Below are 72089 nucleotides of genomic sequence, written 5' to 3'. Positions count from 1 at the left end.
TAATATTAAATTCGTTAGATAAACCCTTTTAGAAACAAAATTGTGTGTATTAGCAATTTATCACCTATATTCCGGTCATGATTAACACACCCCTCCTGGATAGAATTGCCAAAAACGAGTTGTAGAGAAAATTCGGCATGTTACATGTATGCGCATGCGCACTGGTGCCCACACATGGCCTCATGGTAATTGTAGTCTTTCTCAGGGTAAACTCAACGTATTTGACTGCTACTCTTGTCCGTCGGCAACCCTACCCGCCGCTCCCCCTCCCCCGGGTCAGCCAGTTCATCAGTCCGCAATATTGTCAATATTGAACCAGTCCGCAGTGCAAAAAAGGTTGGGGACCCCTGGAATACAGGATCGACCTTATTGAATCTTCATTCAGAAATAGTGACCTGCATCTGAGATAACCCTTGTAAGATCAAAAAGGTTTTTTGCAGTGTTCGTTCTCCAGGAAAAGGTCAGTTCCTTTAAGCTGTTTTATTTCCTTCGTTGTGAATCCTTTGGACAGAATCAGCAGTAACATCACGTCTTTGAAGAAATCTGTAACCAGAGAAGTCTCTCCTTATTGACTATGTAAATCACTTGGACTTTCGAATTTACCTTTTTCAGACTGTGTTCGAATTTACCACTTTAAGAACTGTTCCAGAGTTGCCGTATAGCAGTTAATTTCCGGTTAAGTTAGTCGTTTGAATACTTTTCGCTATTGTTGAGCAGAGTTTAATAAATATTTATGTTTGTTTATAAAACCTGACTCAATTCTATATTCATTGATGCTGGTCATGTGACAAAATTGGGGGCTCATTGTGAATTGATCCAATTTTGAGCTTAAGTGCTTGTTTAATTATCAATCTGATTTGGAAAAGAGAAATACCCGATTCTTTTGTTTGATTGGGCTGTGGGTGGTATTTGGCAGCAATGAACATTGACAAGTTGACATTGACATTGGCATCACCAGACCCGGAGTTATTAGGGAAGGCGAAAAAGGATGATGTATCCAATATTGCTAGAAGTTTGGACCTTAAAGGAATTTTGAAGGTTACAACAAAGCCAGTAGTTCAGAGGAAAATCGTGGAACACTATATAAATTCAGGAGTTTTTGATGAAGTGGAGTTAGATGGGTTCCCTGTAAGCAGCCATCCAGTTACACCTGGAACAGGTAGCGTTAGAAAAGCTTAGAGTAGAAGCTGACTTAAAACAGAAACAATTAGAAACTGACTTGGAATGAAGTTGGTTAGAAGCTGAAAATAAGCAGAAGGAGTTTGAGCTAGCAATAGAGAAGTTAAGGTCCGACACTCAGGCTTCTGGCCCTAGGAAACAGTTTGCTGCTAGTCGGGAAGTTATATTGCTCCTCCATTCAAGGAAGCAGAAGTGGACAAATATCTCTAACATTTCAAAATTGTTGCTCTGATTTCAGGGTGGCTGAAAGATAAATGGCCAGTGATGTTACCAAGTGTAATTAGAGGTAAGGCACAACAAGTTTATACAGCTTTAACTACTGAGCAAGCACTTGATTATAATATTGTGAAGCAGCATATACTGAAAGTGTATGAACTGGTTCCGAAAGCTTATAGAGAAAGTTTCAGAAATTTGAAGAAATTCGTGGAAAAAACTTGTGTGGAGTTTGCCTATGATAAATCTGTGTGTTTTGAGAGATGGGTTTCCCCTAAAAATGTGAATAGGGAATATAATAAATTAAAAGAGTTGATTTTAATGTAGGAATTTAAAAGGAGCATCCCTGTTAAAGTAAGGACATACTTAAATGAGAGGGACACTGCTACATTGCAGGAGTCTGCTAAATTAGCTGATGAGTATGCTTTAATCCGTAAGAATAAATTTCCTCCGGGTAGAAATTTTACAAGGAAAAATAGCACAGAGAGTCAAGGTAAACCAGAAATTAAATCAGAAGTTAGTGAGAAAAGTAAGGATGAAGGGATACATGTGAAGGAAAGACATTTTGGTCCTATTTGTAATTATTACAAGAAACCTAGTCTCGTAATAGCTAACTGTTTCCGACTGAAGAAGAAGGAGAAGGAGGCAGTCCCAGATGCTTGTGTGCAACATATCGCAACACCTGTAAATCCACAGGCTTTGATAAATACAAATGAAGCTTTGTCAGAGTTAAGAGGGGATATAATCATTTTATAGCTGAAGGATTTGTATCCTTGAAAGGGGGATCCACTCTGGTGCCAATAAAAATCCTTAGGGATACTGGAGCTTCCAGTCACTTATGTTAGACAGTGTTCTAAAGTTTAGTCATGAGTCTGATAAACTATATACGAGGTGTTGGGAGTGTCCTTATGCCTGTACATTTGCGTAGAGTAAATTTAAGGTCAGGGTTAGTTACAGGGCCTGTTAAAGTAGGATTACAACCCAGTTTACCTGTAAATGATGTTGCTCTGTTGTTAGGGAATGACTTAGCTAATGGACAAGTTTTTCCTGATGTACATTTGACAATAAAGCCTATTTCTGAGGAACCACAGAGAAATTCTACTTCCTGTGTTGTAACCCGAGATATGGCTAAGAAGACTGAGGTACAGGATAAGGTTGTTATCCATGACAGTTCAACTTGGGATGCAAATTTTCAGGATGTGTCAGAAACTTTCTTACCTTCAGAGAAACTTCAGAGCAGGGTAGAGATCCTGAGATAGTTAAATTAAAAGAACAAGCTTTTCCAGTTAGTGAAATTGAGAAGGTGCCAGTAAGATATTATTTTGAAAAGGGAGTACTAATGAGGAAGTGGAGATCACCTACAATTCCTGCAAGTGAAGAATGGGAAGTTAATCACCAGGAGTAGTTCCTAAAGTTTATCAAAATGAGATTTTAACTACGGCTCGTAGTATTCTTTTGGGTGGCCATTTACGGGTAAAGAAAACTATGAACAAGGTTTCTAAACATTTTTACTGACCTAGTTTAAGAAAAGATGTAGCAACATTTTTGCAGAACGTGTCATACGTGTCAAATTGTGGGTAAAGCTAATCAAGTTACTCCAGTGGCACCACTGCCACCTATTCCCGCATTTGGTGAACAGTTTTCCAAAATTATTATAGATTGTGTGGGCCCATTGCCAAAAACTAAAGCGGGCTATCAATATTTGCTGACCATCAAGTGCACAGTGTTTAGGTTTCCAGAGGCAACACCCCTTAGGAATATAATGGCTAAAACTGTAATAAAAGCTCTTATAAAACTCTTTACTTATTTTGGGTTGCCTAAGAAAATACAATCTGATCAAGGTATTCATTTAATGTCTGGATTGTTCCAGCAGATAGTTTATAAACTGGGAGCAAAACAGATTACCGCATCTGCATACCATCCAGAATTGCAAGGAGTCTTGGAGAGGTTCCATTCTACCCTCAAAACCATGATTAGGACATATTTTGTGGAAAATGAAAATGACTGGGATGAAGGCGTACATTTACTTCTATTTGCAGTACAGGAGTCAGTGCAGGAATCCCTAGGTTTTAGCCCTTTTGAACTTGTGTTTGGGCATTGAGTTAGAGGACCTTTGGCCTTGTTAAAAGAACAGTGGATTAATAAAGAGGGACATACTAATTTGCTGGATTACGTTTTAAAATTTAAGGAAAGATTGCATAAAACTTGTTGCTTAGCTGAGGAAAATTTAAAATTGGCTCAGGAGAAAATGAAAATGTGGTATGATAAGGAAGCTAGAATTAGGTCATTTAAGCCTGGAGATAAGGTGCAAACAAATCCTTTACAAGCTAAATTTCATGGACCTTATGAGGTTATATCTAAAATTAATGATGTGGATTATGTGATAAAAACACCAGATCAAAGAAGGTGTATCATACAAATATAATAAAACCATATTATGAGAAACAGTCTGCTACTATGACTGTTCTGGTCAATAATAATGAGTCTGATCCCACTTGGAATTTAATGGATGATTCATCTGAAACTCATTTTAAACCCAACATTATTTCTGCCAGTTTAACAAACTCAACAATTCTGGAAGATATTGATGAGAAATTAGCTCACTTACAACAAGAGCAGAGGCAGCAGATGAATCAGTTAATTTTAAAATATAAGGATTTATTTCCAGATGCTCCTAAAAGAACCACAGTAGCTTCATATGATGCAGATGTTGGAGATGCCAAACCCATAAAACAACATCCATATCGGATGAACATGGAAAAATGTGAACTTGCTGAACAAGAAATTAAGTATATATTAGAGAATAATATTATTAGACCTTCTAATTCGAATTGGAGTTCACCGTATGTTATGGTGCCTAAGCCAGACAGTAGTATTTGGTTTTGTACTGATTTCAGGAGGTGAATGCTGTGACAAATCTGATGCATATCCAATCCCAAGAGTGGATGATTGTGTGGATAAAGTGGGAAAAGTAAAGTTCCTTACAAAGATAGATTTGTTAAAAGGTTATTGGTGTGTTCCATTGACGGATAGAGATAGAGAGATTTAATAGAACATAGAACATAGAATAGTGCAACACAGTACAGGTTCTTCGGCCCACATTGTTGTGCCAACCCTCAAACCCTGTCTCCCGTATAACCCCCACTTTAAATTCCTCCATATACCTGTCTAGTAGTCTCTTAAATTTCACTAGTGTATTTGCCTCCACCACTGACTCAGGCAGTGTATTCCACGCACCAACCGCTCTCTGAGTAAAAAACCTTCCTCTAATATCCTCGTTGAACTTCCCACCCCTTACCTTAAACACATCCCTTTGTATTGAGCAGTGGAGCCCTGGGGAAGAGGCGCTGGCTGTCCACGCTACCTGTTCCTCTTAATATCTTGTATACCTCTATCATGTCTCCTCTCATCCTCCTTCTCTCCAAAGAGTAAAGCCCTAGCTCCCTTAATCTCTGATCATAATCCATATTCTCTAAACCAGGCAGCATCCTGGTAAATCTCCTCTGTACCCTTTCCAATGCTTCCATATCCTTCCTATACTGAGGCGACCAGAACTGGACACAGTACTCCAAGCGTGGCCTAACCAGAGTTTTATAGAGCTGCATCATTACCTTGCAACTCTTAAACTGTATCCCTCGACTTATGAAAGCTAACATCCCATAAGCTTTCTTGAATACCCTATCCACCTGTGAGGCAACTTTCAGAGATCTGTGGACATGTACCCCGAGATCCCTCTGCTCCTCCACACTACCAAGTATGCTGCAATTTACTTTGTACTCTGTCTTGGAGTTTGTCCTTCCAAAGCATACCACCTCACGCTTCTCCGGGTTGAACTCCATCTGTCACTTCTCAGCCCACTTCTGCAACCTATGAATGTCTCTCTGCAATCTTTGACAATCCTCTACACTATCTACAACACCACCAACCTTTGTGTTGTCTGCAACTTGCTAACCCAGCCTTCTACCACCACATCCAGGTCGTTAATAAAAATCATGAAAAGTAGAGGTCCCAGAACAGATCCTTGTGGGAAACCACTAGACACAATCCTCCAATCCGAATGTACTCCATCCACCACGACCCTCTGCCTTCTGCAAGCAAGCCAATTCTAAATCCACCTGGCCATACTTCCCTGGATCCCATGCCTTCTGACTTTCTGAATAAGCCTACCATGTGGAACCTTGTCAAATGCCTTACTAAAATCCATAGAGATCACATCCACTGCACTACCCTCATCTATATGCCTGGTCACCTCCTCAAAGAACTCTATCAGGCTTGTTAGACACGATCTGCCCTTCACAAAGCCATGCTGACTGTCCCTTGATCAGACCATGATTCTCTAAATGCCCATAAGAATCCACCTCTAAGAATCTTTTCAAACAGCTTTCCCACCACAGACATAAGGCTCACTGGTCTATAATTACCCGGACTATCCCTACTACCTTTTTTGAACAAGGGGACAATATTCGCCTCCCTCCAATCCTCCGGTACCATTCCCATAGACAACGAGGACATAAAGATCCTAGCCAGAGGCTCAGCAATCTCATCCCTCGCCTCATGGAGCAGCCTGGGGAATATTCCGTCAGGCCCCAGGGACTTATCCATCCTAATGTATTTTAATAACTCCAACACCTCCTCTCCCTTAATATCAACATGCTCCAGAACATCAACCTCACTCATATTGTCCTCACCATCATCAAGTTCCCTCTCATTGGTGAATACCAAAGAGAGGTATTCATTGAGGACCTCGCTCACTTCCACAGCCTCCAGGCACATCTTCCCACCTTTATTTCTAATCTGTCCTACCTTCACTCCTGTTATCCTTTTCTTCTTCACATAATTGAAGAATGCCTTGGGGTTTTCCTTTACCCTATTTGCCACGGCCTTCTCATGCCCCCTTCTTAAACTTCTCAGCCCCTTCTTAAGCTCCTTTCTTGCTTTCCTATATTCCTCAATAGACCCATCTGTTCCTTGCTTCCGATGCCTCATGTATGCTGCCTCCGTTCACCTGCCTAGATTTTTCACTTCACTTGTCACCCATGGTTCCTTCACCCTACCATTCTTCATCTTCCTCACCGGGACAAATTTATCCCTAACATCCTGCAGGAGATCCCTGAACATCGACCACATGCCCATAGTACATTTCCCTGCAAAAACATCATCCCAATTCACACCTGCAATTTCTAGCCTTATAGCCTCATAATTTGTCCTTCCTTAGTTAAACATTTTCCTGTTCTCTCTGATTCTATCCTTTTCCATGATAATGCTAATGGCCAGGGAGTGGTGGTCACTGTCCCCCAGATGCTCACCCACTGAGAGATCTGTGACCTGGCCCGTTTCATTACCTAATACTAGATCTAGTATGGCATTCCCCTGAGTCGGCCTGTCAACATACTGTGACAGGAATCCGTCCTGAACACACTTAAACTCTGCCCCGTCTGAACCATTGGAACTAATCAAGTGCCAATCACTATTAGGGAAGATAAAGTCACCCATGACAACAACCCTGCTATTTTTGCACCTTTCCAAAATCTGCTCCTCGGTATCTCTGCTGATACCAGGGGGCCTATAGAATACCCCCAATAGAGCAACTGCTCCCTTCCTGTTCCTGACTTCCACCCATACTGACTCAAAAGAGGATCCTGCTACATTACCCACCCTTTCTGTAGCTGTAATAGTATCCCTGACCAGTAATGTCACCCCTCCTCCTCTTTCCCCCCCTCTCTATCCCTTTTAAAGCACTGAAATCCAGGAATATTGAGAATCCATTCCTGCCCTGGTGCCAGCCAAGTCTCTGTAATGGCCACTATATCATAATTCCATGTATGTATCCAAGCTCTCAGTTCATCACCTTTGTTCCTGATGCTTCTTGCAATGAAGTACACGGACTTTAGCCCTTCTACCTTCCTACCTTTACACCCTTTATTCTGCTTCTCTTTCCTCAAAGCCTCTCTATATGTTAGATCTGGCTTTGCTCCATGCACTTCTTTCACTGCTCTATCACTCCAAGTCCCATCCCCCTTGCAAATTAGTTTAAACCCTCTGGAACCATGCTAGCAAACCTACCTGCAAGGATATTGCTCCCCCTCGAGTTCAGGTGCAACCCATCCAATCTGTACAGGTTCCACCTTCCCCAGAAGAGATCCCAATGATCCAAAAATCTAAAACCCTGCTCCCTGCATCAACTCTTCAGTCACGCATTCAACTGCCATTTCCTCCAATTCTTACCATCACTGTCACATAGCACTGGCAGCAATCCTGAGAACGCCACCCTTGAGGTCCTGTTCTTCAGTCTTCTGCCTAGTTCCCGAAGCTCACACTTCAGGACCTCATCCCTCTTCCTGCCTATGTCATTGGTGCCAATATGTATCACGACTTCTGGTTGCTTTCCCTCTTGTACCAGGATGTCGTACACCCGGTTAGAGACATCCCGGACCCTAGCACCCGGGTCATTTCTGCATTTGTAACCCCATCTGGGTTATATGAATATAATGTTCTTTCCTTTGGGACGAAGAATGCACCAGGTCCTTTCCAGGGGATGATTAATTCTGTGATTCATGGGTTAAATGATACAGATGCCTGTATTGATGATTTAGTTGCAAGAAATGATACTTCGGAAGCACATATTACTGCGGTGGAGAAACTATTTGAAAGGCTTTCAAAAGCTAACTTAACTATTAATTTTACTAAAAGTGAAATTGGTTATGCCACTGTGACCTACCTTGGTTATGTTGTAGGTCCGGGCTTGGTTAAGGAAAATGGTTAAGGAAATAATTCGAACTCCAGTTCAGCAACAAAGTTTGATGTTACAGGAGTATAATATTTTGATAACTCGTATTAAAGGTAAAGATAATGTGATTGTTGACTGTCTATCTTGATGTTAAGTGTACGATGTAAATGTTTTTTTTGATGGAGTGGTATTTTAACATTTGTAACACTACTGTATATTACTTTGTAAGGTTTTGTATGATAATACTTCGTATATTGTGTATGTTGTAGATTTTATACATTCGTATTTTTTTTGTAAATTGTTAGTTGTTAAAATTTTGCTCATAACAGGCCAAATTTTCCCTTTTTTGAGAGAGGTGTTACATGCCTCGTGGGTATCATGTGACTGTCTTATGACCATCATATAACTGAGTATCTTGTGAGCGTGATGTGATGCTCTTGTGATGGTGGGGTGATGTAATTTTCCTGCCAGTGTGAGGTCACGTGATGACATGTTCTCAACAGGTATATAACGGGAAATCCTTGTTGTTACGCAGTTTAGTTTGTTGTTTAATTCATCAGTTACTCCGTTATGTTGCATATTCGTCTCATGACGCAGTTTCATTTTAAAGGGGAGTTTTACTTTCTATTGCAAGGTAAGATCATTGTGCTGGCAGTTTCGCCGATTGCTGTCAGTTTTGTTTGGTGTATTTTTGATTTACCTTTACAGTCTAGTATTGGAGAGTGAAGACCTTACTAAAGTACAGGAACCCAAAGGATTGAGTAAATTTGGTGTTGTTCAGCAGTTTAATACAGGATCGACCTTATTGAATCTTCATTCAAAAATAGTGACCTGCATCTGAGATAACCCCTGTAAGATCAGGAAGGTTTCTTGCAGTGTTCATTCGCCAGGAAAAGGTCAGTTCCTTTAAGCCGTTTTATTTTCTTTGTCATGAACCCTTTGGACAGAATCAGCAGTAACAAAGAAATCTGCTTCCAGAGAAGTCTCTCCTTATTGACTGTGTAAATCACTTGGACTTTTGAATTTACCATTTTAAAACTGTGCTCGAATTTACCACTTTAAGAACTGTTCCACAGTTGCCATATAGCAGTTAACTTCTGGTTAAGTTAGTTGTTTGAATACTTTTCGCTATTGTTGAGCAGAGTTTAATAGATGTTTATGTTTGTGTATAAAACCTGACTCAATTCTATATTCATTGTTGCTGGTCACGTGATGCACATAAGAGCCATTTGTTGGGATAAATTGATTCCTCAGGATAACTACCTTTGGTTCAATTAATTAACCTGGGATGACTGTTATTTAACACTTAGAGCCATAGTACATGGAAGCAGTACTTCTATTTTTGGAGTGTGAAAGGAAACCAGAGAAATCCTCAGCAATCACAGAAATAACACATGCAAACTCCACACATAAAGCAATGGAGGTCAGTATTGAGCTTGCAATACTGGAACTGTGGTGGTAGCACCTTGTTCTGGGACAACACAGTTTCATCAACACAAAGCTGAACTAGGATACTTGAAAGGTACATTCGTCCTTAGGTGTGCTGAATTCCAGTTGGATCCTCGATTTCCTACATCAGTATACAAACGACAGAATAAATTTTATCTCAGCATATTTAAAATATACAAATAATCTGGCTGCTAGTTAACTGCAACACCTTAACAATGTATATAGTGCATAAACAGAAGACATTCTGAAGATGCTGGTTATCCAGAATAATACATGCAAAATGCTGGAGGAACTCTGCAGATCAGGTAGTATCTATGGAAAGGAATCTATCTGGATACGTATCACGATGAAGGGTCTTGGCCTGAAATGCCAACTGTTATATTCCTTTCTATAGACGCTGCCAGACTTGCTGAGTTCCGCCTGCATTTTGTATGCGTTACTCTATATAATTGCAGTTCTAAATGCAAGCCCTGGTTTCTGTTACAATTCATTCTAAGCAGTGCACTGTTGTGGCTGCCAATTCAAACACTGGACCAAAATTCAAGTGCTTTCTGTCTTTTTTAAAGTGGAGGAGTGCATGACAGAAACATGAAAATTATACACTACGAAGGCACAGCAACTTGTTTGGGAACAGGAATGTCTCAAAGGAAAAAGAGGACCATCTGAATCTTTTTTCATTGTCTTGCAGTAATAGCCCTTGACCTCTGGAAAAGGAGAAAGATTTAAATGACTATTGACCGATCACTTCCCATCTGTGTGAAATCATTACGGTATTAACTTCTTAAGTGTGCTTTTCTTTATTGACAGACGACTGCAAGGTTCAGTTTGAGAAATTGATGCTTGACCATAAAGTCTGCCTAATTCAATGCACAAAGGTGATGACATTTGCTTCCTTTGCATTACTGGAGATGTAGGAGAACACTCTGCTTTTGATAATCCGCAATAACATTGACCAGGTATTGCTTATGATCAGTAGTGAGATTAGAAGCTACTTAGAAAGAAAAACAGCAATAGTAACAAAATTCAATTGATAATCTTGTGTGGAGTTAAAGACATCATTTGTTTGTGATAGCAGATTTCACTATAATGCCAAGAGAGAAGTTAAAAATACAAAATCAGGCCTTTTACCATCATAAGCTTAAACATCTGCATCCATCAAGGGTACAATTATATTTAAACTCAATTTATATTTAAACTATATTTAAGCTGTTCTTGTTACCCCTAAATGTTTCCTCTGGATTTCCTCCCTGTTATGTTTTTCAACTCCGGGAACTAATCGAAAGCAAAACAAGGGATAACATGTCTACTTAGTTATTCTTTTTAGTAATGAATTATCTAAACAACAATAACTACTTAATCAAACAACATATTTACAAGACTACTCAAATATTATTGAAATATTAAATGCACTACATTTGTCCTATGTAGTATACACTACATAGTATACAAAATTATACAATTACTATATAGACATCCATACACCTTCCTTCTGGATGTGTTGGCAATCCAAACACTGCATGGCAAGCTTTACTAAATGATGTGGAAAGCCACCTCACAGTTCTTTGTTATTTGCCATTTCTTCCTGATCTGTAGTAGTGAGTTCAAGGGGCGGAGCACAGTAGCCAGGTTTGACAGGAGCCTGTTACAGTAATTGACAAATCCCAACAAAAGGACCGCAACTATGAGAAATCCTTTGGTCTAGGCGCATTCAACACTTGTTGTATTTTCTCAACACAATTGTGTAATGCTTATGCATCAATGGTGTGACACAGTAAGTGATGCTTGGTTTAAAGAATTCACACTTGTTGCATTGTGCTCTGAGCTCATAATCTTCCAATCTTTTTAACAATGTCTTGAGATTTTGAAGATGTTCCTTGCTTCATATGCTTCAAAATACTGCTCAAGTCATTCGGTATACATCATCCAGTTATCTGAATGCAATTGAATATGTCCATCTTTCCAATCATCATGCTCAGAATAAGAAACAAAATTAAACCAGAGATCAGTGAAGAACAGTGCGGCTTTGTCGAAGGCAAGGGAACATCAAACGCCACTTATATTCTCAGGAATATTATCAAAAGGTCAATAGGAGTACAACAAGACCTATATTTCTGTATCATTAACAACCTGAAAGCCTTTGACACAGTGAAACACCAAGTCATCATGAAAATGCTTAAGGATATTAATATCAACGGAAAAGATCTAAGAATAATCAGGAATCTCTACTGGCAACAAAGTGCAGCCATACGGATAGACAACGAGATTGGTGAATATCAGCCAATAAAGCGAGGAGTCAGACAAGGTTGTGTTCTATCACCAGACCTGTTCTCCCTGTACAGTGAAAACATCATGAGAACCATACAAGACCCACCTGGAATAAGTATAGGAGAATACAACATCAACAACCTCCACTATGCGGATGATGCAGTACTGATAGAAAACAGTGAAGTAAGTTTACAGAAACTAGTATCTACCATCAACACAGAGAGCGAAAGACTTGGCCTAACCTTAAACAGAAAGAAAACTGAAGTAATGGTAATATCAAAGAAACCTGATATCCCAAATTGTAAGATTGGGAAATGAAATCCTGAAACAAGTTCACAACTTCAAGTACCTTGGATCATGGGTAACATCTGATGGCAAATGCAAAACGGACATAAAAGCAAGAATAGCAATGGCAAGAACAGCATTTACGGAAATGAGAAACATCCTAACGAACAAGAAAATAGCAATTGACATCCGCCTTAGAACTCTCAGCTGCTACACGCTTCCTATATTGATGTATGGCTGCGAGTCATGGTCCATCACAAATGCAATGGAATAAAGAATCAATGCAGCAGAGATGTGGTTCCTCAGAAGAATGCTATGCATATCATGTACAGACAGGATAACCAACGGAGAAGTTCTACAGAGAATGAAAACAAAACGTACATTACTTTAAAAAATCAGAAAACAGCAATCAAAATTCTTTGGACACATCATGCGAAGAGAGACATAAGAACATTTAGTTACATCTGGAAAGCTGGAAGGAAAAAGAAGATATATATATATCTTTCCAATGTAGCCAGGCGATTTACTTTATAAAATTTTATTATTATTATTATCTCCCAGTACTCACTGTTTATGAGTCCATGACTTTTGTCCATTTTCTGCCCTTTTTTTTAACTCAACCGTCCCCCTCCCCTTCTGAAGAAACAAAGTGCTGCGCTTCAACAGCACGTAGTCGGATTCATTTTTAAACTTACTTGTTGCCACAGTTACGCTTTGCAACTCCAGAAATGAATTGAAGAGAAACACGGTAGCTAGGATACATGTCTACTTAGTTTTTCATCTCAGTGAGGCACTCACATATGAATTGGTGGCATAATGACGCATGCCATTCACACACTTAATATAACCCATACTAGGTTATGTAAATGAGAAAGAATGCTTAATGAACCATATATTTATAAGATTCTCAAATAATACTGAAATATTAAATACACTACACTGCCATGTCCCAAAAGATACCGAGACTGTTATGTTATTTGGCTATTGTATATTGCCCCTAGAATCTGGTATGATATGATGAGAATATTGGAAGAATAAAAGATGGGTGATTGTAGGATTACGTAAATGAGTGGGTAATGACTGTTGTAGACTTGTTGGTCTCTATTTGACAATTAAAATACATTTTCAATATAGCATTATTTTAGTTCTACTAAGTCTGAGAGGTACTCATGAGGTTAAATTAGAACTTCCGTCATATCATAGATTATCACTGAATATTCATATATCTACATATCATAGTACACCTTGATTATGAATACAGGTTCTAAAGTCTGTTGCTTGGTAACTACAGGCCCCAATATACCTGGAGTGCAAGTTATACACCCCAATAATTTTGGTGTCTTTTATGCAGTCTATCAAATTGAATAGCATCCAGTTGATCAGTGACCATGCCTTAAAATATTATCGAAGAAAACCTTCTAGATGAGGACAAGCCACATCTCAATAGCTCATTAAATCTGACCTACTACATCAGGCTAAAGGTTTGCTGCTTGAGGACAATGTTTCTCTATTGAATTCATGGCTCCTAACAATAGTCTGAAGTCCTCACACATGAGAATGTCCATTTAACAAGAGTCTGGCTGCCTCCTCACAACATTAACTGCCAGAAAATGAGATCTTAAAGTAATGTTTTCATTTCCCAGGCCACTCTGGAGGGGAGTTCCCATTTATCATAGAAAAAGCAGTTTGTGACTACCTGTTACGTCCCTAACACACTGGTGGCTTTGACGTACTGTCTTTGCCTGCACTGAGGAACAGCAAGTGGTTGCAAAAACTAGAAGAGGTGGAGGAGATGAAGAAGAGGCATAGTAAGAGGAAGGAAGAAGTGAAGGAGACAGGAGCAGAGGAGGAGGAGACAGAGGCAGAAGGGGATAAGACAGAGTAGGCAAAGAAGGAACAAGAGACAGGGAATGTAGAGACAGTGGATGAGAAAGGAGAGAGTGTGAGAGTCACTGTAAACATGTTGATACAATTGCTAAATAATTTTTGTATGTAGTCAAATGATCACTAATGATGTGTACCTCAGATCCCTGGAATATTTTTCAGAATGTTCCAATCTTTTTAAATGTTAGCACAACTGTTGAAAGTAAAAGAATCCTCTCTCTACTAATGGCAACCTCACACACTTCTGACTCCCGACATCCTCGAACTTCCGGTATACTACTAGTGTTATCCACAGTGAAGACTGACACAAAATACTTATTCAGTTCATCTGGAATTTCCTTATCCCCCATAACTACCTCTCCAGCATCATTTCCCAGCGGTCCAATATCCGCTATCATCTCTCTTTTACACTTTAAGTACTTGAAGAAACCTTTGGTATCCTCTTTAATATTATTAGCTAGCTTACCTTCATATCCTATCTTTACCTTTTTAATGATGTTTCTAGTTGCCTTCTGTTGGTTTGTAAAAGCTTCCCAACCCTCTAACTTCCCACTAGTTTTTCATCTGTTATATACCCTCTCTTTGGCTTTTATGTTGGCATTGACTTCTCTTGTTAGCCATGATTGTGTCATAATGCCTTTAGAATACTTCTTCCTCTTTGGAATGTGTATATGTATATTTCCCATGCCTTCAGAACTGCTTCCAGAAACTCCAGCCATTGCTGTTCTACCAGCATTCCTAACAGTGTTCTTTTCCAATCAGTTTTGGCCAACTCCTCTCTCATGTCTCCCTTTACTCCACTATAACACTGATACATCTGACTTTAGCTTCTTCTTCTCAAACTTCAGGGTGAATTTTATCATGTGTGATTACTTGCCCCTAAGAATTTGAAACACCTTTTTACTGGGCATATCTAGAGAGCCGGCTCATTAACCCCTCGCTAACAGCCACCAGACTCAACGGCGAGAAAAGTACCTTTCTAAGACTCCTATATCTAGGGTCAATATGACTTGGGTCCCACCAAACCTGGGAGGTTGGGATGTCCCATCCAGCTGAACCCTGATCTGTGTGAACACTACGTAATTTACTGCTCCCGTGCAATCACCCATTGGCAAGAAATAACAGACCATACACTGCATACAGTTACAAAGGAAGTATATTTATGAATGTTAACTTAACCAAACAGTTACTAAAGAAAACAACAAACAAAAAACAAAAGTGCCCACCATAATTAAACAGTCAAATCTGCACATAAGTTGGAGGTCACCTAGAAGTTGTTTCTAACTCATGTGTTGGACCCATGGTCTAAGTGAAAGTACACACCACCTTCCCAATGTTGCTCAAAATCCATCTCAAACAAGCAGACTCTCCCACTGGATTATTGGTCCTTCATGCTCGAAGCCATTCATCTGCAAAAGCACCTTGTGCAACAGGAACAACATCGTCAACTATCTTCCCTCCTGTCTTCTCCCAGAAGATCTTGACCCATTTTCTAGAACCTTCTCCCAATTCCACCATCCTGATTGGTTGACACAACATTCCCAAGCTGAACAACAAAGCCCCTTATTATCCCTCAAACCTAACCATGAAGAAACCAAAACAGACTGCTCTTACAGAATTGCTAAAAATATTAACCAGGGCATCACAGTTTATCTTACCTTAAGCTTTCTAATCAAATCCAGTTCATTGCACAACACTCAGTTTAGAACAGCTGGTCCCCTAGCGGGCTCAACCATGAGCTGCTCTGAAAGCCACCTCGTAGGCATTCTAGAAATAACCCCTCTTGAGATCCAGCACCAACCTGACTTTTCCAATTTACCTGTATATTGAAAACCCCCATGACCATTGTAACATTGCCTTTTGCTATACATTTTCTATCTCCCATTGTAATTTGTAGTCCGCATCCATACTATTGTTTGTGGGTCTGTGTATAATGCCCATCAGGGTCCTTTTGCCCCTTCAGTTCCTTAGCTCTACCTACAATGATTCACAACTTCCAACTCTATGTCACCTCTTTCCAAAGATTTGATTTCACTTTTTACCAATAGAGCCACTACACTCCTCTGCCTACCTGCCTTGGATGTTAAGCTTCCAGCTATAATCACCTTTCAGCTATGATTCAGTGATGCCCACAACATCATACATGCCTATCTGTCACTGTGATAAGCTCATCTACCTTATTCATTATACTGTGTGCTTTCAGATAGAACACCTTCAGTCTTGTGTTTTGTTCGCCTTTTACATAGCAACTCATCCTGTTGGTTGCAATTTTGCCCTATCATCATCCTGTCCTTGCTAGCAGTCTCACTACACACTTCCTATGTTTGTAAACCATGCAGACAATAGGTGAACCAAAGCTGGGGATGTGCTCAGTAAAGAGGTCTTCATGTGGGAAGTTTAAATGGCCAATTAAAAATACTGAAATGGCAGTAGTTGCGACTTTGTACTTGCATCTTATGAACCTCTGGACAGGAAACTGAGTTTGGATCATGATTTAGCTTTCCTACTTGCACTCATACCTGTCAATTCTATTGCATTATGATTTTGCTCATTTTGTCTTAAATTATCATCCCCATTTATCATTTAAAATTTATCACTATATTTAAATATGAAAATAATTCCCTATGAGTGAAATAGTTATCAAAGTACCCACATGTTTATTGAAGATGGTAGGTTATTTCAATGCAAACTGGATTTCTAGTTTACCTCTGGTTAACCATAAATGTATCTATACTTTAACATAATCTAAAAACACTTGTTCTGGCAAATTCAAATTCCAGCAAGTGTTTTTTTAAAATGATATATGACCCACCTAAAGTCTACACACCCAGACTTTCTTCTAGGTAGGTTTGCTGTCCAGTAGCTTGAAATTGGTGTTGGTTGATGAACTATAATTTGCATCTTCAAAGATATTCATTGACCACTTATCGCATTTTCAATCATTCAGGTATGTGGTCTGTGGCTTGGTGGTTGGATTCTCACCTCTGAGTAACATGGTAATAGGTTGAAGTCTCATTTCAATTAGGTGTATGATGGAAGAGAATGGGTAGTGATCCCATGCATCTGCTGCTCTTTCCCTCTTCCTGATGTAGTCTGCGTCATTGCAGCTCATTTCGTAGATAGCTCACTGTGTATGGGTGATAGACGGATAGAATGTTGAGATGGTAGGTAAGGAGCTAGTCATGCTCTTTCTTTGTTCTCAGCGGTGCTCAATTTCTTCAGAGTTATGGGTACTGTGTGTATCCTAGCAAGTAGAGAGTTTTCAGTTCCTAGCACTGGGATAGTTGGCCTCTGGCAATTGCATTCACTTACCTATGTGCAAAGTTCGGCAGAATAATAAATAGATTTCATTATTCAAAACTATTTTAAAAAATTCAACCAATTTATTTTTATCAGGAATTTATTAATTTCAGCTTAATACAATATATTTCTAAGTAATCAGTAACTGAAATGTATCTGTTTCTCTTTTGAATGATATTTCAATACTGAAGAAAACAAATAGGGAATACACTCCTCAGGTTATTTGAGACTGAATGTATTCCATATTCTAGGTTTCAACAGGGTAAAACTTGGTATTATATTTAAAAATATTTCCCTCATTTTATTGATGTCGTAACTGTAAATTATTTCAGATTGCAGAACAGTGAGGAAAACCAAGTAGTTAAACAGGAGATGGTGTGTAAGTATGACAGATGACTCTCAAAAACATTGGTATATTTGCTTCTGGTTATACAAGCACTGGTCACAAAACACTTGACGAGCCATGGGTAGCAATTCATATCCCACAGTGAGCTCCAGCTGTGAGTTATTGCTGGCTTAAGCCTTTGAGAACTACCAGATCAGATCACTCATGGGCAAAACTTCCACCCATTGAAGGGATGATAATAAGTATTTTGTTGCAAAGAGGAAATAAAGGAAGCCTTCCAAGTCTAATGCCCATCTTTTGAATCATGCTAGGAATCATACACGTGATCTCTCAATCAAATGAATGCAGCTAATACGATGGGATTACAAAACATACATTGGCAGGGAAGCACGAGTTACTGGAAAAATATCTTCCCTGAACAAGTAGACATAAACACGTAGGCTGAAATTTTGGTTATTTCATTATGTGCCATTGCTAGTCCAACATTTTCTTTATACAGTTCTTACTGTGACAAAATAACCTTCTGAAAATGGTTCAATTAATGTGGTAGAAAATGTCAAATCATTTGCCTGCCTTCTGATCATTCTAATTACTTTTTATATTAGTCCATCCCTAATGATAACGCAAAAGTTAATGAGGAACAAAGATGGCATTTTGTGTCTTGATGCTACACTTGGTGAGTTAATTATTATATTCATGTTCATTGTTAAACATTACTGACAACTCACTTGCAAATGTGAGTACATTGTACATGGCATGCCACACTTTCATTTGGTTGTGTTTGTCCTATGGTCTATTGCTTATTCAATATTCATAGTGTAATTTAAATGAAAATCCAATATGCTTCATGTCAATTTTAGAATAACATCTTTTGTAAGGAGGAAATAGCCTCGCATGGCACAAAAGATTTGATCTCATTTAGAATGCTGTCTTCAGTGCTGAGATGTACTAATGTGCCATATTGCCATTTTTTAAAGGATTAGAGATAAATAAAAATTTTATCAATGAGTTTATGCACAGGACACAATAGGGACATCAACTATAGCATTTAATTTTGCTTATCCACGGGAAGCAAAATTGCTGAATACTTCTGTTTCCTATTGTCTTCTGCAAGTTCAAGGTTATTGTCATCTGACTGTACATACAACCAAATGAAATGATGTTTCTCTGGACCATGGAGTGCCCACAATACATATATCACACACAGCATGTAGAACGAAATATTACTACAAATAATAAAATATAATTCCAAATGCATGTGAAGTATGCAACACAGGTAAACAGTAAACAGCTTGCTGTGCTCGTGACAAGACCTTGGTGGTGGCAGAGGGTATTCATTGGTCTTACAACCTGAGGAAGGAAGCTGTTACCTAGTGTGGCAGTGCTCCTCCTAGTGCTCCTGTACTTCCTTTCTGATAGGAGTGCATCAAAATTATTGTGGAATGGGTGGCAGGGATCCTCAACAATTCTTTGCGTCCGTTGTATGCAATGCTCTCGGTAAATGTCACAATTACTAGGGAAAGAGACCCCAGTGATCCTGTCAGCAGTTTTTTCTAACCTCATAGGGTCCTTACAGTTTCTATTCCACACAATGATGTAGCCAGACAGGACACTCTCGAGGGAAGTTGTTTAAAATGGGGGTGGGGAGTCGTGCACGTCTCAATCTGCTCGGAAAGTGCAGACGTGCTGCACCTTCTTGACTAATGAGGAGGGGTTGTGGATCCAGGTTAGATCATCCATTATGTGGACAGGATGGAACTTTGTGCTTTTCACTCTCTTCACGGCACAGCCTTGACATCCAATATTTAACTCCCAAAAGTTAAATATATCTGAAGATGCATCATAAACTGGAAATAAAGCCCCCACAATCAAATAGGTTGCAACATACAGTCAGCTATAGCACTGAAAGAAGAATTCAGCACACCATTATTAGTGTTGAATGTCGATGTTCACATAATCAATAATAAACGGGGAAGCTTTCAATGTAGATCCGTGTCCGTAAAACTGGACATCCACCTGTTCATAAAAAGTGAAACTTGTGCAAAAAGCAATTCTTTACAATCCTTAGATAATCCATTTTCTGAAGTGTTCATATTTGTCATTCATTTCAAAATTTTGGATGAGAATGTACAAGACATTGTTAGGATGTTTGCAGATGACACTGGAATAGGTGGTATCGTAGACAGTATAACAGATTGGAAAAATTTAAAGCTGATCTTGATCAACTAGATAGGTGAGCTGAAGAACAGCAAGTAGCTTTCTATTCAACATAGGCAATTTGTTGCTTTATGTGATTAAACCAAGGTGGGACCTTCACTGTGAATGGGAGGGATGTTAATATTGTTATGGAATAAAGGCACCTTGAAGTTCAGGAATATGGATCCCTCAGAGTGGAGTCACAAGTGGATGGGGTGGTAAGCAAGACATTTGGAACGTTGTTCTTCATAGTCAGGTTATTAAGTGTTGGAGTTGTAACATTATGTTGCAGTTAGTGAGACCTCACTAAAGTATTGCATATAGTTTTGGTTACACTGTTATAGGAAAGCCATCATAAAGCTGGGAAGAGTACAATGAATATATTTGAGAATGTTGCCAGGGCTCAAGGGCCTGAGTTATAGAGAAAGGTTGGGCAGGCTGGGACTTGGAGCATAGGAGATTAAGGGGTATCCTTGTGCATGTGTATAAAATCATGAGGGCATAGATGCATATAGTGTATGTCCACTGTGTTTTCCCCAGAAAACTTGAATTACAAACTAGAACACATAGATGCATAAGCTGTTCCTTGTGAAGAGTAAGCATCAGATTTAAGAAGTGAGTGGAGTTTGCCAGGACTTTCTGTAGAGCTTGAGATCACATGAGTATTAGACGCTTGGCAAGGCCAAATAAAAAGAAGTTAGGTTTAAGTGGAGTGGCCTTGTTGGAGTGAGATAGAGTTAGACTGGGGCACTGAGGCTTTGGCTTAGAAGGCTTTGGTGAGCAGAGGCAGAGGCTAGCATGAGTTTTCTGTCAAGTGTCACCTTTTATTTTTATACTGCTTAGGATATTGTTGGGCAGTAGTGGCGCCAGAGATTTTTTCTTGCTGGTGCTACAGTAGGGCTGAGTTATTCAGTGATGGTGCTGAGGGATATGCTGTATGGTAATATGTATTCGCAAGGCCAGGCACATGGCATTCAAAAGTCAGTTTCAAGCATTATGTGCTTACTATAAATGCCTCTGTTGATTCACAAGCAACAGCAATTGATAAATATAATATAGAAGTGAACTGTGATGGTGCCAACAGCATTGGAGACAACTCGGGCTACACAGAGCATAAACAAACAAACCAACAGAGCATCCGACCCACAGCGCACAACGTGAATCACACACCAATCCTGCAATCAGCGTCAAATGCGTGCTTTTCAACTGAAAAACACGACACTAATCCACAATGTCCACTGCTGTTCGCATTACATGGACAGATAATGCCAGAAGATACACAGTTATTAAAGTCAAATAAGGCAAACAACAGATGCAAGGCTTTACCAGGAGTTGGACAAATCGTACTCTGACCATGCAATGCCTCAATTAATTTGGCTTCTGAATTTAAAACAAAAATCAACAGAATCACTGCTTGGAAGTCTAAGCAAAACCAGTAGGCTTAATAGCAGTAAATGTAATATTTTAGAATTTGCAGGAAACATAAGGACTATAGGGTATCCACCACAAAATAATAATAAAAATCAGCATTAGTCTTGGCCCAAATTTGAAAAAAATCAACTGCACTCACCATTGATGTTTTCAGAGAAGCACAGTCCGTCTGTTTTTGTGATTGGTGGTGAAAGCATCAGTGATTTTCTGGATGTCAAGTGCTTTGGTCCTCCGGCTGTTTATGGCCAACAGAGCCAAGTTGCTGTTCCGAGCATCATCGCCGCTGCTATTTCTTGGGTAGTTTTTGAGGCGTCTGAGCCAAGAGAAGCTCTGATTGCGTGAGGCAGATGTCACGGTAGAGTCAGTGATATGCAGATTAGTTTGTATAAATCTATAAATGCATCACGGTAGGGTCTTATTAGAGCTAGACATTCCACTGTGTCATTCACTGTCTATCAATGGCAAGCATTTAAAGGTTGCATGGATGAACTACAACAATTGTTCATCCCAGTTTGGCAAAAGAATAAATCAAGGAAGGTAGTGCACCCGTGACTGACAAGAGAAATTAGGGATAGTATCAATTCCAAAGAAGAAGCATACAAATTAGCCAGAGAAAGTGGCTCACCTGAGGACTGGGAGAAATTCAGAGTTCAGCAGAGGAGGATAAAGGGCTTAATTAGGAAGGGGAAAAAAGATTATGAGAGAAAACTGGCAGGGAACATAAAAACAGACTGTAAAAGCTTTTATAGATATGTAAAAAGGAAAAGACTGGTAAAGACAAATGTAGGTCCCCTGCAGACAGAAACAGGTGAATTGATTATGGGGAGCAAGGACATGGCAGACCAATTGAATAATTACTTTGGTTCTGTCTTCACTAAAGAGGACATAAATAATCTTCCAGAAATAGTAGGGGACAGAGGGTCCAGTGAGATGGAGGAACTGAGCGAAATACATGTTAGTAGGGAAGTGGTGTTAGGTAAGTTGAAGGGATTGAAGGCAAATAAATCCCCAGGGCCAGATGGTCTGCATCCTAGAGTGCTTAGGGAAGTAGCTCAAGAAATAGTGGATGCATTAGTGATAATTTTTCAAAACTCGTTAGATTCTGGACTAGTTCCTGAGGATTGGAGGGTGGCTAATGTAACTCCACTTTTTAAAAGAGGAGGGAGAGAGAAATCGGGGAATTATAGACCGGTTAGCCTAACGTCGGTGGTGGGGAAACTGCTGGAGTCAGTTATCAAGGATGTGATAACAGCACATTTGGAAAGCGGTGAAATGATCGGACAAAGTCAGCATGGATTTGTGAAAGGAAAATCATGTCTGACGAATCTCATAGCATTTTTTGAGGATGTAACTAGTAGAGTGGATAGGGGAGAACCAGTGGATGTGGTATATTTGGATTTTCAAAAGGCTTTTGACAAGGTCCCACACAGGAGATTAGTGTGCAAACTTAAAGCACACGGTATTGGGGGTAAGGTATTGGTGTGGGTGGAGAATTGGTTAGCAGACAGGAAGCAAAGAGTGGGAATAAACAGGACCTTTTCAGAATGGCAGGCGGTGACTAGTGGGGTACCGCAAGGCTCAGTGCTGGGACCCCAGTTGTTTACAATATATATTAATGACTTGGATGAGGGAATTAAATGCAGCATCTCCAAGTTTGCGGATGACACGAAGCTGGGTGGCAGTGTTAGCTGTGAAGAGGATGCTAAGAGGATGCAGAGTGACTTGGATAGGTTGGGTGAGTGGGCAAATTCATGGCAGATGGAATTTAATGTGGATAAATGTGAAGTTATCCACTTTGGTGGCAAAAATAGGAAAACAGATTATTATCTGAATGGTGGCCGAATAGGAAAAGGTGAGGTGCAATGAGACCTGGGTGTCATTATACACCAGTCATTGAAAGTGGGCATGCAGGTACAGCAGGCGGTGAAAAAGGCAAATGGTATGCTGGCATTTATAGCAAGAGGATTCGAGTACAGGAGCAGGGAGGTACTACTGCAGTTGTACAAGGCCTTGGTGAGACCACACCTGGAGTATTGTGTGCAGTTTTGGTCCCCTAATCTGAGGAAAGACATCCTTGCCATAGAGGGAGTACAAAGAAGGTTCACCAGATTGATTCCTGGGATGGCAGGACTTTCATATGAAGAAAGACTGGATGAACTGGGCTTGTACTCGTTGGAATTTAGAAGATTGAGGGGGGATCTGATTGAAACGTATAAGATCCTAAAGGGATTGGACAGGCTAGATGCAGGAAGATTGTTACCGATGTTGGGGAAATCCAGAACGAGGGGCCACAGTTTGAGGATAGAGGGGAAGCCTTTTAGGACCGAGATTAGGAAAAACTTCTTCACACAGAGAGTGGTGAATCTGTGGAATTCTCCGCCACAGGAAACAGTTGAGGCCAGTTCATTGGCTATATTTAAGAGGGAGTTAGATATGGCCCTTGTGGCTATGGGGGTCAGGGGGTATGGAGGGAAGGCTGGGGCGGGGTTCTGAGTTGGATGATCAGCCATGATCATAATAAATGGCGGTGCAGGCTCGAAGGGCCGAATGGCCTACTCCTGCACCTATTTTCTATGTTTCTATGTTTCTATCCTTGCTAGAGGCTCAACCACTGCTCTCATATACTCATGATTTTCTTGGACAATCTTTGCATGTCCTTTGTCAAGCATATTTCCCAATCTTGAACGGTCTTGTTTTCTCAATCTGAATCTGGCCCATGCCTCAATCGCAAACTTATGAGCTGCACTTACATGGTGGGTTTTGAAAGCTGTTGTAGCTTTCCGCCAGTTGCGGTAACCGGTGACAGTGAAGGTAGACTCAGAATGGTACCCATGTCCTCCACACAGGAAATGCCTGCATGCGAAGCAGAACGTAGTATCTTTCATGATCGAATATTCCAGTCAATCAAACCAGCCATGAATAAAACTCCTTTGCTGATTACCAAGCTGTTGTGAGCAGCGAAGGGTACTTTTTCAATGCTGGCCGACGGGGTCCTTCCTCAGGCTGCTGGCTAACATCGCTAACAGTATTCCCACTCGCACCAAGAGCAGCTTCATCCACGTTCTCTTCCGAATCCCGCACCATTTCTTGTTCCTCTACTTTGACCTCACACTCCTTCAATGAACTGCTGTCGTCCTCATCCCCACTTACTTCTTTCTGTACGTCACTTTCAATTAAGACAGGCTCAGGCTGAGACACCACTGATTCCTCTGGATGAGGTCGTTTTCTCACTAAAATCGTTCCATTTTTCAAGCCGGCCAAAATAATGCACGTGCCAGACCCACGTTAGCTTGTAAGAGCACTGTGTGTGTGTGTGTGTGTGTGTGTGTGTGTGTGATCAGTTAGTCCGCGAGACCATGGATCTGCGCCTGGATGTGTACTATCTCTCGCGTGAGTGAGAGTGAGTGACATCACCACCTTAAGTGATCTTAGATCAGCTTAATTGATCTGAGGACAGCCACAGCAAGACATTGACAACGAATGAATAAGCAGAAGTGAACAATGGATCTGACCTTAGACCAGCATAGAGTTTTTAACTTTATGCTGCGTGGGTGCTATGGTAATTGGGGCGCTGTTTCACTAGATCAACTGGAGAAACAAGCTGTATTCAAAACTATACAGAGAAAGCAAAGCAGCTGCAATTTGTATGTGAAATTTCAGTTAATTTCTTGGTGGTGCTATTGTAATTTCTGCTGGGGCTATAGCACGACCTTGGCACCACCCGTGTTGTTGGGAGGTGGTGGGGAGAACAACCTACCAGGGGAAAGCAGCAGCAATAAGATCTCTGACACTGAGTCTGGCTCTGTGGCATCAGAAGGAAAGGGGAGGAAAAGGGGAGTGGTGGTGAAAAGGATTCAATAATTAGGCAAATAGACAGGAAGTAATTATGTGGATGTGAAAAACACTCTGGTGAGCTATGTTGCCTCCGGGTGCCAGGGTCAGGGATGTCTCAGATCATATCTAGAACATTCTTAAGGGGGAAAGTGATCAACCAGAAGTCATAATACATATTGGTCCCAACAACATACGTAGGACAAGGGATGAGGTCCAAAAGAGAATATAGAGAGTAGGTAGCAAGCTGAAAAGCAGGGCGTCAAGCATAGTAATCTCTGAATTGCTGCCCGTGCCACACACCAGTGAGGGTAAAAGTAGGAGGATATGGCAGTTGAATGTCTGACTGGAAAATTGTTGTGGGGCAGAGTTCAGATTCATAAGTCATAGGGATCTCATCTGGGGAAGGTATGACCTACTGTAATCAAAAGTACTCTACCAAGAGCTATTGTTATACTGAGGGTACCAAACTTGTTACTATTGGATTGATAGCTTGCCATATTTCATATTGCAATAGGTATGATATACAGTTATCAATGGAGGGAAATAAACAGTTGACATTTTGATCTGAGTCCCTTCATCAGGACTGGAAATAAAGAGGGCAGAAACTAGACTAAAAGGATAAGGGATGGAAGAGGAGTATGACCTGGAGGGTGATATGTGAATCCAGGTGAGGGGATAGATAGGAAGGTAGGGAAGGGAGGAAATGAAATAATGTGAGAAGCTGGCAGGTGATGGGTGGAAGAGGTAAATGACTGAAGAAGAAGGAAGCTGATAAGAGAGGACAGTAAACCATAGAATAAAGAGAATGAGGTGGGAAACCAGAGGGAAGAAAGTGTAGGTGATCGTCAGGTCATGAAGGCAGGGGAGAAGAAAGATAAGGGTCAAAGGGACCAGATTGATAGGAAAAAGGGATGGGTGGGAAATGAAGGGAGTGGTTATACAAAATTTGAGAAACTGATATTGATGCCATTAGGTTGGAGAGTATGAAGACAGAATATGGGGTGTTACTCTTCCATCTGCATCTTTCCTCAGTGCAGCAGTGGAGGAGGCTGTGGACAGACATGTTAGTGTAGGAATGAGAATTGGAATTAAAATGGTGGCCGCTGGGATATCCTGGCTGTTGATGGCAGAAGGAGTGAACGTGCTCAACAGAGTGATCCCCAGTTCCGTGTTGGGTCTCACAAAAGACTGCTTCCTTAACCTTTATATTTGCTGCATTTCAATCTGTGCACCAACTCATACCACGGTAAAATGGCAAGAACCCCTGAAAACATGTTTGAAATAAGGATTGACTGTAAATATTAGTGCAATTACTTAATTCTTGACACAATTTACTTGTTCAAAACTTAATTAAAATACAATTTTGGATATCTCTCATTGAGTTTTGTTCCAGATTTCCAGTATCTACAGAGTCTCTTGTGTCTCTATTGTATCTTGATAAAATTGAAAAAGCATGATAAAATTTTAATGTTTCCTATTAACAAAAAGTATTAAAAATAGGAAATAAATTAAGTACTGAATGGTGAGGACAGCATTGGGCTATGTAATAGGGTGTGAGAAGGGGAAGGACTTAAATCCAAGTTGGTCTAAATCCTCAAAGGGTTATCCATCTGTTTTTAAATCATTTCCTGCAGACAGAAGAAAATCCAAATGGGATTGTTGTGTAGAGTGAATTGCAGTTTAATCCTGTTATTACTAACAAGAATTACCAACCTTTCCAGACAGCTTCCCTGACCTTTATATTCGCTGCATTCCAATCACTGCAACAGCTCAAGGCATGGAAAGCTGATGTGAAATGAAGGCAAGTTTAAACTAAGATTTGGCTGTAAACATTAGCTTAATTGATTGATTCTTGACACAGCTTACTTGTTTAATAATGAATTAAAATACAGCTCTGGATAGAAGGAAAAGATTCTATTCTAGGGGAATTTTTATGAGTAAAAAAACTGACACTGTACATTGCTCTGCAGAATGATCAATAAAGCTGTGCATAATTAGGAGCTTATTAGCTCTGGTCATGTTACGATAGAAGGAAGTAGATTTTACAGGTCCCCACCCTCCACCTTCAGGTATAATCTTCTGCCCTTGAACAACTTTCTGCTGCAGATTACACAGCACCACAGAGAACTGACAGCAGCAATGGAACATTTGGAATGAAATGGCCCATATTAGTGTAGTTATTTAACTGTGTGAGAATATAAAAGGAAAGCCAAGCAGTTAATTTGGACAAATTAATGACATTTTACTGAAGAAATGTGCCTAGTTAACTTTTCGTAGAATGCAAACACTGAGCAGAACAATTATACCTATGGAGCTACTTAAATTATAGTTTCTAGAGGAGTGCATTAAGCAGAAATCTCAAGGGAAACTAATCGAGATCAAGTAAGATCTTTAGATATTTCTGAATACTTTGAGAAAGGATCTTTTGATACACAAAGATCATTGACTTGAGATTTTAAATAAATTCCTAGGCTGAGTCTATTCCAATTTATTCAGTTTCTTGTGCAGTTGGTATGGCCAATAGGAATTCATACTACATTACAATTTAAAGTGCAGCAAGACTGTGATTGGCTCTTGCAATATTATAAGGATTGTTATTAAGTGCACTTAGAACATAGATCTTAATACCAGCTATCAGTGTTGTCATCTGGAATTTGAACTTCTCTCTGTCTGTCAGTGCCTTTAAACGAAGAAAAATGTGCAATCAATGATTTAATAAGTAAAATACTTACTGTTGAGGTATTAAGATACCACCAGTAAAAGATCCTATTTTGTTACTTGGATAATGGTAGCTATAATGATATCAATGATGGGAGAAGTCAGGTGGGGAATCATTCTTTCACCAGAACCCTCCCTATCATCCATCACTATTACTAGTGACTTTTCCAGATTCAAAAAAAATGCATTTAGGTGCTTAAAGTAGAGACCCTAAGATATTGTGATGCGCACTCTGGTTTCTGTTCTCATCCTTTCACAGAGAGAGTATAAACCAAATGGAGAATGGGCAACAGACTGAGACACTTGAGTGATGTTAGAGGAAGCAAAGTCCATCAGGGCTTTCTAAATGTTGAATGAACCACTTGGTGAATGATAGTATATAGGACAATATGGAAAAGTAGGAGAATGGGATCAAACAGTTTGTTTGGCATATAATTCTAAGATACTAACCCAACTAACTTCACATCTTCAGAGACAGAGTGAGATCAATGAATAACATATACAGTACATACATAGTAAAACAAAATTTATCAAACAATAACATGAATGTGATAGAATTTCAGTGTTGGAACCTTATATTTAGATGCATTAGTCCATAGCTTTATACATATCCTCATTGACTTTCTAGCATTAGGCAGGAGACTCTGATGCATAAAAACAAGAATGGTCAGGATGGGAAACAAACAAGAGAAAATCTGCAGATGCAGATCCAAGCAACACACACAAAATGCTGGAGGAACTCAGTGGGTCAGGCGGAATCTATGAAAAAAAGTACAGTTGACGTTTCGGTCCAAGACCCTTTGGCAAGACTGGAAAAAAAAACCTGAGTAGATTTAAAAGCTGAGGAGACGGGAAGGAGAAACACAAGGCGATAGGTGAAACCGGGAGGGGGAGGGGTGCAGCAAGGAGCTGGGAAGTTGATTGGTGAAAGGGATACCGAGTTGGAGAAGGGGGAATCTAATACGCGAGGGCAGAAGGCAATGGAAGAAGGAAAAGTGATGAGGAGCACTAGAGGGAGGTGATGGGCAGGCAAGGAGATAAAGTAAGAGAGGGAAAAGGGGATGGGGAATGGTGGGGGGGGAGGGGGAGGCATTACTGAAAGTTCGAGAAATTGATGCTCATGCCATCGGGTTGGAAGCTACTCAGACAGAATATACAGTATTGTTCCCACAACCTGAGTGTGGCCTCATTGCGACAGTACAGGGGCCATGGATAGACAAGTGCCAGGAGGGAGATAGGTGGACAGGGATGAATGGACAAGGGAGCTATCCCTGCAGAAAGCAGAAAGTGGGGTAGAGGGAAAGATGTGCTTAGTAGTGGAACCCCGTTGGAGATGGTGGAATTTGTGGAGAATTATGTGCTGGACACTAAGGCTGGTGGGACGATAGGTGAGGACAAGAACAACCCTATCCCTGGTAGGGTTGCAGGAGGATGGGGTGAGAGCAAGCATGCGTGAAATGGAAGTGATGCGGTTGACAACATCCGTAATGGTGGATGAAGGGAAAACCTTTTCTCTGGAATGAAAAGCTTCGTCCTGAGAGCAGATGTGGCAAAGGTGGAGGAACTGAGGGAAGGGGTTGGAGATTCTTCAAGTAACATAGTGAGAAGAGGTATAGTCCAGGTATCTTTGAGAGTCCATGGGTATAATAGACATCAGTAGATAAGCTGTCTCCAGAGAGATCAAGAGAGGGGAGGGAGGTGTTGGAAATGGACCAGCTAAATTTGAGGGCAAGGTGGAAGTTGGAGGCAAAGTGGATGAAATCGACAATTTCCACACGGGTGCAGGCAGCAGCACCAGAGCAGTCATCGATGCAGTGTAGGAAGAGTGTAGGCTCGGAACATCGACTGTTCCACATAGCCAATAAAAAGGCAGGCATAGCTGAGGCCCATGTGAGTGCCCATGGCTACACCTTTTGTTCGAAGCTAAAGGAGACATCATTAAGAATAAGGACAAGTTCTGCTAGACAGAGGAGAGTGGTGGTGGAGGGGAGCTGGTTGAGTCAGGTGTCCAGAAAGAAACAGAGAGTTTGAGGCCTTCCTGGTAGAGGATGGAGGTGTACAGGGACGGGACATCGATAGTAAAAATAAGATGATGAGGGCCAGGGAACCTGAAATAATTGGAAAGATCCAGAGAGTGTGAAAAGTCAGGGATGCACTGTAGGTAGGAAGGGACTGAACTAGGGGGGATTAAACAGAATTGAGGTATGCAGATATGAGTTCAGTGGGGCATGAGCAAGCTGAAATAACAGGTCTACCTAGACAAACCAGTTTGTGGATCTTGGGTAGGAAGTAGAAATGGGAGGTACAGGTTGCTGGAACTATGAAGTTGTTGGCAGTAGATGGGAGATCTCAGAGTTAATTAGGTCAATGATGGTGTGGGAGACAACGGCCTGGTGCTCCTTAGAGGGGTCCTGTTTGAGGGGTAAGTAAGAGGAGGTGTCTGAGAGTTGTCACTGGGCCTCCACAAGGTAGAGTTCACCTCTACAGCACCCCTTTATCTGCAGGTTTAATATTGAGGTTAGGGTTAGTGAGGAGAGAGTGGAGAGAAGAGCATTCGGATGGGGAACAACTTCTTCCCTCAGACCAGTCAGCTTTTGAACTCCCTCTCACATTGCATTCGAAGTGTCAATGGATAATTTGTACTATATCCTACAATTTTTAATTTATGCACATTACTTTGTTGAATCTATGCATAATTCATTTGTAGTTTTATTTCTTATTGTGTGTTATGTGTACTACTGTGCTTTACACCCTGATCTGGAGAAATGTTGCCTCGTTTGACAGTATACATGTATATAATTAAATGACAATGAACTTTACTTGACTTGACATCACAGTTCAGAGTCAGTGCAGATGACTAAAAATGGTTTTAAGATTTTTGAATATAACATTCTTCCAATTGTTTCAATTTTGTTTGAATGTTGCTGCAACCCAGTTTCCTTACATAGACTGTGAAGCCTCCGTCGGTCAGAATTGACTATGAATATTTCATCCTAGCTGTCTAGATATGCAAGCCTGGGCAGCACAATATGGAAAGCAAGCTGGTGTCCACGTAGTAAGCTCCCCCTCTCAACACATTTGATGAACTCAAAGGAATGGCAGAGACTGATACAGTTTGAATCGAGCAGCATTGCAGGTGTTTCCAGTCAGCATTGAACCTAATGTAGGACTGCCTTAGGGACTCCAGCTCGAAATTTTTCCCTCAGGGTTCACTCCCAAAGCCTTTCCCAGGAGTGGGTGTAGCCACAAGGCAGTGAAGGTTTGAGATCAGAGTTTTCCTTCTCCTAGATGAACTGCCAACTACAGCTGATAAGACCTGTCTGCCCAAAGCAACTGGCTTTAAGGCACCAGTACCTGCCTTTGCCCTTTCTCCTGTCAGTAGAAATGGTTCCACCAGGCTTAGTTGCTAAACCACACGACCACACGTGAAGGCCAGGAGCTGGACTTGGTTGTCAGAGGCTAATTGAGGTGCATGCCATTGGGAGCATTTAATAGGTAGTGGGAGCTTGTCCCCATTAATACCCCTGGCTATAACAACCTTAAGGAACCCAACATAGACTAATTCTTTCCAAACTGCCTGACAGTCAATAATTTGTGACATGATTTCTTAAGACTGGTTTAAGTGTGGCTTGATGCATAGGAACATTTTCTGTTCTGCATCAGTGTTGCAAGTTGGTACGAACTGGAGAACAGTGCAAATTTCTATCAGTTATCCTTAAAATAACTCACTGAGGAAAGTTTGGAAAATTCAAATCAAATCATAGAGTCTTTATGAGCATGAAACTAATGGGAATCATGACTAACAGAAAGGATTGTTTAAGTTATAGGGGGCAATCATTTCAGTCCCTAGACTTTGCAGCAGGAGATCTTCAGTACAATTTCCTACATCTGATTATTTTCAGCTGTTTTATTATATCTTCCTTTCCACCTTAAAGTTTGAAATGGGAATGTTTGGAAGATTTTATGGAGGCAGTGTTGGTGGTAAAATAAAAATAAAACCTGCAACTCATGCCTCGCTGTGGGAGAGAAACAGATAGCATTTCACATTGAAGATGTTCCATCAGAACTGTGAGAAGGAAAGCAGTGTTAGTGTTTCAGGTCAAAGGCAGTGATCTACTAATTACTTCGAACATTTTCTACATTTCTTTCAATATTACTAGAACTTCTTCATTGTTTTGGTGCTCGCAATATAAACTGTTCACGTCAATGATGATTGCAAGAGCTTTATACTAAAATACCAGGTGTCTATAAAGCAGTCTGTCGACCCCACATTGGACTCTCAGATCACTTATCTGTAAAGTTAATTCCAGCATACAAACCGGTGAACCAACAGGTCAAAACAGTTCTAAAGATGGTGAAAACCTGGCCTGAGGATGCAAACTGTGCTCTAGACTGCTTTGATAATATGATCTCATGTCAAATTAACAAATTTCACGTCACATGCCGGTGATAATAAAACTGATTCTGATTCTGGAGAATGTTCAGAGAGGTTGTTGCCTATGGTAACTACGTTAACATCGAGGAATATGTGGACGCTGTGACCATCTACATAGAGAAGTGTACTGAGGATGTTACTATCACGAAACACATCCGGATAAAGGCAAATCAGAAGCCATGGGTTACTGCAGAGGTCCATGCACGGCCGAGGGATCATGATGTTGCCTTTAGATCGGGGGATGCGACAGCACTCAGGGAAAGCAAGAACTGTTCTTTCTTACTCCATCATGAAGGCAAAATGGAAGCATTCTCAGAGAATTTATAGCCACTTTCCTGATACCAGAGACACGAGGCACATGTGGCAGAGAATTCAGAGGATTACAGACTGTAAGTCTACCCTGCACTTCAGTGACCAGGGTGTTTCACTCCCTGAGAGGCAGAATAAAGAGAAGTAGTGCGGCTGGTGGATTGGGGTAAGAAGAACAACCTAAGCCTAAATGTGGAGAAGGCAAAGGAAATCATTGTGGACTTCAGGAAGGTGCAGACAAACCATCCCCCTTGGCAAATACATGGCTCCTCCATAGACAGAGTTAAGTGCATGAAGTGTCTGGGAGTTCACATCACAGAGGACCTCACCTGGTCCCTTAATATCACCTCCCTGAACAAGAAGGCACAGCAGCGCCTCCACTTGTAAGAAAACTGAGGCAAGCAAGGCTTCCACTCCCATCTTAACTGTGTTTTACAGAAGCACCATTGACAACATCCTAACAAGTTGCATCTCCATTTGGTATGGGAACAGTGGAGCATCGGACCAGAAATCCCTACAAAGGACTGTGATAACAGCTGAGAAGTTCATAGGGTCTCCCTGCCATCCATCGGGGACATTTATCAGGAGCGCTAGGTACACAGGGCCTTCAGTATGATTAAAGTTCACGCCCATCCATCCAGCATCCTCTTTGACTTTCGATCACCAGGCAAGAGACAACGATGCATAAAATCAAGAATGGGCAGGATGAGAGACAGTTTCTTCCCTAAGGCCTTCAGGCTTCTGAACTCCCTGCCGCATCGTATTCGAATTATCATTGTTAATCTGTTTGGTACCTTACAATATTTAATATTAATGCACTTTAGTTTATTCTTTATGTGTGATTCTTCTGTAGAGTTTTTCTTTACCTTCATGAGTTATCGTGTGTTATGTGTATTAAACTGTTGTCTTCCAGATACAGAGTGTAAGGTTCAATCTCTCGATTAATTAACAATAATTTCGATCTTCACTTCCAAGCATGCACTTATGCAGGTGTCATCTGCACATTGCAGCTTAATAATTGAGATTGTTAAGATCTTTTTTATGGAGTGGAGTTGGCAAAAATTGAACACTTTCCCATTTATCCTGCAGCAGAGAAGATTGAGACACAAAATTGCTTGATCCCAATCCACATGGAATTGGATCTGAGGTGGATCTGTTGTTGAGGATGACGCAGGTGTATCATTGGGGAACAGATCTATCATAATCTTTCTCAAGTGATCAACTTGGATTTAATGAGTTCAAAGAAGGCTGCTTTCGGTGGTTGATGCAATGGCCTGTATTTTGTTATACAAGGAAGATCAAATCAGTTCTGTTTCTAAGTGCTTGGATTTCACATTACAATGCAGTGAGGAGCTGTTCAGTAACTGAGGAGGGTCTTTGCAATGACACTCCCCATGACAGCCTGCAGTAGACTCACCTGTAATAAAGTTCATTGTGTTTCTTTGTTCACAATCTTGGGGTTTCTAAAGACCACTGGACCAAAGCCAAGATTTCCTCTTCCTGGATGAGAGAGATGAGAGCAGAATAACTCTGTTGTCATGTTTTTGTACTTCAGAAGGATTTTTTTTTTTGTACCCTGGGAGCCCGTGGTGTTTTTCCGCTGCCAATTAGCCTATTCAACCTTTTGCCAGATTGAGGTTGCACCAAGATTGTAGTGAAATATGAGCTATGGAATATACTCAAGGTCACTTGCAATAGATATACTCTTGGGTGGGGTGATTTTTGAAATGCTTCTTCCAGCAGAAACTGTCTGCCTCTGTTTTCAATTATGACCCCTCTTATTTTCGGCTCTTCGAGGGTGGGCCTTTGGTTTCCTTAGCTATAGGTGTGCTTCACACCACTGAAGAATCCACGCATGTTGTGATAATTTTCTAGCTGCTGGGTATTATGCACTCTTTCTGTTCATTATCTGTTCCTCAAACCACCATTAGTTTGGTGCAGCTGGATTGTCAGACCTCAGTCTGATTACCCAGGAATCATTATGTGTTTCTAGTCCAAGAATAGCTTGTGTGTGTGTGATCCATTATCACTTAGCTGTTCTATTCGAACCAGACTCTGTTTTCTGAGGGAAGCTGCAAATCTCATCATAGCTGCTGATTGTATTGGGCCAGCATTACCTAGTGCTGTGGGCACTCTGCAGGTTCTGTTGTTTGGGGGCTTCTTTTGAGTCAGCCAAACTTCCTTTGAAGGGTTTTGAGTCCTTCAATGGTTTCTGTGACTTTGACATTTTGAAGCCAAGTCAATGGATATGACAAATTGGATTAGCTGGTGGCTAATCCAACAGTCATCAGTTTGTGATAATCAACTTGTCTGGGGTCTCTCACACAGACAGTGTTGTAACTGGTGCCAGGATCCAGATTGAGGAACTTGTATTTGTTAATGTCCACTTAACCAACAAGGTAAAGGCAAACAAAGTAAACTAGCCAAAGGATACTCTTGATATCTGTAGTTCAATTAGTCATTTCTAAGATATTACAGTAAATTTATACATTTTAATTTTTATGTTGTTGTTATTAAAACATTTGTCTCTCTTAGTTAATTGGACTAAGGGTCTTCAATAACTAGCTAGTGAACTACATTAAAATCCTATCATGACAACATTCTGTATTAGATTTAGTGAATAATCTGCAAAAAAGACTAGTCCTAGTAATGCTGATCACAAGCACCACTGGATTGAAAAGGAAGCCCACCTGGTTCCCTGATGACCTTCAGCAGAGGGAATCTGCCAACAGATCATTAGATGATTCCAGACACACCACATATGGTTGATTCATTAATGTCTTCAGAAATGCTCTATCAAGGTAATGCCTCACATAAAGCAATAAAGCACAGTACAGGCCATTCAGCCCACAATGCTGTGCCCACCTTTTAACCTATCTCAGATCAATCTAACTCTTCCGTTCTATATAACCTTCCATTTTTGTTTCATACTTACGCTATGAGAAGAGTCTCTTAAATGTCCCTAATGTATCTGTCACCCTCTGTGTAAAAAATATTGACTACCAACTTCTACCTCTACACTTCCTTCGAATCACCTTAAAGTGATGTCCTCTTATATTAGCCATTACTGCCTAAGAAAAGCAATAGCTGTCAACTCTGTCTATGCTGCTTATCATTTTATGCACCTCTTTCAAGTCACCTCTCATCCTTCTTCATTTCTAAAAGAAAAGACCTACTTTGCTCAAACTTTCCGCATAAGACATGTTCTCCAATTCAGTCATCATGTTGGTAAATCTCCTCTGCATCCTCTCTCAAGCTTCCATATCCTTCCTGTAATGGTGCAACCAGAACTGAACACAGTATGCCAAGTCTGTATGAGCCAGGATTTTATACAGACCATAAGACCTTTAGACCATAACATATAGAAGCAGAATTAGGCCATTTTGCCCCTCGAGTCTGTTCCACCATTTCATCATGGCTGATCCAATTTTCTTCTCAGCACTAATCTCCACCTACTCCCCATATACCTTCATGCCCTGACCTATCAAGAATCTATCAACCTCTGAGTTAAATATACATAAAGTCTTGGCCTCCACAGCTGCCCGAGGCAAAGAATTCCATAGATTCACCACGTTCTGGCTATGGAAATTCTTCCTCATCTGCATTCTAAAAGGACAACCCTCTACTCTCAGGCTACGCCCTCTGGTCTCTCCCAAAATAGGAAGTGTCCTCTCCACATCCATCTCTATCAAGGCCTTTCACCATTCTATAGGTTTCAAGAAGGTCACCCCTCATTCTTCTGAACTCTAGTGAATAGAGGCCCAGAGCCATTAGACGCTCTTCACATGACAAGCCATTCAATCTTGAAACCATTTTTGTGAATTCCCTTTGAACTCTCCCCAGTTTCAGCACATCCTTTCTAAGATAAGGTGCCCAGACCTGGTCACAATACTCCAACTGGGGCCTCACCAGTGCTTTATAAGGCCTCAACATTACTTCGCTAATTTTATATTCTAGTACTCTTGAAAGGAATGCTAACATTGCATTTGCCTTCCTCACCACAGACTGAATCTGTAAATTAATCTTTAGGGAATCCTGCACAAGGACTCCCAAGTCCCCTTGCATCTCAGTTTTTTTGTATTCTCTCTCCATTTAGAAAATAGTCAATCCTTTCATTTCTTCTACCAAAGTGCATGACCATACACTTTCTGAGATAATATTCTATCTCCTATTTCTTTGCCCATTATCCTAAACTGTCTAAGTCCTTCTCTAGCCTCTCTACTTCCTCAAAACTATCTGCCCCTCCACTTATCTTCATATCATCTGCAAACTTTGCAACAAAGCTATCAATTCCATCATCCAAATGATTGACATATAACATAAAAAGAATCGGTCCCAACACAAAACCCTGTGGAACACCACGAGTCACTGTCAGCCAGTCAGAAAAGGCTCCCTTTATTCCCACTGTAGGCCTCCTGCCAATCAACTACTGCTTTATCCATGCCAGAATCTTTCCTGTAATACCTCACACTTAATAATCAACTCCAACATCTTTACAAGAAATGATGTCAGACCAACTGGCCTATAGTTTCCTTTCTTCTGCTTCTCTCCCTTCTTGAAGTGTGAAGTGACATTTGCAATTTTCCAGTCTTCCGGAACGAATCCAGAATCTAGTGATTCTTGAAAGATTATTACTACACAATCTTTCAACCACCTCTTTCAAAACTCTGGGGTGTACGCCATCTGGTCTAGGTGACTTATCTACCTTCAGAGCTTTCAGTTTTCCAAGAACCTTCTCTTTAGTAATGGTGTCTTTGCACACTTCATGCCCTCTGATACCTGCAACTTCCTCTATACTGCTAGTGTCTTCTATAGTGAAGCCTGATGCAAAGTACTTATTCTGTTCTTCCTCTATTTCATTGTCCCTTTTACTAGTTATCTAGAATCTTTTTCCAGCACTCACCTCTCTTTTACACTTAATGTATCTGAAGAAACCTTGGTAATCCTCTTTAATATTATTGGCTAGCTTGCTTTTGTATTCCTTCTTCACCTTCTTATGATTTTGTTAGTTGCCTTCTGTTTGTTTTCAAAAGCTTTCCAATACACTGTATATTTGCTGTATTATATGCCCTCTCTTTGGTTTTTATGTTGGTTTTGACATCTTGTTAGGCATGTTTGTGTCAATTTGCCATGATAATATTTCTTCCTCTTTGGGATGTACATATCCAGAAATTCCAGCCATTACTGCTCTGCCATCATTCCTGCCAGTGTTCTTTTCCAATCAATTCTAGCCAACTCCTTCTCATGCCTTTGTAATTCCCTTTACTTCATTTTAATACTGATACAGCTGACTTCAGCTTCTCCTTCTTAAATTCAGGATGAACTCGATCATATTATCATCACTACCCCAAAGGGTTCTTTTACCTTAAGCTCTCTAATCCATTCTGGTTCATTGCAGAACACCCATTCCAGAATAGCTGATCCTCTAGTGGACTCAACCATAAACTGATCTAAAAAGCCATTTTATAGGCATTCTAGAAATCCCCCCTCCTGTAATCCAGCACCAACCTAATTTTCCCAATCTACCTGCATATTGAAGTCCCCCATGACTATTGTATCATTATCCATTGAAATTTGTAGGCAGCATCCTCACCACTGTTTGTGGGTCTGTATAAACTCCCATCAGTGTCTTTTTATCCTTGCAATTTTTTAGCTCCATCCACAATGACTCAACACCTTCCAACCCTATGTCACTTCTTACTAATGATTTGATTTCATTTTTTACCAACAGAGAAATGCAACCTCCCTCTGCCATCCTGCCTATCCTTTCTATACCATGTGTATCCTTGGACATTAAGCTCATATAGCTGCACATTCATACAATACACCTTCTTAACCACCTTACCAACTTACACAGCGACATTGAGGGATCTATGGATGCGGACCTCAAGAACCCTCTGTTCCTCCACATTGCTAAAATCCTGCTAATAAGCTTCAAATTGGTGTGGGCACGTGGCCAAGTGGACTAGCGACCTGAAAGTCGTGAATTCGAGCCCCAGCCGAGGCAACGTGTTGTGTCCTTGAGCAAGGCACTTCATCACACATTGCTCTGCGATGACACTGGTGCCAAGCTGCGTGGGTCCTAATGCCCTTCCCTTGGACAACATTGGTGTCGTGGAGAGGGGAGACTTGCAGCATGGTCCTCCATACAACCTTGCCCAGGCCTGCACCCTGGAGAGTGAAGACTTTCCAGGCGCAGATCCATGGTCTCGCAAGACGAACAGATGCCTAAAAGCTTCAAATTTTACCTTCCAAGGTGTATCTCTTCACACTTCTCTGGATTGAATTCAATTTGCCACTTCTCAGCCCAGCTTTGCATCTTAGTAATCATCCTATCAATATCAAGGGGAATTAAGAATGGGCAATAGATGCTAGCAATTCCACTGAAAACTTCAAAAAAAATCTAAATCTGTGGAGAATTAGGCAATTTATGATGAAAAGTGTATATCAAATCACTATATCAGATTGTCAAATTCCAGCACCTATCCACTTTTACTCCTCCATCAAGAAGGTCTTAAATCTCTCCACCTTTTTATCCTGGCATCTTCCCATTCCTTTCCAGTCCTGATGAAGGGTCTGTGCCCAAAATGTTGACTGTTTATTCATTTCCATGGATGCTACCTGACTTGCTGAGTTCCTCCAGCATTTTGTATACATTGTTTCAAATCAATATGTGCTTACTGTTGTATCCTTGCCATAATGAGATCACAATCTGCTCCAGTGAATATATAGTTGTCTGTTAAACATAGGAAGGTTGGTGCAGAAGTAGGAAACTTCATCTGCTGCAAGATAATGATTCCAGTTTTATCATTTGTCATTACTCTTTCACACTGAAACGAGTAAACAAGTTAAACAACACATAGCAGTTGATTGTGTACGGGGTCTTTCTTTTGTTACATTTAAAATGGCGATTTTGTTATGTTAATCTGTGGAATGCAGCTTTGTTGTGTTTAACGCTGCAGAGAGTTTGCGCTAACAGTTTGCTTTACTTTAAATGAGATAACCAGGTTCTATTAGCCAATGGGTGGTTATGTATCGTTTTGTTTTCGGATGCCATGCTGTATGATATGACTGTGGACTGAGTTTTGGCGGGGAGTCGGGAGGAGAGATGAGGAGGACGGCGGACGTGCGGAGAGGCTCCGGTCGATCACTCCGGGTGGTCCCGAACCGTGGGTCGACGGAATTCGGGTGGTCGTCTGACGTCGAATTGAGCTCCAACGGTAGCGCGCGAAGAACTTGGACTTTGATAAGTGTTGGCGTTTTTTTTTCCCCATTACTTTCCTCTCTGTATCAAATGTATATTAATGTCATAGAATTAGTAATATCTATAAAGTGTATTTGTTAAAATTTACTGGGTGTGCTGGCTGATGATTGATGTTTGTGATTGATTTGGGTGACGACTGACCCTGAGGGGAGTGTTGAAGCAGGTGCTGGGCAGGATTTCCCCTAGACATACACGAGCCAATATAACGGAACATTACAATTGCATACTACGTGAGTTATATGTGCCAATATCTATCTACATCTGGAAGCAGCTTGCTGTCATGTCCACCCATGTAGGATACAATCACACAATTTAAATAGGAAGGAAATCATTAAATTCTGTAGCAATATTGTTAAGCTCCATCAGCTGAGATTAGGCATTTTTCTCCCAGTACTGTACACAATTGAACACACATTTCTTTTGTATAATTGTCAAGCGTTTTGCTGCAATTACAAACCAGCATGCTGCACAGTGCTAAATCTGTGTGATAGTGGGGTCTTATATATTTAGTTCAGTTTACCTATTTGAAGCTTCACTATTGTTTTAACTTTTAATACATTTACATTCACATTGATGCAATACAAACAAACATAACTTTGCATATTTAACTTAGTTTATAATAAAGGAAAGTAATTCCAAACAAAATACCACAGAATTATTGAAGGAGAAACATTAATTATAATATTTGGAGGGGAAGTTCCAAGGTTGGTAAGCTGAAAGAGCCAAATGATTGCCTGAACATTGCTAGAGGTGAATTTGAACACAGGCACATTACAATGCAGGAAACAAATGGTAAATCACAAGGAATTCTGCAGATGCTGGAAATTCAAGCAACACACATCAAAATTGCTGGTGAATGCAGCAGGCCAGGCAGCATCTCTAGGAAGAGGTACAGTATACATTTCGGGCCAAGACCCTTCGTCAGGACTAACGAAGTCCTGACGAAGGGCCTCGACCCGAAATGTATACTGTACCTCTTCCTAGAGATGCTGCCTGGCCTGCTGCGCTCACCAGCAACTTTGAAATGGTAAATCAATCAAGTTGTACGATAGTAGTTCACTGACAGCTATCACTTAAAACAAAACTGATCAAAATTAAACCATTCAAAACTTTTCAGAGTGTTGGCAAACACCTTGTCTTTTCGCTGAACAGAGTACTTATGATTAAATGCAATGTTTTTCATAGAATATCAATAATTTACAAATCCTTCAAGAAAATAGCCTAATATACCCAAGACATTGATTTTTTTTTTGTAATGTATGTCCCTAATAACATTACCTGTAAAAGCTAAATACTAAAGTGGCTCTAAGTTTCAAACTTCGGGTGTATACAGATTCTATAATTTTCCTTATGAAACTAATGAAGGTTAGAAATATTTTGGAATAGTACTGTGCATAAAACATTAAAAAGAGAGAGATAAGAAAATTTGAGAGGGGTAAAGAATGTTGTCATATGTGTTAGAGAAGGAGTTAAATAATCTTACAACCACAGATGAAGTTAAGAATTAGGGATGGAGACGCAAACGCTACAAAACAACTGTACAGGTATTGTTAGTGTCAGGTGAGCATAAGTGGATCACTGATGGTCTGTGCAGACCTGGTGAGCCAAAAAGCCTATTTTCATGCTGTTTCTTTCTATGATCCCAGTGAAATACATAGTGAATGATTGTGGGATCCAATGTATGAGAACAAGTCTAATTTTTTACAAACATATTCATTCTGAAGCATTGTGAAGCAGAGATTCTCAGACCTCCACAAACCCAGAAGAACAAGGCAGCAGCTGTATGGGAACACCTGCAGCTTCAAAATCCCTTTACAAGCCTTGACAATACATAACAATTCTTCCATCATTGCTGATGAAATTTGTGAAATCCCTCATCGGAGAACATTGTGGGAATACCACCAACAAGATATACGTTGCAGAGGTTTAGTAAAGCAATCTCCACCCCCTTCTAAAGTGCAATTATTGAAGGGCAACAAATGTTGAATTTATTGGTGGTGCTCACATCCCATTAATAAAAATATTAAAAAGCACTTCCAATTCCATACCACAGTAAGATCAGCTCTGAACTTTTCTGCAGGCAAAGTTAGTATTAGCAGAATGGTTACTTCAATAAACATATCCTATTGCTTTTGTACATGTTTCAAGCCTTTTAAAAAATTTTCCTGACCCTTCTTTATGAATCCGCCTTCTGATATTTGGGCATCAAATCTGCAGTTCTTTTCCTAAAATGATGAGCATTTTCTCTGCTCCTTGAAGTACTATCTAATTCAAGTGCAATTGCATTGTTATCTATGCAATTATTAAATGACAAAGATGAGTCAACGTATACTGTAATAAATTAACACTAAACAACTTCAAACTAAGGTGCAAGTAAAATGCAAGGAATTCTACAGATTCTGGAAATCCAAAGCAACACGCACAGTATGCTGGAGGAACTCAGCAGGTCAGGCAGCATCTATGGAAATGAATAGCTAATTGACATTTCGGGCCTAGATACCTCCTCAAGACTGAGAAGGAAAGGGGGAGATGCCAGAATAAAAATATGGGGGAGGGGAAGGAGGATGGGGGGAAGGTAATAGGTGAAGCCAGGTGAGTGGGAAAAGTGAAGAGCTGAAGAAGAAGGAATCTAAAAGGAGAGGAGAGTGGACCACAAGAAAAAGAGAAGGGGGAAGGGACCCAGGAGGAAGCAATAGACAGGTGAGAAGAGGTAAAAGTTAGAGTGTGGAATAGAGGAAGGGGAGGGGATCTGTTTACTGGAAAGGCAAATCAGTATTCATGCCATCAGCTTGGAGGTTTCCCAGAAGGGATATAAGATATTGCTCCTCTACCCTGAGGGTGGCCTCATCTTGGCACTAGAGGAGGCCATGGACCAACATGTTGGAACAGAAATGGAAATTGGAATTAAAAGCGAAGTCCTGTTTGTGGAGGATGATGTGGAGGTGCTCGATGAAGGGGTTCCCCAATTTATGACAGGTCTCACCAATGTAGAGAAGACTGCATCAGGAGCATAGGATGCAATAGATGATCCCAGAAGATTCGCGGGTGAATTGTTGCCTCAACTGGAAGGATGGCCAGGGGCCTTAAATGGAGGTGAGGGAGATATTTTCTGGAATTTAACATGCAAGGACCTGTATCTTACTAGATTTCCATTTTGCCTTCCAATTTGATTTCAGTCCAGTTCACCCCGTGTCAAAAGACAATGTCAGAACATCCTTCAAAAGAGTGAGTGCTCACAAGGCACCAGACTCCGATGTTATATGTGATAAGGCATTGCAAACCTATACTGACCATCTGGCTACAATGCTCAAGGACATCTCAGTTTCTCGCACCTGATACCTCAGGTTCCAAACTGCTTCAAGAGGGCAAAAATTATATCAGGGCTAAAGAAGAGCAAGGCGATCTTCCTCATTGACAGTCAGCCAGTAGTACTTACACCTACTGTGACATAGTGCATTGAGAAGAAGTAGGTCATGGCCTACTGCAGCAATAGGTCTGCAGTGGACACAGTCTCGCCAGCTCTCCAATCTACTTTGGAGTACTTAGACAGCAGCAAAATATATGTCAGGCTGCTAATTATTGATTATAGCTCAGCATTTAATGCCATTATACCCTCAGTACTAATCAATAGACTTCAAAACCTGGGCCCCCGAACCATCTTCTGCAACTGGATTGTCAATTTCTTCATCAGTCAACATGGATTGATGATAATACCTTCTCACTGACAATTAATACAGGCACACCTCCAAGATATGTAGTTAACCCACTGCTCAACTGTTTCTACACGCATGCCTAGGGACAGCTGAAATGCCATTTATAAATTTGCATATGTCACCATTTTTTGTTGTGAAATTTCAGATGACAACAAGGAGGTGTACAGGGGTGAGATAGATTGATTGGCTGAGTGATGTCACAACAACTACGACCTCGCACTCAACCTCAGCAAAGTCAAGGAATTGATTGTGGACTTCAGGAGGAGGAAGCACAGGAGAACACAGACCAGTTCTCATTGAAGTGTCTGCAATGGAGCAGATGAGCATCTTCAATTTCTTGGGTGTCAGTGTCCCGGAAGATCCTTCTGGGCCCAACACATTGATGCAACCATGAAGAAGGCACACAGGTGGCTTTAATTCATTCAGAATATGAAAAAATTGGCTTTGGCACTAAAGACTATTGTAAATTTCTGTAGATGTATGGTGGAGAGCATTCCGAATGGTTACATCACAGCCAGAAATGGAGGTTCCAATGTACAGAATCAGAAAAGGTTGCAGAAAGTTGTAGGCTTACTCAGCTCTGTCATGGGCACAACTTTCCTCACCATTGAGGACATCTTCTAGAGGAAGTGACCCAAGAAGGTAGCATTCATTATTAAGAGCCCTCATCATCCAGGATATGCCCTCTTCTCATTACTGTCAGGGAGGGAATACAGAGCCTGTAAGACCCACACTCACTCAGGAAGAGCTTCTTCTCTTTCTGCCATCATATTTCTGAACAGTCCTGGACCCATGAACTGGACTTCATTATTCCTATATTTGTACTATTTATTTATTTTATAATTTATAGCAATTTTAAGATTTTGCACTGCATTGTTGCTACAGAACAACAAATTCCATGACATGTAACAGAGTGATAATAAATCTGATTCTAGTTCTTATTCTTCTTTATAAATTTTCTGATATGCTTGCCATTTTGCTAACAGCCATATTAACAATTCTTTGAACATATATTTTGTAATAGGTTTCTGGTGAGGCCAGCATTCTAGAAATTCAAATAGTTGCATTCAAACAGAGGGGGAAGAATGTCTCTTGTAACATTCTGACCTTAAAACATTTTACTGTTTTTTTTAAAATTACCTCATTATAGTGGTTTTCAACATGTAATTATGTAAATTGGATCCAGGATTGCAAGATTTAACTCATAATCCCTAGTGTACATGATTGACAAGCTGATATATGAACAGCAGGGGAACAAAATATAATTGCTTTAAATTCAATTTGATCAATTTTCAGTTTTAATACCTAAATCTGAATGGATTTGAATTTCAATTTCTTTTCGTCCTCTCTACTTATTTCGTTAAGTGCTATTGGCCAAATTAAAGGGTTATACACCCTTAAGTCTTAATTTTATCATTTTGTCATATTCTAACTTAACTCATAAATGTTAACAGATTAAACAACATACTGACAATTCCATATGGATTGTTCAACAAATGTTTGTGATAAATTGGATTGCTTCCATAAAAAGTGTTGCGATTATAAAACACATTTCTTTGTTAATTGGTTTCAGTATTGAACACAAGAGAAGGGATGTCATCAAAGGACTGTATTAGACCCTAGTTAAACTACAGCTGAATTATTGTCCTGACCACCGCATTATGGGAGCAATACATTAGCTCCAGACAGAACATGCAAGTGCTACCTGTGCAAGAAAATTTCAGGTATGTAAGATTGGCCAGACCGAGGTTATTTCTTTCAGAAGGGAGGAAGCTAAAAGGAGATTTAATTGAGGTTATAAAAATTGTGAGAATTCTGGACAGGTTAAATATCAAGGACCTAATTCTCATGGCAGAGAGATCAATAATGAAGGATGTGGACTTGAAGTAATTGGAAAAAGGACCAAAGGTCTTGAGAAAGAAAATGCATTGAAAGAGAACCAATCAGCACTCACAAAGTGCTGGAGGACCTCAGCAGGTCAGACAGCATCTACGGAAATGAGTAAACAGTTGACATTTCAGGCAGAAACCCTCTAACAGGACTGGAAAAAAAATCTCACTTTGAGGACTCTACCTCATTATCTTAAGATCTTGTTATTTATTAGTATTTATTTGTCTTTGCATTTTTAGTTTGTTGTCTTCTGCACTCTAGTTGATCTTTCATTGATCCTGTTATTAGCTACTGTCCTATATGTAACCCTTAGGTTCGGCCGGCAGCATCAGTCTAGGGGAAGACAGTCTCTGCCAAACTTGTTAAATCTCATTTGTGTGGATGCTGCTTGATGTGTTCCCCTGTTACAACTCAGTACCAAGAAATATCAGGGAGTACACCATATGCAATTAAACGATTGAGTGTTACAATTCTTAATTTGACTATAGGGTTAGTAAAGAAAACGAAAAGAAAGGGGCCCATTTTAATGAAACAGTCTATTGTGCACATTGGAGCTCATGGTTTTCCATCCATTAGTTCCCCATCGATTTCCTCTGAGTGTTGTCGACTCCTGGGTACTCACTCCAAGTCCACACTGTGATCTACCAGCTTGCTCCTCTCGTGTCTTCTCTCTTCATCTCTCGCCGACAAAAGACCACGAATACCTCCTCTCTGCCACACAAGAAAGAAACAACACTCCCCTCATTGGATGGCACACATTCCAAACCCCTTGTTATTTCTAGTCATAATGCAAACGCTGCTGCTACAGGGAAACCATTACATTAGCAGTGAAACTTTACAGAGAAACCATTACATTAGCAGTGAAACCTTACAGAGCATTATATATAGATTTGCTGAGTATATCCACAGGAAAACAAATCTCAGGTTTTACATGATGACATATACAGTATGTACTTTGATAATGAAATTTACTTCAAATTTTGAACAGTTTAGTTTAGGAAGGCTGAACATGTTCAAAAAATACTTTGGATACCATAACCTACAGAGCCTCAACTTAGAGAACGGATGAAGGAATAACTTACGTGACTCTATTTCTTGCCTAACATGACATTGATGGCTTAAATGGCTGCCATCCATCATTGAGAGGAATCTAGTAGTGGTAGGGAGCCAAAACGATTCATAGGAATGTTGCTCAGCCTGAGACCTTGAATTATAAGAAAAGATTGGATAGACAGGGACTGTTTACCCAGGAATGAAGGAGGCTTATGGAGGCTTAAGGAGACCTTAAGGCTTAAGGGTGTTTATAAAATTAGGAAAGACACAGATAGGGTAGATAGTCACAGTCTTTTTCCCATGGTAATGATACCTGAAACTGAGAGGCGGAGAGCGGAGCTTAGAATGATGGCGCCCAACAGCGACTCTTTTGCTTGCATCTTCGGAAACAGCTTTATTTCTATCTTTAGTATCACTTTTTTACCTTTTCAAGGTTCTTCTAAAGACCCTAACCTGGAGTTACACACTGACTTAGGTGTTTTGCGGGAATGGGACCTGCTCTCAGGTCCTCACAAACAACCACTTTTCGATATGCCAAGGATGCAGCCTTGAAGACTAACATGCCTTCAGGGTGCCGGATTTTTATGGCTTTGGAGGCGGGTGGATTTGAGGTAGGTGCCACCGCAGAAAATTTGTGTGTTGTGGGAGTACACAGAAAATTGAAAGCAGTGAGCTGGCTGCTGGCTGAGTGCCAAGACACCGGCGATCTTTGGGAACAAAGCTTGGAAAAAGAAACACAACAGACTCTTAACACCATGAATTGGTGAGTTGTTTTGTTATGTCTCCCCTCTGGCTGTGAAACAGGGACACCTCTTTTTCCCTTAATAGGGAGAGAGAGAGCCTGTGGTATGTCGAATACTGGGTGAATGAGTAGTCTTTAGGGTACTGCAAGTCTGTGTCTTTATTGATGCTTTGCTGCACGCTTGAATGCTCAATGGGGGGGGGTGCTGATGCTTTTTTGCTGGTAGGGTTGGGGGGTTGTGGCTTTGCTGCAGCTTATGCATGGGAGGGGGGAGCTGGGGGTCTTTCAGGTTCTAACATTTAACTGTCATTCATTCTTTGGGGCACTACTCTGTTTTCATGGATGTTTGAGAAGAAAAAGAATTTCAGTATATATATTGTATACATTTCTCTGACATTAAATGTACCTATTGAAATATTCAGATGGGATCCGAGAAGCAAGATTTTCCATACAGAAGATGGTGGGAAAATGGAGTGTGCTGCCAGAGAAGGTGGTAAAGTTAGGTACAATTACAACATTTAAAAGATGTTTAGACAGGTACATCAAGCAGAAAGATTTAGAGGCACGTGTGCAAAATGCAGGCAAATGAGAATAATGGAGATAGGCACCTGGGTCAGATTGACCATTTGGGCTGAAAAGCCTCTTTCTATGCGATACAGCTCTATGAATCTGTAAATCAAAGATGCTGGCGATTCACCAAGTTTTAAAATGGCAGTGTTTGCGTTAGATCAGTATTATGTAGTGTTGTGCATTGATTCCCGAGGTTAATTTCAGAGATGATGGAATTCTCCATGAGGAGCAATTGAACAGGATGAGCCTAAAGTTATTGGAGTTGAGAAAAATGGGAGTAGATCTTCTGGATAGGTGGAAAATTTTGAGAAGGATTGACAGGATAGCTGAAAGGCAGCATGTCTTCCGCACAGGAGCAAGCCATTTAGAATTGAGTTGAGGATAGGTTTCTTCACTCAGAGTTCTGTAGCTGATCAGTTGTTGAACATAGAACATAGAACATAGAATAGTACAGCACAGCACAGGCCCTTCAGCCGACAATGTTGTACTGACCCTCAAACCCTGCCTCCCATATAACCCCCCGCCTTAAATTCCTCCATATACCTGCCGAGCAGTCTCTTAAATTTCACTAGTGTATCTGCCTCCACCACTGACTCAGGCAGTGCATTCCACGCACCAACCACTCTCTGAGTAAAAAACCTTCCTCTAATATCCTCCTTGAACTTCCCACACCTTACCTTAAAGCCATATCCTCTTGAATTGAGCAGTGGTGCCCTGGGGAAGAGGCTCTGGCTATCCACCCTATCTATTCCTCTTAATATCTTGTATACCTCTATCATGTCTCTTCTCATCCTCCTTCTCTCCAAAGAGTAAAGCCCTACTCCCTTAATCCCTGATCATAATCCATACTCTCTAAACCAAGCAGCATCCTGGTAAATCTCCTCTGTACCCTTTCCAATGCGTCCACATCCTTCCTATAGTGAGGCGACCAGAACTGGACACAGTATTCCAAGTGTGGCCTAACCAGAGTTTTATAGAGCTGCATCATTACCTCGTGACTCTTAAACTCTATCCCTCGACTTATGAAAGCTAACACCCCATAAGCTTTCTTAACTACCCTATCTACCTGTGAGGCAACTTTCAGGGATTTGTGGATATGTACCCCCAGATCCCTCTGCTGCTCCACACTACCAAGTATCCTGCCATTTACTTTGTACTCTGCCCTGGAGTTTGTCCTTCCAAAGTGTACCACCTCACACATCTCTGGGTTGAACTCCATCTGCCACTTCTCAGCCCACTTCTGCATCCTATCAATGTCTCTCTGCAACCTTTGACAATCCTCTGCACTCTCTACAACACCGCAAACCTTTGTGTCATCTGCAAACTTGCCAACCCACCCTTCTACCCCCACATCCAGGTCGTTAATAGAAATCACGAAAAGTAGAGATCCCAGAACCGATCCTTGTGGGACACCACTAATCACAACCCTCCAATCCAAATGTACTCCCTCCACAACAACCCTCTGCCTTCTGCAGGCAAGCCAATTCTGAATCCACCTGGCCAAACTTCCCTGGATCCCATGCCTCTGACTTTCTGAATAAGCCTACCGTGTGGAACCTTGTCAAATGCCTTACTAAAATCCATACAGATCACATCCACTACCCTACCCTCATCTATATGCCTGGTCACCTCCTCAAAGAACTCTATCAGGCTTGTTAGACACGATCTGCCCTTCACAAAGCCATGCTGACTGCCCCTGATCAGACCATGATTCTCTAAATGCCCATAGATCCTATCTCTAATGATCTTTTCCAACAGCTTTCCCACCACGGACATAAGACTCACTGGTCTATAATTACCCGGACTATCCCTACTACATTTTTTGAACAAGGGACAACATTCGCCTCCCTCCAATCCTCCAGTACCATTCCCGTGGACAACAAGGACATAAAGATCCTAGCCAGAGGCTGAGCAATCTCTTCCCTCGCCTCGTTGAGCATATTAAAGATTGAGAAACAGATATTCCAACACAAATAGATGTTGTAATTGAATGGGAAGTAAATGTGTTGGAAAATCACCCATGACTTCTTACATTTCTTTGCTTCTCTGGTCTGCCTTCTCTGCAAACTTTGAACAGAGCTACTTTGGGCCTGGCCAACTCCACTGACCAATATGAAAGGTTTGCGGTGTTGTGAAGGGGGTGGGTGTTGGCAAAGCTGCACACATTCAAGCCACAAGTTTAAGAAGGACATGTTTTCCCACCTTAAGTCTCAGCACTCAACCCTCAAATAGTGACGTGTGAAGCAACTTATTCTGCTTGGTATGTGCATGATTCAAAGACCATCATGGACCTCCAAGTGGAAGCTGCCCAAAAAGTACATTAATCCTCTGCCATCTTGTGACTCTAAAACTATTCTTTACTGTTCAACATCTTAAGTCAGGTGGCTCTTGCATTGAGTAATTAGTGATCATTGCTCACTATTTGCCTTGGTAAGAGAAACATTGGCTGAGGGGACATAACCTTCTCAACAGAAAAGAATTGATCCTGTCTTCTGTGGTGAAATCCAAAGCATTCTAGGGATCTACCTGATAAAGTGACTGCATTGTATTTTGTGTGGACCCTGCAAGTTCTAATCTCAGAAATACCTACAGGATAACAGGACCTTCAAAAAAGGAGATATGCACTTCAATCAGGAATCACAGCAAAGCACACCTACAGGGATTCTTATATCGTATAGGAAAATGATGTGATTACATTTGAAATCTTACATGGCATTTACATATGATACCTAAATTCACCATACCATTCCCCCATTTGAAAACCTTTGTGAACATTTATGATATGAATCCACATTATCGATTCAGTCAGATGACAGGCTTCCTAAGCCAGTTCAACTTCGTCTATGCCATGTTTATCTCTGACAACGCATTTGCTGCTTCACCTGCAGAATTTTCAGTTTCCTGCATTAATTTCCAACAGTTCTTTGACTCTTCAATGGTAATTTATCTTAAGTTACCATTAGAAATAGTCCCAATATGAGTGTTCCTGGCTTTATTTCTAATGTATATCATAGACTTTTATAGAGTAATGGAGTCATAGAAAGGCACAGCATATAAACAGTCCCTTCGGCCCATGTAGCCTCTGCTGAACTATTTAGTCCTATTTACCTGCACATGGGCCATAATGTTCCAACCCCTGCCATTCATGTACTTATACAATCCTCTATTAAGCGTTGAAATTGAGCTTGTATGCACCATTTGCAGCTCTTTCCACACTCTCAACACTCTCTGATTGATGAAGTTTCCCCTCATATTCCCCTTAAAATTTTCACCTTTCAACCTTAACCCATGACCCCTAGTTTAGTCTCACCCAACCTCAGTGGAAAAAGACTGCTTGCATTTACCCTATCTATACGTTCATAATTTTGTATACCTCTATCAAATCTCCCCTCAATCTTCTATAAGTCCTAACCTATTCAACCTTTCCTTATAACTCAGGTCCTCCAGTCCCAGCAACATTCTTGTAAATTTTGTCTGTACTCTTTACACTTTATTTACATCTTTTCTCTTGGTTAGTGACCAAAACAGTATAAAATATTCCAAGTTAGACCTCAACAACATCTTATTCAACTTCAACAAAACATCCCATCTCCTGTACTCAATACTTTGATTTATGAAAGCCAAAAAGCTTTCTTTACAACCCTCATACAAACAAGAGAAAATCTGCAGATGCTAGAAATCCAAGCAACACATGCAAAATGCTGGAGGAACTCAGCAGGGCAGGCAGCATCAATGGAAAAAAGTACAGTTAACGTTTAGGGCTGAGACCATTCAGCAGGACTGGAGAAAAAAAAGATGAGGAGTAGCTTTAAAAGATGGAGGGAGGGGAGATAGAAACACAAGGTGATAGGTGAAATCAGGAAGAGGAGGGATGAGGTAAAGAGTTGGGAAGTTGATTGGTGAAAGAGATACAAGGCTGGAGAAGGGGGAGTCTGGTAAGAAGGCCATGGAAGAAAGATAAGGGGAAGGAGCACCAGAGGGAGGCAATGGGCAGGCAAGGAGGTAAGGTGTGAGATGGAGAACGGGATGGGGACATTAGGGGAAGTTTGTGAAATCGATGTTCATGCCGTCAAGTTGGAGGCAACCCAAATGAAATACAAGGTGTTTTTTATCCAACCTGAGTGTGGCCTCATTACGCCAGTAGAGAAGGCCATAGATTGACATATCAGGATGGGAATGGGAAGTAGAATTAAAATGGGTGGCCACTGGGAGATCTCGTTTCTTCTGGTGGACAGAGCATAGGTGCTCAGTGAAGTGGTCTCCCAATCTGCGTTGGGTCTCACCGACATACACGCAGGCTGTTGGAGTAGTAAGTGAAAACAAGAAGAACACTATCCCTGATAATGTGGTGAGAGGATGGGGAAAGAGCAGATGTGCATGAAATGAAAGAGATGCATTTGAGGACAGCATTGATGGTGGAGGAAGGGAAGTCCCTTCCTTTGAAAAAGGAGGACATCTCCTTCGTTCTGGAATGAAAAGCTTGAGAGCAGATCCAGTGGAGATGGAGGAATTGAGAGAAGGGATGACGTTTTAGCAGCAACAGACTGTTCCTCGCAGCCAAATAAAAGGCATAATGGGAGCCATGTGAGTGTCCATGTCTACACCTTTTGTTTGAAGGAAGTGGGAGGACCCAAAGGAGGAATTATTTAGAGTGAGGACAAGTTCCACTAGACAGAGGAGAGTAGTGGTGGAGGGGAACTGGTTGGGTTTGGTGTTCAGAAAGAAACAGAGAGCTTTGAGGCCTTCCTGGTGGGGGCTGGGGGTATATAGGGACTGGACATCCATATAGAAAATAATATGATGGGGGCCAGGGAACTTGAAATTATTGAAAAGATCCAGAGCATGTGAAGTGTCATGGATGTAGGTGGGAAGGGACTGAACTAGGAGAATAAACCAGAGTCGAGGTATGCAGATATGAATTCAGTGGGGCAGGAACAAGCTGAAACAATGGATCTACCTGGATAAGCAGGCTTGTGGATCTTGGGTGGGAGGTAGAAATGGGTGGTGCGGAGTACGGGAACTATGGGGTTGGTGGGAGTGGATGGGAGAACAGCAGAGTTAATAAGGTCAGTAATGCTGTGGGAGACAATGGCCTAATGCTCTTTGGGGCGAACTTGTTTGAGGGGTAAGAGGAGGTGTCAGAGAGTTGTCGCTGGACTTCAGCAAGGTAGAAGGAAGAGGTCAGTCTGCCGGACTACAATAGCACCCGCTTCATCTCTGGGTTTGATGGTGAGGTTAGGGTTAGCGCGGAGGAAGTGGAGAGCAGAGCGTTTAGAAGGGGTCAGGTTGGAATAGGAGAGAGGAGTGTTGAAATTGAGATGGTTGATGTCCTGTTGACAGTTGGCAATGAAAAGGTCCAGAGTAAGCAGGATACCAGGGTGGTGTGTCCAGGAAGAGAAGGAGGGTTGAAGACCTGAGAAGGTGTCATTGGTGCTGGGTGGAGAATCCTTGCTAAAGAAGCAGATACTGAGACAGAGGCAGCAGAAGAAAAGCTCCGCATCAGGGCGGGCATGAAACTCGCTGAGGTGTGAGGCAGGGGGACAAAGATGAGGCTCCTACTGAGGACAGAATGTTCTGCCTCACAGAGGGGAAGGTTGGAGGGAATAATAAAAACCAGGCACGGATGAGAGCTGAGATCAAAGGGGGAAAGGGGGTTGGTGGTGTCTGAGGAGAAGGGAGGTTTGGGGTGTTCAGGGATGGTGGGGTGAGAGGAAGATGGAGTCTCCAAGGACCCAAGAGCTGGTGGTGGGACCTGGGAGAGACGGGATTGCTGAGTGCTGGGGGAGGAAGGGTTTCCAGCAGTAGCGCATGAAGATCTGGCCCTTAGAACTCTATCTACCTGTGAAGCCACTATCAATTTCTTGTGGGCCTGTATTCCCAGACCCTATTGTTCCACCGCACTTCTCACTGCCCTACAACTCACTGTTTAATCTGGAGCACCAGGAGAAAGCTCGCATGGTCACAGGAAGAATGTGTAAACACTACTGTGCTTGGACAGCACTAGAGATCAGGATTAAACTTGGGTCACTATAGCTGTAAGGTATCAGCACTACCAGCTGCAAAGCAGTGCCTGCAAGTAGCCAGAAAATGTTCCTTCGAGAATTAAGCATTAAACTCCCTTCTCCACCATGAGCTTTCAATTTCTGCACTTACCTTTGATGTGCAACCTTAAAAAATGTCTTCTGGAAAATCAAGTACAGTGTACTTACTATTCCTTTAACATCTCTGACTGCTATTTCCTCAAAAATGAATGGATTGAGATCATAATAATATCTACAGGGCACCAGAAACTTTAAAACAAATGTGCATTCCTTATTCTGGTCTAATAACAAAAATATCCAATACGTATATAGTGGAATTAACTTTGGTATTCATATGGCAAACCCATATATATATTACACACAAATACTGTGACTGTAAGCTAGCACTGGTAACAATAAAATCTGGGTAAACAACATTCCATGATTTGGCTAGACAGTTAAAAATAGAACATATGTCTTCAGACAGAAGCAGTAAGATCAAAAGCAATAAAAAGCATCAGGACTAAAAACAAAAAAAAGAACTGAATTACAGATATTTCCAGGCAGCTGAACATTTTAAAGAACACTAAAACACAAAAGAAACATAAAGTAACAAATACTTCTTATTCAATCCAAATCTTTTGGCAGTCATTCCTTGCACTTCCCATGTGTTATTACAGGACCTCATGGTATGCTGTAGGCAATCACTGCAACTTTCTGTTGTGTATTTAATATTTCAGTAATATTGGAAATATATTGTTTGCTTAAGCATTCTTAGTTATTTGGATAATGCATTGTGGGTTACATAAAATGACATTTCTCATTATGCCACCATTTCTTGTGTGTGTACCTCACTTAAAGTAAAAACAAAGCTAAGACTCACTTTGAGTAATATTGCAAATATATTGTTTGATTAAGCATTCTTTATTGGTTACGTAACGCATTGTAGGTTATATGTAAAAGTACACTCATAAATGGCATGCATCATTATGCCGCCATGTCATATATGCACACCTCACTTAAAGTAAAATCAAAGTTAGACCCATATTCTTGGCTTCCTTGTTTACCTTTTGATTAGTTTTTACGTTTTGGAGTTACAAAGCATAACACTTTCCACTCCTTGTCGGAACTCCAGGAGGTATCAAGCATCAGGATATTGTCTGCTCTCCAGTGATGAACAGTTGACAGCATTTCTAAACTTCAATGTTGCAATTGTGAAAAAGTATGGAAGTTGCTGCCATGTATGTGAGTTATATGAGCAAATTCTGCAGACTTTCCTCTGTAGAACCTAGGGCCTTGTCATAATGGCATCAGGATGAGTTCTTTTAGGGTTGTTTGTTAGTGAGGAAAAGAAAACTATGAAATTGCTCAGAATGGTACACCAGTTTGACCAAAAGTAGTTGAATGTTATTTAATAAATGGCCAAATATGCAACAGTAATGAAATAAAATTAGTGTTGGTTTCTGATCAAGTTCAGTTAAGTAAAACACAAAGGCTACGCAACATGATTTTGTGCCATTGAGCATTTTCGCTTCCTGGAGCCAGCTTTGATTATTAGCACTGTACTAGTCAAAGTGCACTTCACTTTGTACACAATTTCATTGCTTCAGTGTCAAAGGTATTTTTTATTGCCTTCCATTTAATACCTCAAATGGCTTTTCTCAATTTATGACTCACCAACCTTGAAGATCAAATTGCCATTCAAAAAAAAATGGTCAATATTTGTGCAGTGATGGTGCAATTTCTTCAGAAGGTAACATTGGTCAGTGATTATTTTTGGAGTTTCTAGATGTGTTTCTTTCTCTTTTATAAACAGTCAGTGCTTTCTTTGTGACTTTACTAGCTCCGATCAGTCGTTCTAGCTCAGAACTGCTCATTCTATATGTTCCATACTGTGCAATGCATCAGTGAAGCTGAAGAACAATATTTTTATCAACAAGAAAATATCAGATACAATTGAAAATTTAGATCTTACTAAGATTTTTATCGAGTATATCAAGACTGCAGATTGTGAATCACTGTATTATGACTGTCAAAAATTGGATGTGCAAATGACTCTGAAACTTGATAATGACTCTGAAACTTGTAATGGAGATAAAGAAATACAGAATTATCAAGCCCCAAATTCCTTAAATTCCTTAATTAAGATAATACAAGTGCTAGATATTCCTCTTTAATAAGAATTATACAATCTGCAATGTTAACATTAAGCTTTCATATTAGTAAGCAGCCTTCAACAAGAGCAGGCTACAACTAACAACACTGGTGCCTCTCTGATGCTCGTCGCCAAACAGTATACTGGGTAACTCAATATGACCTCATCACATGACACTCATTGAACTCATACAGCTATGTCAAATGTCTTGTTCTTTGAGTGAGCCTGTGAAACTTAATGCGAGGCATGGGCAAACATAAATGAGTGGGATTTTATGCTCTTTCACTGTAGTTCAGCGGGTTGGAGCTCCCGTAATCTCATGCTGTGCAGAGACAGCTGCACAAACACTTTAATGCAGTTGGAGATTGGAAAGCATGAACAGAATCTGCAAACCAGTAAAATTAAAGGAAATTTTTTCAGCATGAGTATACAAATAAAGTAACAAATTTAATTTTAAAAGTTATTTGTTTGGAAAGGAAACTTACTAAAACCATTAATCACAATCCATTCACCATAGCACCTCTTAGATTATATGAGTTTCCACTTGACCTCTACATGGTGATGCTTCCCATCTGTTGCAGTAGTGCTGACTGGATGAGGCTCAGCATACAAAAGCAGCTATGACAGACTTCTGGGTAGACATGCAAAACTCTTGTCAGATTGGCAGCATAGAACAGTTAGAAGCATGGAGAAATCCAAAGTTCACAATCTCTTAAGAGCTGTTGCTGAGCCAGGAGAACCTCACTTCAATGGTAATGATGCAGACACCTGCCTACAAGAAGGTTGTGTTCTTAGCCATGAGCTGTAACTTTTCTCCCAGAGTGCCTTTAATAAACTTGATGGGCTAGCTTTGGACTGCAAGTTGCCAACTGATGTGCCCATGATCTGGCTAAGCAGGACTGGGTGTGCAAAGAAGAAGTGGATGGAGGAGAGATCCTGAAGATGTACAGGCTCCCAGATCTCACACTCCAACTGGAATTTTATGGCACAGATTACATGTTGGGGGATGTCCAGCTCGCACAACTGTCATTGTAGCGTCCAGAAACCGGTCAAAGCCTGCAGTGGAGCAGAGAATATGGCTGTCTATTTCCTGGTACCAGCTTTACTGGCCCAGAGAGCTGGATGCTGCTGTCTCTTACAATCAAGGAGCAGAGCTCAAGTGCTTGGAATATGTGGAACACCACTCATTTTAATCCTCCTCAGAGCCCATCTCTCCCCTCTTCATTTAGTACTTTGATGTGAGTATTGCTGTTGTGTCTTGCTTTTGTGCAGAGCTTGAGTTTCGTCTCTTTCCTGCCAGCTTTCATTCTGCACTCAATCTTGTATTGTTCACATCTGACTCTTCCCCTCTCTTTTCTGACATTCCATTTCCATCTCAGGTAATTGATTAGTGGCCAATATCCACGTTCAGCACGTCCTCTCACTTTGTATCCATTCATATGACAACACTTTGCACACCAGTGATATGAAGATATTTTCCTATTCTCATAACTTTGACATCCCCTTCATGGTGATTTGGGGGGCTCTACATACTCATCTCTCAGTCAGAACAAAGATAAGCTTCCCTTGCACCACACTAGCCAAATTTTTTGTTCAAAGTTTTCTATATTTTCTGTAATTTTAGTCCTATAGTTAATGCAGAGAACAAATAACATCTAATGTGAAAGAGAGGTTCTTGGTTCTGCCACATAGATCCCTCCTCACTCCTAGTTATTGTTTGGAAAAAGTGTGACAGATCACCATATCTATTTCTATCGCCGCTTTCAGTGACACCAAAATCGCTCTGTGCATCATGTTAAGGGTCCTGCCATTAAATGTATACTTTCCCTTACATTACACAAAAGCTTTTCAGGAAAGTCCTTGTTCCTCACACATAAGCATGGTATTATGTGTAAGAACCTGATCTTGAACTTCCGCAGTCATTTAGATATTTCTTCTAAATATTATGAAAGAAACATCTTTTGACATATAGAAAGCAAGCTAAGGAATTTCAAAGGTCCTTGTAATAGTTAACAAACCAATCAAATAATTTCAAACATCAACTGCAATGGATTAGAGTCGTCTTCTAATGTTAATGATTTCAGATTGCTCTATGAACACATTTTACACTACACAACAGTAAGCTATTCAGATAGACTCAACGTCAATGGCATAATTGATGATGTTGTACCTACAGAGAAATTAGTTGAATGCTTCATGTTAATGATGAAAACATATTAGAGTAATAAGTTAATCTACATGGAAATCAATAGTAAGATAAAATTCACACTTGGGTAACATCTTCTAAAGAACAGCTTGGTATTAAGATTACTGTTTTTTTGGTGTTCTAATGATAACCCAATCTCACAAACAAGATGCAGGTCTAAGTCCTCACTACTATACTTGGATCTGTTACAGTTTTTAGGTGGTTCTATTTTGCAGGACTCTTCTATTTTTCTTCCTTACTTAGTGATATCAAAAATATATTGGAAAAAGACTGTTAGCAATATTTGCCACACTGGACATTACCACAAAAGAAAAGTAACCTTTTGTGAACACCATAAATACTTGAATTTAGTTGCATCCACTCGGATCCAGGAGGACTTGGATGATTCTGAGACGCCTGCCTTTCTCATTACAGGAAAATAAAATTTGATACAAATCTGACCATTCTTTTTCAAATAAAGTATCCATTAAAGTTATGGTTCAATAACTAATAATATTTTTGTTGGAAAGCCGAATTGACATCATTGAAGCATACTGTGCTGAATCAATTAATCTTATCCAGGACAGCTTTGTGAGTGATACTTAATTGTCAGTACATGCTGAGATATTGAGGAGGATAAGAAGACAAAGATAGGTTGGCTCAATCAGCAGGTGAACAAAATAAGATACTGTATTTCAGCAGGGTGACTAAGAAAGGACAATAGACACTAAATGGGATATTTCTAAACCTTGTGCAAGAAAGAGTGGATTGGTGCATATGTGTGTAAGTCCTGTTGAGAGAATAGTAAAGGAGATGGGACTCTAAGATTCATAAATGAAGATAAAGTATAAATGATTATGTAAATTATGTTGTACTTGCACAGAACACTGTTTAGGCCACATCTGAGATATTGTATCCAATTCTTTTCACTACAGTTCAGGAAAGAAGGAAAGATCTTTAAGGGGATGCAGAAAATATTCATTCATGTAGTTCCAGGAATGAGATATCAAATGGAAAGCAGGGGAGGTTAAGGTGTCACTTTTATATAGAATAAAGAATGCTGAGAGGATGTTTACTATAAAAGTACAAACCGGTTCTGGTTTAGGCAGAATAAGTAGAAGCACACTGTTCTGATTAGCAGATGTGTCAACAACCAAGGAGCATATTTAAAATTTTAGTGGAAGATGGAGGTCCATGTGTGGAATGTATTTTGATTAGAACATAGTTGTGGTTTAGAATTTGCGGCCTCCTGAGTTGGTGAGAACATTATTTATCAGAGCCTTAAAGTGAGTACAGGATAATTTTCAAGGCTATGGAGAAAGGACAAGTTAGCATTATTGAAGAGGTTGCAAGACCACTATAGACTCAGTGGGCAGAATGGCTTCCTTTCTGTTATAATAAATCTTTGAGTTGTCGTAATTATGCCTTACCTACAAAAATCTAAATGGATTGCACAGCTGTTAACCTTAGAAATAGCATTGTGTGATAGATTTTCATGCAACAATGTTCGATTTTCTCTTTTACTTTTTTTTTTAATTTTATTTTTATTTGGGTAAGGAATTCACAAATATCATGTACTTTTTTCACACATATAACCTTTTCCATTTTTTTATATGTATAAAACTACAATTATTTATACATTCTTAAGTACACATTGAGATGATATAAAAGGAAAATAAACATTTAAATAGATAATTATGTACTGTGGTAAATCTAACCTATTAAGCGAAGTAATGAAAATAGTTGTTAAGAAAAATGGTAATAATAGTTTCCACACAACCCTTTCTCTTTTCTCTTTTACATAGTAAGAGAATCATAATGTGAGACTGATTTTAGGAAAAAACGGGACTGGCACATCAGACTTGTTATTGTGGGATATGCTATGATGTAGCAGTATATAACATCTCTGTAAAGATACAGAGCATCAATTATTTATTATTATTCAGCACTATCTCAAATGTGGAATAAATTTTAAAGAAGAACCATGTCACAGTCCTATTTCACATCAGACTGTTAACATCACTGATGAAACTAAGCTAATTTTGCTTCCTTCTGTTCTCTGAAGAATATTTTTCAGAGAATGTACTCAATATTTCTCATTTGTACAAAGCAGTGCATTCTTGAGAATCAGTTACCAACAGAGCAAATTGTTACAAGCTTTTTATTTCAGTATTTCTGAAGGAGGAGGTTTATACAGTCATAGAATCATAGAAAACTACAGCACAGGGCCGGCTGGTGGCGCAATGACATCGACGCAGACCCGGGAGCAGAGGTTCCCAGGTTCGAAACTAGTCTGGTCTGCCCCAAGCATGCTTTCTATCTGTGCCGAGTTGAGTGTCGAGACAGCAACTCGACCTCATAAAACAGAGGGAAAATACTGCAAAACTGTCTGTGTGAGGAGTGGCACGCCACACAGTCTCTCACTCTCACTCTGAGTCTTGGAAAAAGCCATGAAAAATCCATCATCACGGACGCACGCACGGACACGCAGACGCAGATGCACAGACATGCATGCACGCACACGCAGATGCACATGCACAGACTCCCACGTACGCGGGCACATGCAAAAAAAAAGAAAACTACAGCACAGAAACAGGTCCTTCAACCCACATAGCTGCCTACCCCCATTAACCTGTACCCGGGCCACAGCCCTCCATATTCCTACCATTCATGTACTTATCCAAAAGTCTCGAAAACATTGAAATTGAGTGTGCATACACCACTTGTGCTGGCAGCTCATTCCACACTGTCACAATACTCTGAGTGAAAAAGTTTCCTCTCAAGTATCTCTTAAACTTATCACCATTCAAGCTTAACATATGACATATGCTGGCATTTATAGCGAGAGGATTCGAGTACAGGAGCAGGGAGGTACTACTGCAGTTGTACAAGGCCTTGGTGAGACCACACCTGGAGTATTGTGTGCAGTTTTGGTCCCCTAATCTGAGGAAAGACATTCTTGCCATAGAGGGAGTACAAAGAAGGTTCACCAGATTGATTCCTGGGATGGCAGGACTTTCATATGAAGAAAGACTGGATGAACTGGGCTTGTACTCGTTGGAATTTAGAAGATTGAGGGGGGATCTGATTGAAACGTATAAGATCCTAAAGGGATTGGACAGGCTAGATGCAGGAAGATTGTTCCCGATGTTGGGGAAGTCCAGAACGAGGGGCCACAGTTTGAGGATAGAGGGGAAGCCCTTTAGGACCGAGATTAGGAAAAACTTCTTCACATAGAGAGTGGTGAATCTGTGGAATTCTCTGCCACAGGAAGCAGTTGAGGCCAGTTCATTGGCTATATTTAAGAGGGAGTTAGATATGGCCCTTGTGGCTACGGGGGTCAGGGGGTATGGAGGGAAGGTTGGGGCGGGGTTCTGAGTTGGATGATCAGCCATGATCATAATAAATGGCGGTGCAGGCTCGAGGGGCCGAATGGCCTACTCCTGCACCTATTTTCTATGTTTCCATGTTTCTATCTAGTTGTAGTCCCACCCAACCTCAGTCGAAAAAGCCTGTTTGCATTTACGCTAACTATACCCCTCATAATTTTGTATACGTCTATCAAATCACCCCTCAGTCTTCAACATTCCAAGGAATAAAGTCCTAACCTATTCAATCTTTCCTTATATCTCATGTCCTCCAGTCTCTGCACATCCTTGAATATTTTCTCTGTACTCTTTCAACCTTATTTGCATCCTTCCTGTAGGTAGTTGACCAAAACTGCACACAATACTCCAAATTAGGCCTCACCAATGTGGTATACATCTTCAGATCCCTTTGTTCTACCGCACTCCTCAGTGCCCTACTATTCACTGTGTAAGACCTACTCTGTTTGGTCCTTCTGAAGTGCAACACCTCGCACTTGTCTGCATTAAATTCCATCTGCTATTTTCAGCCCATTTTTCATCTGGTCCACATCCTGGTGTAATCTTCCTCACTGTCCACTACACTCCTAATCTCAGTGTCATTTGTAAATTTGCTTATCTAATTAACAGCATTATTATCGAGATCATTGATATAGGTAACAACAGATCCAGCAGCAATCCCTGTAGTAGTCCACTAGTGACAGGCCTCCAGTTAGAGAGGCAACCATCTACCACCACTCTCTGGTTTCTCCCACAAAGCCAATGTCTAATCCAATTTACTACCTCATCTTGAATGCCAAGTGACTGAACCTTCCTCCCAACCTTCCATGCAGGACCTTGTTAAATGCCTTCCTAAAGTCTAAAGTCCCTGTAGACAACATCTACTGTCTTACCTTCATCAATTTTCCTTGTAGCTTCCTCAAAAATCTATAAAATTGGCTAGACTTGAGCTACCAGACACAAAGCCATGCTGACTATCCAAAATCAGTGCATGTCAATCCAAGTACTCATATATCCGGTCCCCGAGAACACTTCCAATAACTTTACTTACTGATGTCAGACTCACTGGCCTAAAGTTTCCTGGTTTATTTTTGGAGACTTTCTTAAACAGCAGAGCAACATTAGCTACTCTCCAATCCTCTGGTACTGTTACTAAGAATGATTTAAGTAGCTCTGCTAGGTCCCTGCAATTTTTGCACTTGCCTCCCATGGGTTCTGAGGGAACACTTAATCAGACCCTGGGAATTTTTCCACCCTAATTTGCCTCAAGGCAGCAAACACACCCTCCTCTGTAATCTGTGCGGGTCCATGAAGTTGATGGCATTTTGCCTCACTCTGTAGACTCCGTGTCCATCTCCTGACTAATTACTAAAGCAAAAAATCCATTTAAGATCTCCCCATCTCTTTTGGTTCCACATTTGGATTATCATTCTAATCTTCCAAAGGAACAATATTGCCATCCTTTTGCTCTTAACATACCTGTAGAATTACTCAGCATTCTCCTTCACCTTGTCTGCTCGGGCAACCTCGTGCTTTTTTTTAGCCCTCCTGATTTATTTCATAAGTGTTCTCTTGCATTTTTTATTCTCCTCAAGTACTTCATTTGTTTCCACCTGCCTGTACCTGCTACGGACCTCTTTTTTCCTAACAAGCACCTCAATATCTCTTGAAAGCCCAGAATCCCTACACCTGTTATCTTTACTGTTTATTCTGACAGGCACATATAAGATTTTTGCTCTCAAAAATTCATTTTTGCAGGTCTTCCAGTTACCGTGTACATATTTGCTAGGAAATAACCAATCCCAATACGCACTTGACAGATTCTTTCTGATACCATCAAGATTGGCCTTTCTGTAATTTAGAATCTCAACCTGAGGACTAGTCCTATCTTCTTCTATATTTTCTTTGAACCTAACGGCATTGTGATCACTAGATGCAAAGTGATCACCTACACAAACTTCTGTCACCTGCCCTGTCTCGTTCCGTGATAACTGATCAGGTATCCCAGGCTCTCTCATTGGGACTTCTACATACTGATTAAGGAAACTTTCCTGAGCACTTTTGATACCTTTATCCCATCTAGTCCTTTTACTGTGTGGGAGTCCCAATTAATGTGTGGAAAGTTAAAGTTAACTACTGTAACAACCTTATGTTTCTTGCAACAGTCTGTAATCTCTCTACAAATTTGTTCCTCTAAATCCCGTGGATTGTTGTGCGGAGTATAATACAGTCCCATTGATGTGGTCATACCCTTCTTATTCGTCAGTTCTACCCATAAAGCCTCACTAGATGAGTTCTCTGGTCTGTTCTAACTGAACACTACCATGACATTTTCCCTGACTAGTGATGCCGTCCCTCCCCCTTTAATCCACCCTACTCTGTCATGTTGAAATCAACAGAACCTCAGAGTACTGAGCTGCCCGTCCTGCCCCTACAGCAATGACATCTCACTAATGACTACAATATCATAATTCCAGGTGTTGATCCATGCCCTGAGATCACCTGCCTTTCCTATGACACTTCTTGCATTGAAATATATGCAGCTCAGGACAATAGTCACACTATTTTCAATTTTTTGATTCCTGACTTTATCTGAGGTCTTAACATCTGTCTTCACAACCTCTCCACTATCTGTTCTAACACTCTGTTTCCGATCCCGCTGCAGCTCTAGTTTAAATCCCCACTCCAACCCTCTGCAGCATAAGCAAATCTTCTCGCTAGGATGTTAGTGCCCCTCCAATTCCCATGAAAACTGTCTCTTCTGTACAGGTCCCACCTTCCCTGGAAGAGAGCCCAATGATCCAAAAAACAAACACCCTTTCTCCTACACCAACTGCTTAGCCATAGGTTAAGCTGTCTAATCTTCCTGCTTCTGGCCTCTCTTGCACTTGTCATGAGTAGCAGTCCTGAGATCATAAGCCTTGATGTACTGCCCTTTAACTTAGCACCTAACTCCCTGAAATCACTTTGCAGAACCTCATCACTCTTCCCAAGTATGTCATTGGTACCTACATGGACCACGTTCTCTGGCCACTCACCCTCCTACTTAAGAATGTTGAGGACTTGATCCAAGCTATCCCAGATTCTGGCACCTGGGAATCTCATTCTCAGCCACAGAATCTCCTTTCTAATCTAATGAATCCCCTATCACCGCAGCTCACCTCTTCTCCCCGCTTCTCTTCTGAGTCACAGAGCCAGACCCAATACCAGAGATCTGACAGCAGTAACTTTCCTCAGCTAGGTCAACCCCCGCAACGGTATCCAAAGTGACCAACCTGTTGTTGAGGGGGATAGGCACAGGGGTACCCTGCACTGGCCCTTTCCCCTTCCTCACTGTCACTAAAGCTCCTGTGTCCTACACCTTGGGTGTAATTACTTCTCTATATGTTCTTTCACCGCCACCCCCCGCCCCCCAGCATCCCAAATGATCCGGGGTTCATCCAGTTCTAGCTCCAACTCCTTGAAGAACATCACTGGCTTCAATCAGCCTAGCTGTCAAACCTTGGAACTGAGCTGTGAATGGGCTAATGAGTTAAACCAATTCTTTTATAGGTTTGACAATCGCCCTCCTGTTCACAGCCCCCTCAGCACACCAGCCCAGCAGCACAGACATCTCCCCTCCTCCCTCCTCCCCCCTCCAATTCAACAGGTGGATGAACAACACAGGCTACCACTATCTAAATCTCCTCCTTGACCTGCACCTACCATCCACACCTCCACATACCAACTGCTATCATCCTGATCTTCCCCACCCGTAGCCCCCACCTTTCATCAGCTCCCCAGTCATCACGGATTCACCTTCACTCCTGAGCAGGTGGGAAGGGTTAACTCAGACACAGCAAAGCATTGGGAACGTATGGTGTGAACCCCCAGGTCCTGAAGGAGTGTGCTGAGCAGCTGTGTGGAGTTTTCCAGTGCTGCCTCAGCTTGGAAAGAGTCCTGACAATGTGAGGATCATGTTTTTTGATTTCTCAAGTGCCTTCAATACCATAATCCCTCATTGCTGGGGGGAAAGCTCCATTCAATGCAAGTTGACACTTCCATTGTATCCTGGATAATCGGCCACCTGACTGGCAGACCACAGTACGGGCCGCTTCAGAGCTGCCTATGGCTATAGGCAGCACTGGGGCCCCAAAGGGGACTGTATTGGCTCCATTCTTGTTTAACCTGTGTACCTCAGACTTTATATACAACACTGAGTCATGTCTTCTGAAAAAATTCTCTGATGACTCAGCAATAGTTGGGTATATAAAGGGAGGATGGGAGAATGAATACAGGGCCCTGGTGGAGGACTTTGCAAGCTACAATTAGTGCAAGCCAAATCAACTGCAGCTCAGCATCAGTAAGCCAAAGGAGATGGTGATGGACTTTAGGAAGACCAAACCTTCACTGCTCCCTGTTACAATTGATAATGAGGATGTGGATGTGGTGAGGACCTACAAATACCTAGGGGTGCACCCGGATGACAGACTTGAGTGGAACACCAACACTAAGGCTGTGTACAAGAAGGGCCAGAGTCGCCTCTACTTCCTGAAGAGTAGTCCTCTCCTTCACATTTCTACCAGTCTGTTGCTGCCAGTACAATCTTCTATGCGGTGATGTGCTGGGGCAATGACATTAACACGGCTGATGCCAACAGGCTCAATAAACTGATTAGAAAGGCTGGTTTAGTTATAGGAGCCAAACTGGAAACACTGGAGGCTGTGGTAGAACAAAGGACCTTATGGAAGATCCTGGCAATTCTCAGCAATGTTTCTCTTTCTCAACATGACACCTTGGCTAAACAGAGGAGCACTTTTAGTAATAGACAACGAGCTGCTCCGAAGAGCTCTATATGGGGGCATTCTTACCCTCAGTCCTTAGGCTCTATAATGAGTCAACCTATAACCGGGGAAGTGAAGACCCTTTCCTGTTAGACTTCTTGAGGTAACTTTTTTTTATTCTTTCTTACTTCTCTTTTAATATTTGTATATCATGTACTTGTAATACTACCATGACACTGTAATTTCCTTTGGGATCAATAAGGTTACTATCTATCTATCTTATCAGGGAGTGTTAGAAGCTGTATCTGGATGCGCTTCTCACAGGGGTAGTCATTAGGTACTCTCTGTCTTCCCACATCCCCCTAGGGGAGCATTCCATTATCCTGCCTGTCATCCCTACTGAGCAAGTATAAAGAAGGAAAGCAAAAAAAAAACAGGGGAAATAAAAACTACCTACAGCTTTTTCACCTTCTCTCACAAAAGCTTTGAAGAGCTAAGGCCTCAAATCCTCCAGTCTAGTACTGTCCATTCCAACAATGTCCACTCTGCATGTCCTTGCCTTATTTTAATTTGTTCTTGCCAATGAATCCCAATCGCTGATTATGCAAGAAATTTCATTGTGAGTTCTTTCATACTAGGTCCCATATCAATCAAGTAGGAATGATATCAATACAAAGTGAACTCAGCCATCTCCAAGGGTTAATTTTAATGACTTCTGCTCAATTCAGCCAATGCTGGTGGTGTCTCTGTATAACCGAAGACATTCACTCCCATTTGTAAAGTGTCATGTGAATGTGTATATTTCCATACTAATTGATGTTGAAAATTATGTAACTGGCATTGCCCTTGAGCCATGAAAATGAAAAGTGCTTCACTGATTGAATGATCAGTGTTCACCTGACTTAATCACTTTCAGAAACTCTCGAATGTTTTTCTCTCAGAAATCCCTATACACAGGGCCCATTGCAAATGGGTTTAACATACTCAGAGGCACTTTGTACCAAAGTCAACAAAAAAAGCACAGCAGATACTAGAATTCTGAAACATAAAAAAGTTTAAAAGTTGCAAATGGTCCATGGAATTTCAGAGACAGTGCGAATAAAATGCCAGGAGATGGAAATTTATCCTCTGCTGTATGCAGCAGTGCATATGGCAAGAAAATAGACCATATGCACCTTGTGGAAAGCATAAAGCACACTTAAGAAACATTAATACCCATTTTCTGACAAGGTCTTCCGGGAGATTGAACTGGGCACTTCATGTTATGATTGCTCTGTGCATTTTCATCATTGTATTCTGAGCATACCTCTTTTTAATTATTTAATGACAGCCTTCAAATATAACTCAGTTAAACATGAAGAGTGGTAGACTGAAAATAGTAAACTGTATGATTTTAAAATGACATAAGGCATAAAAACAAAAATCAACCCATGAGCTCATTAATTTCTAGGAAATACTTGCTGTCAGACATCTGTAAGTTTCTCTGATTGCCAAGTCTTGGGACTACCTGGGGTCATAACACACCATCAAGCCTGCTTCATAGACTGGGGACTGTTCTCACTCTGGCAGCTTTATGCACCATCCTTCCATCTTCATCCATCTTACCCCTCTTACCAGTTAATGACATCACAGCTCCTGCCTCATAAGCAGTAGCAACTGGGAAGCAAGCAGCTTGGAGTTTAATATTCTGAAGGAGAATAAACTACAATAATAATTTCTTAAAGCAAGCATGTACCAATATTTCCATTTTTATTTTGCTGTGACTTTTGGTATGTCATTATACTAAAAAATGCCTAGTGCTTTTTCAAGTCAATGATGTCTAACAAATGTTCTTTCAATCCCTTTCCTGAAATCAACTTCCATTACATTTGAAAAGAACTATTTTTTTTGAGGAATACTATAACACACACCCGATCACCAGTGTTTGATGTAGACAATAAGAAAGAACTTTTAACTTTAGTCTTTGTGTGGAAGTTACAAATTGCAATATTTGACTACTTACATATATGTATACTGTAAATAGTATGTTTTATACTATGCATAAATACTATGTTCTTCTTCACTAGAGAAAACATCAAGAGGAAATTCTATCAGTGCTGTAGTTACAAACCTATATGTTTGTCAAAATATTATTTGTTCAAAACAATTTCCAATCAGTAGTACAACTAAATTAATAGAAACACATATAGTTCTGCTATTTAATAATTACAATTTCGAACAGCTCCTACCAATCTGTAGATGATATTTCTTTATTTTTATATATTTCCAATGAGGAAGAAGTATTTCAAAGGCAAGATGACATAGCTGTGGCAAACAAAAGAATTCAAAGCCAACATAATAGCCAAAGAGAAGGCATATAATATAGCAGAATTAGTGGGAATTTAGAGGATTGTGAAACTTTTAAAAACCAACAGAAAGCAACTAAAAAGTCATTAAGAAGGAAAAGATGGAATACAAAATTAAACTAGCCAATAATATTAAAGAGGATACTGAAAGTTTCTTTAGATACATAAAGTCTAAAAGAGAGGAGAGAGTGGATATTGAACCATTGGACAACAAAGCCGGAGAGGTAGTATTGGGAGACAAGGCAATGGCAAACAAACTGAATAAGTATTTTGCATGAGTCTTCACTGTGGAAGACACTAGCAGTATGGTGAAAATTCCAGATGTCTGGGGGCATGAAGTGTGTGAAGTCACCATTACTCGAGAGAAGGTTATTGGGAAACTGAAAGGGCTGAAGGTAGATTAAGACACCTGGACCAGATGGCGTGCACCCAAGGGTTCTGAAAGAGGTGGCTGAAGAGATTGTGGAGATATTTGTAATGATCTTTCAAAAATCACTAGATTCTGGATTGGTTCCTGAAGCCTGGAAAACTGCAGATCGCTTTGCTCTACTGCACTCCTCACTCCTCAGTGCTCCATTGTTCTCTGTGTAAGACCTACCCTTGTTGCTTCCTATCCAGCTGGTACAGATGCAGCTACAAGCTCTGATAGTCTTTCTTGCCATCTACTACATGTCCAGTCTTGGAGTCATCTGAAATTTGTTGATCCAGTTACCCACATTATGACCCAGGTCATTGATATAGATCACAGACAACAACGGACGCAGCACCAATCCCTGTGGCACTCCACTGGTCACAGACCTCCAATCAGAGAGGCAGCCATTTACTACCACTCTCTGGCTGCTCCTGCAAAGCCAGTGTCTAATTTGATGTACCACTTCATCTTTAATGCCAAGCAGCTAAACCTTCCAGCTAACCTTCTATAAGGGTCCTCTGCTAAAATCGTTAACACAAGAAATTCAGCAGATGCTGAAAATTCAGAGTAACACACACAATAAGCTGGAGGAACTCAGGTCCAGCAACATCTATGGAAATGGATAAACAGTAAACATTTCAAGCTGAGATCGTTAATCAGGACTGGAAAGGAAAGGGGATGATTCCAGATTACAAAGGTAGAGGGAGGAGAAGGAGGACCAACTGGAAGGTGATTGGATAGAGATGGCAGGGCCTGGCCCAGGAGTGAGGAATGAGCCAACGTTTGACCATTGCTGGAGTGGACTCGGAAGCAATTCAACGCAGTAGAACCAAGGTGAGGTGAGCGCAAGCGAGGCAGAGTCGAGGTGTCAGGGCCCAGGCACCAGATTGAATTAGAAGGGTTGGGTTCAGGTTGAGTAGGGGTGGTGGTGCCCAGGCCTGAGAATGTATCGAAGCGATAGGGCCCAGGTCTGAGAACAAGGGTCAACCTGAGGTCTGGATGACTTAAGCGCAGGGCCAGATTGAAAAGTTCACGGTGTCAGGGCCTGAAGTGAGCAACAGGTCAGTTTAGCTCACTGCTTCTCAAACTTTACTCTTATCTGCACTGAAATGAGGCTGCATCCTGCAACTAACAGGCGACTGGGTCGGCCGCAATGACTGACTGCATGGCTATGGACTTGTTTCATGAACTTTATTTGTTCGCTTGCTTTTGTTGTTTGCATGATTTATTTTTTCCTGCACATTGCGTGTTTGAAAGACTTCTTTTTTTAATGTGTTCGACTGGGTTTCTTTGTTTTATGCCTGTCTGTAAGGAGACGAATATCAAGCTTGCACATAGTATACATACTTTCTTAATAAATGTACTTTGAACTTTGAAGATAGGTGGGTGGAGGAGGAGGGAATGAAGTAAGAAGCTGGGAGGTAATGTGGAAAAGGGTGGAGAAGAAGGAATCTGATAGGAGGGAGAATAGACCATGGGAAAAATGGAAGGAAGAGGGGCACTAATGGGAGGTGTTAGGCAAATGTGGAGAAGACGTAAGAAGCCTGAGTGAGGAATAGAATAAGGGGAGAGGTGAGGGGGAAAATTATTGGCAAGAGAAATCAATATTAATTTTATCAGGTTGGAGACTACCTAGGTGGTGTGCCTACAACCTGAGAGCATTTTGTGCATGTTGTAAAAATCATCATCTTAGTTTTTTCTTAAACAGAAATCTTATTGTCCTAATACGTTTGTAAATTTGATCTAACGTGGATTAAATTTGTTATTTAATACGAACAGTAAAAGCATTAGTGTGGTACATGAAATTGTCTTGAACATTACATTAATAGAAGAATAAATCTCCAGAAAGTGAATAGATTAATGTAATTGTTCAAACAGTAGTAAAATTTCAGCTTAATGCTGTTGTTTGCAATTTCATTCATGCTCATCTCTGTGGAGTGTTATGAAGTGTTGAAATAGATAAAGTACATTAAAAATTAATGGCCAACTCAACTTGAAAGAGCCAACAATGATATGAAGTCTGTCCCATACAATATATTGCATTTCTGCCGCATGTTAAAAGCTCAGTGATTGTTGATGGAGCACAGGTATTCTCAATGTGATTTTCTTCTGTAGCACATCACCAGGGTAGTCAGGCTTCAATCTTCTGCATAAGTTAATTATGTTTCAGGTCTTAAGAGAGTCATCCTGGATTGGGGATATATTATGGGCATGACATATTTTCCATACTGCATGTATTTTGTCGACTGGAGACTGACGTAAATGTTATATTGTAAAGAACTGCACCATTAATGGTTCGTGAATTGCTTCATGCAGCATCATTATTTCCCTGAATTTTCATTTCTTTATTCATTCAATGCCTCACAATGTTACTCCCTGGATTTAGTATCTCCAGTCACTGGTGACTAATACATCAAAGAAAGCCAAAATTAGATAAAAGACAATGTGGCTTTCAGGCAATATAGATAATTCTGCATTTATTTTGATGAAATACTGTAATCTGAATGCTCACCATAAGATCATAATACCATAAGATATAGGAGCAGAATGAGGCTATTTGGCCCATCGCATCTGTTCCGCCATTTCATCATGGCTGATCCAATTTTCCTCTCAACCCCTAATCTCCTGCCTCCTCCACATATCCCTTCATACCCTGACCAACCAAGAATCTATCAACCTCTTCCTTGAATATACATAAAGATGTGGCCTCCACAGCTGCCTGTAGCAAAGAATTCTACACATTTATCACTCTCTGACTAAAGAAATTCCTCCTCATCTCATTCTAAAAGGATGATCCTCTATTCTGAGTCTGTGTCCTCTAGTCTTATATTCTGCCACCATAGGGAACATCCTTCCTCATCCACTCTATCAAGGCTTTTCAGCATTCGTTAGGTTTCAATAAGGTCACCCTCATTCTTCTGAATTAGACCATAAGATCATAAGACATAGGAGCAGAATTAGGCCATTCAGCCCGTTGAGTCTGCTCTGCCACTCCATCATGGCTGATCCCAGATCACACTCAATCCCATACACCAGCATTC

This window comes from Mobula birostris, chromosome 4, assembly GCF_030028105.1.
Source record: "Mobula birostris isolate sMobBir1 chromosome 4, sMobBir1.hap1, whole genome shotgun sequence".
NCBI lineage: Eukaryota > Metazoa > Chordata > Chondrichthyes > Myliobatiformes > Myliobatidae > Mobula > Mobula birostris.
This window is presented reverse-complemented; position numbering follows the sequence as displayed.